The sequence below is a fragment of the Schistocerca piceifrons genome, chromosome X, assembly GCF_021461385.2.
Source record: "Schistocerca piceifrons isolate TAMUIC-IGC-003096 chromosome X, iqSchPice1.1, whole genome shotgun sequence".
Lineage (NCBI taxonomy): Eukaryota > Metazoa > Arthropoda > Insecta > Orthoptera > Acrididae > Schistocerca > Schistocerca piceifrons.
In genome coordinates this window covers 983,253,936-983,326,024 of record NC_060149.1, presented here as the reverse complement: position 1 = coordinate 983,326,024, position 72,089 = coordinate 983,253,936, and positions in this window count along the sequence as shown.

Below are 72,089 nucleotides of genomic sequence, written 5' to 3'. Positions count from 1 at the left end.
ATTGACGATGAAACACAGAAATTGCATCGGAATTAAATACAAAAGGCACAATGCCGACTGAAGGACAAGCAGACTGACTCTTCTTACTGACTATGTTTTGAACCATTCCTGTGACACTAGTTATAGATTCCGATGCTTCACTTCAGGATTTCTGTATCCCAGTGGTGTTCTTATTGACGATGAAACACAGAAATTGCATCTTAGTTAAATACAAAAGGCACAATGCCGACTTAAGTACAAGAAGACTGACTCTTCTTACTGTCTATGTTTTGAACTATTCCTGTGACACTAGTTATAAATTCCGATGCTTCACTTCAGCTTTACTGTATCCCTTGGACCTTCATATTGACGATGAAACACAGAAATTGCATCGAAACTAAATATAAAAGGCACAAAGCAGAAATAAGTACAAGAAGACTAACTCTTCTTACTGACTATGTTTTGAACCATTCCTGTGACACTAGCTATAGATTCCTAAGCTTCACTTCAGGTTTACTGTATCCCTTGGAACTTCTTATTGACGATGAAACTCAGAAATTGCATCGGAATTAAATAGAAAAGGCACAATGTCGACGTAAGTACTAGAAGACTGACTCTTCTTACTGTCTATGTTTGAACCATTCCTGTGACACTAGTCATAGATTCCGATGCTTCACTCCAGGCTTACTACATGCCTTGGACCGTCTTATTGACGATGAAACACAGAAATTGCATCGGAATTAAATAGAAAGGGGCACAATGCTGACTTAAGTACAAGAAGACTGACTCTTCTTACTGACTATGTTTTGAACCATTCCATTGACACTAGTTATAGATTACGATGCTTCACTCCATGTTTACTGTATCCCTTGGACCTTCGTATTGACGATGAAACACAGAAGTTGCATCGGAATTAAATAGAAAAGGCACAATGCCGACTTAAGTACAACAAGACTGACTCTTCTTACTGACTATGTTTTGAACCATTCCTGTGCCACTAGTAATAGATCCGATGCTTCACTTCAGGTTTACTGTATACCTTGGACCTTCTTATTGACGATGAAACACAGAAATTGCATCGGAATTAAATACAAAAAGCACAATGCCGACATAAGGACAAGAAGACTGACTCTTCTTACTGACTATGTTTCGAACTATTCCTGTGACACTAGCTATAGATTCCGATGCTTCACTTCAGGTTTACTGTATCCTTCTGACCTTCTTAATGACGATGAAGCACAGAAATTGCATCGTAATTAAATTCAAAAGGCACAATGCCGACTTAAGTAGAAGAAGACTGGCTCTTCTTACTGTCTATGTTTTGAACCATACCATTGACACTAGGAATAGATTCCGATGCTTCACTCCAGGTATACTGTATCCCTTGGACCTTCTTATTCATGATGAAACACACAAATTGCATCGGAATTAAATAGAAAAGGAACTATGCCGACTTAAGTACAAGAAAACTGACTCTTCTAACTGACTATATTTTGAACGATTCCTGTGACACTAGTTAGAGTTCCCGATGCTTCACTTCAGGTTTACTGTATCTCTTGGGCTTTCTTATTGACGATGAATCACAAAAATTGCATCGGAATTAAATACAAAAGGCAAAATGCCGACTGAAGTACAGGAAGACAGACTCTTCTTACTGTCTATGCTTTGAACCATTCCAGTGACACTAGTTACAGACCCCGATGTTTCACTCCAGGTTTACTGTATCGCTTGGACCTTCTTATTGTCGATGAAACACAGAAATTGCATCGGAATTAAATACAAAAGGCACAATGCCGACTTAAGTACAAGAAGACCAACTCCTCTTACTGACTATGCTTTGAACCATTCCTGTGACACCAGTTATGGATTCCGATGCTTCACTTCAGGTTTACTGTATCCCTCTGACCTTCTTATTGACGATGAAACACAGAAATTGCATCGGAATTAAATACAAAAGGCACAATGCCGAATTAAGTTCAAGAAGACTGACTCTTCTTACTGTCTATTTTTGAACCAGTCCTGTGACACTTGTTATAGACTCCGATGCTTCACTCCAGGTTTACTGTATCCCTCGGTCCTTCTTATTGACGATGAAACACAGAAATTGCATCGGAATTAAATACAAAAGGCACAAGGCCGAATTAAGTTCAAGAAGACTGACTCTTCTTACTGTCTATTTTTGAACCAGTCCTGTGACACTAGTTACAGACTCCGATGCTACACTCCAGGTTTACTGTATCCCTCGGTCCTTCTTATTGACGATGAAACACAGAAATTGCATCGGAGTTAAATAGAAAAGGCACAACGCCAACTTAAGTACAAGAAGACTGACTCTTCTTACTGACTATGTTTTGAACCATTCCTGTGACACTAGTTATAAATTCCGATGCTTCACTCCAGGTTTACTGTATCCCTTGGACCTTGTTATTGACGATGAAACACAGAAACTGCATCGGAATTAAATAGAAAACGTACAATGCCGACTTAAGTACAAGACTATGTTTTGAACCATTCCTGTGACACTCGTTATAGATTCCGGTGCTTCACCTCAGGTTTACTGTATCTCTTGGACCTTCTTATTGACGATGAAACACAGAAATTGCATCGGAATTAAATACAAAAGGCAAAATGCCGACTTAAGTACACGAAGACTGACTCTTCTTACTGTCTATGCTTTGAACCGTTCCTGTGACACTAGTTATAGATTCCGATGCTACACTCCAGGTTTACTGTATCCCTTGGACCTTCTTATTGACGATGATACACAGCAATTGCATCGAAATTAAATGCTATAGGCACAATGCCGACTTAAGGACAAGAAGACTGACTCTTCTCACTGACTTTGTTTTGAACCATTCCTGTGACACCAGTTATATATTCCGATGCTTCACTTCAGGTTTATTGTATCCCTCTGACCTTCTCATTTACGATGAAACACAGAAATTGCATCGGAATTAAATATAAAAGGCACAATGTCGACGTAAGTACATAAAGACTGACTCTTCTTACTGTCTATGTTTTGAACCATTCCTGTGACACTAGTTATAGATTCCGATGCTTCACTTCAGGTTTACTGTATCCCTTGGACCTTTTTATTGACGATGAAACACAGAAATTGCATCGGAATTAAATAGAAAAGGCACAATGCCGACTTCAGGACAAGAAGACTGTCTCTTCTTACTGACTATGTTTTGAACCATTCCTGTGACACTAGCTATAGATTCCGATGCTTCACTTCAGGTTTACTGTATCCCTCTGACCTTCTTATTGACGATGAAACACAGAAATTGCATTGGAAATAAATACAAAAGGCACAATGCCGAATTAAGTTCAAGGAGACTGACTCGTCTTACTGTCTATTTTTGAACTAGTCCTGTGACACTAGTTATAGACTCCGATGCTTCACTCCAGGTTTACTGTATAGCTTGGTCCTTCTTATTGACGATAAAACACAGAAATTGCATCGGAATTAAATACAAAAGGCAAAATGCCGACTGAAGTACACGAAGACTGACTCTTCTTACTGTCTATGATTTGAACCATTCCTGTGACACTAGTTACAGATTACGAAGCTTCACTCCAGGTTTACTGTATCCCTTGGACCTTCTTATTGACGGTGAAACACAGAAATTGCATCGGAATTAAATAGAAAAGGTACTATGCCGACTTAAGTTCAAGAAAACTGACTATTCTTACTGACTATGTTTTGAACGATTTCTGTGACACTAGTTATAGATACCAATGCTGCACTTCAGGTTTACTGTATCCCTTGGACCTTCGCATTGACGATAAAACACAGAAATTGCATCGGAATTAAATACAAAAGGCAAAATGCCGACTGAAGTACACGAAGACTGACTCTTCTTACTGTCTATGATTTGAACCATTCCTGTGACACTAGTTACAGATTACGAAGCTTCACTCCAGGTTTACTGTATCCCTTGGACCTTCTTATTGACATTGAAACACAGAAATTGCATCGGAATTAAATTCAAAAGGCACAACGCCGACTTAAGTACAAGAAGACTAACTCTTCCTACTGACTATGTTTTGCTTCATTCCTGTGACACTAGTTATGGAGTCCGATGCTTCACTTCAGGTCTCAGGTTTACTGTACCCCTCTGACCTTCTTATTGACGATGAAACACAGAAATTGCATCGGAATTAAATACAAAAGGCACAATGCCGACTTAAGTACATGAAGACTGCCTCTCCTTACTGACTATGTTTTGAACCATTCCTGTGACACTAGTTATAATTTCCGATGCTTCACTTCAGGTTTACAGTATCCCTTGGACCTTCTTATTGACGATGAAACACACAAATTGCATCGGAATTAAATACAAAAGGCACAAAGCAGAATTAAGTACAAGAAGACTGACTCTTATTACTGTCTATGTTTTGAACCACTTCTGTGACACTAGTTATAGATTCCGATGCTTCACTCCAGGTTTACTGTATCCCTTGGACCGTCTTATTGACGATGAAACACAGAAATTGCATCGGAATTAGTTACAAAAGTCACAATGCCGACTTAAGGACCTGAAGACTGACTCTTCTTACTGTCTATGTTTTGAACCATTCCTGTGACACTAGTTATAGATTCCGCTGCTTCACTCCAGGTTTACTTTATCCCTTGGACCTTCTTATTGACGATGAAACACAGAAATTGCATCGGTATTAAATAGAAAAGGCACAATGCCGACTTAAGTACAAGAAGACTGACTCTTCTTATTGACTATGTTTTGAACCATTCCATTGACACTTGTTATAGATTCCGAAGCTTCACTTCATGTTTACTGTATCCCTTGGACCTTCTTATTGACGATGAAACACAGATATTGCATCGGAATTAAATAGAAAAGGCACAATGCCGACTTAAGTACAAGAAGACTGACTCTGTTTACTGCCTATATTTTGAACCATTCCTGTGACACTAGTTATAGATTCCGATGCTTCACTTCAGGTTTACTGTATCCCTTGGACCTTCTTATTGACGATGAAACACAGAAAATACATCGGAATTAAATACAAAAGGCACAATGCCGACTTAAGTACATGAAGACCGACTCTTCCTACTGACTATGTTTGAGCCATTCCTGTGACACCCGTTATAGATTCCGATGCTTCACTTCAGGTCTCAGGTTCACTGTACCCCTCTGACCTTCTTATTGACGATGAAACACAGAAATTGCATCGGAATTAAATACAAAAGGCACAATGCCGACTTAAGTACAAGAAGACTGCCTCTCCTTACTGACTATGCTTTGAACCATTCCTGTGACACTAGTTATAAATTCCGATGCTTCACTTCAGGTTTACGGTATCCCTTGGACCTTCTTATTGACGATGAAACACAGAAAATGCATCGGAATTAAATACAAAAGGCACAAAGCAGAATTAAGTACAAGAAGACTGACTCTTATTACAGTCTATGTTTTGAACCACTTCTGTGACACTAGTTATAGATTCCGATGCTTCACTCCAGGTTTACTGTATCCCTTGGACCGTCTTATTGACGATGAAACACAGAAATTGCATCGGAATTAATTACAAAAGTCACAATGCCGACTTAAGGACAAGAAGACTGACTCTTCTTACTGTCTATGTTTTGAACCATTCCTGTGACACGAGTTATAGATTCCGATGCTTCACTCCAGGTTTACTTTTTCCCTTGGACCTTCTTATTGACGATGAAACACAGAAATTGCATCGGAATTAAATAGGAAAGGCACAATGCCGACTTAAGTACAAGAAGACTGACTCTTCTTACTGGCTATGTTTTGAACGATTCCATTGACACTTGTTATATTTTTCCGATGCTTCACTTCATGTTTACTGTATCCCTTGGACCTTCTTATTGACAATGAAACACAGAAAAGACATCGGAATTAAATACAAAAGGCACAATGCCTACTTAAGTCCATGAAGACCGACTCTTCCTACTGACTATGTTTGAGCCATTCCTGTGACACCCGTTATAGATTCCGATGCTTCACTTGAGGTTTACTGTATCCCTTGGACCTTCTTATTGACGATGAAACACAGAAATTGCATTGGAAATAAATACAAAAGGCACAATGCCGAATTAAGTTCAAGGAGACTGACTCGTCTTACTGTCTATTTTTGAACTAGTCCTGTGACACTAGTTATAGACTCCGATGCTTCACTCCAGGTTTACTGTATAGCTTGGTCCTTCTTATTGACGATGAAACACAGAAATTGCATCGGAATTAAATACAAAAGGCACAACGCCGACTTAAGTAAAAGAAGTCTGACTCTTCTTAGTGTCTATGATTTGAACCATTCCTGTGACACTAGTTATAGATTCCGATGCTTCACTCCAGGTTTACTGTATCCCTCTGACCTTCTTGTTGACGATGAAACACAGAAATTCCATCGGAGTTAAATACAAAAAGCACAATGCCGACTTAAGTACAAGAAGACTGACTCTTCTTACTGTCTACGTTTGAACCATTCCTGTGACACTAGTTATAAATTCCGATGCTTCACTTCAGGTTTACTGTATCCCTTGGCCTTCTTATTAATGATGAAACACAGAAATTGCATCGGAATTAAGTACAAAAGGCACAAAGCAGAATTAAGTACAAGAAGACTGACTCTTCTTACTGTCTATGTTTTGAACCATTCCTGTGACACTAGCTATAGATTCCGACGCTTCACTTCAGGTCTCAGGTTTACTGTACCCCTCTGACCTTCTTATTGACGATGAAACACAGAAATTGCATCGGAATTAAATAAAAAACGCACAATGCCGACTTAAGTACAAGAAGACTGCCTCTCCTTACTGACTATGTTTTGAACCATTCCTGTGACACTTGTTATAAATTCCGATGCTTCACTTCAGGTTTACTGTATCCCTTGGACCTTCTTATTGACGATGAAACACAGATATTGCATCGGAATTAAATACAAAAGGCACAAAGCAGAATTAAGTACAAGAGGCTGACTCTTATTACTGTCTATGTTTTGAACCACTTCTGTGACACTAGTTATAGATTCCGATGCTTCACTCCAGGTTTACTGTATCCCTTGGACCGTCTTATTGACGATGAAACACAGAAATTGCATCGGAATTAATTACAAAAGTCACAATGCCGACTTAAGGACAAGAAGACTGACTCTTCTTACTGTCTATGTTTTGAACCATTCCTGTGACACTAGTTATAGATTCCGATGCTTCACTCCAGGTTTACTTTTTCCCTAGGACCTTCTTATTGACGATGAAACACAGAAATTGCATCGGAATTAAATAGAAAAAGCACCACGCCGACATAAGTACAAGAAGACTGACTCTTCTTACTGACTATGTTTTGAACCATTCCATTTACACTTGTTATAGATTCTGGTGCTTCACTTCATGTTTACTGTATCCCTTGGACCTTCTTATTGACGATGAAACACAGATATTGCATCGGAATTAAATAGAAAAGGCACAATGCCGACTTAAGTACAAGAAGACTGACTCTTTTTTACTGACTATGTTTTGAACCATTCCTGTGACACCAGTTATAGATCCAATGCTTCACTTCAGGTGTACTGTATCCCTTGGACCTTCTTATTGACGATGAAACACAGAAATTGCATCGGAATTAAATACTAACGGCACAATGCCGACTTAAGTACAAGAAGACTGACTCTTCCTACTGTCTATGTTTTGAACCATTCCTGTGTCACTAGTTATAGATTCCGATGCTTCACTTCAGGTTTACTGTATCCCTTGGACCTTCTTATTGACGATGAAACACAGAAATTGCATCGGAAATAAATACAAAAGGCACAATGCCGAATTAAGTTCAAGGAGACTGACTCGTCTTACTGTCTATTTTTGAACTAGTCCTGTGACACTAGTTATAGACTCCGATGCTTCCCTCCAGGTTTACTGTATAGCTTGGTCCTTCTTATTGACGACGAAACACAGAAATAGCATCGGAATTAAATACAAAAGGCACAATGCCGACTTAAGTAAAAGAAGTTTGACTCTTCTTACTGTCTATGATTTGAACCATTCCTGTGACACTAGTTATAGATTCCGATGCTTCACTCCAGGTTTACTGTATCCCTCTGACCTTCTTATCGACGATGAAACACAGAAATTCCATCGGAGTTAAATTCAAAAAGCACAATGCCGACTTAAGTACAAGAAGACTGACTCTTCTTACTGTCTACGTTTGAACCATTCCTGTGACACTAGTTATAAATTCCGATGCTTCACTTCAGGTTTACTGTATCCCTTGGACCTTCTTCTTAATGATGAAACACAGAAATTGCATCGGAATTAAATACAAAAGGCACAAAGCAGAATTAAGTACAAGAAGACTGACTCTTCTTACTGTCTATGGTTTGAACCATTCCTGTGACACTAGCTATAGACTCCGATGCTTCACTTCAGGTCTCAGGTTTACTGTACCCCTCTGACCTTCTTATTGACGATGAAACACAGAAATTGCATCGGAATTAAATACAAAAGGCACAATGCCGACTTAAGTACAAGAAGACTGCCTCTCCTTACCGACTATGTTTTGAACCATTCCTGTGACACTAGTTATAAATTCCGATGCTTCACTTCAGGTTTACTGTATCCCTTGGACCTTCTTATTGACGATGAAACACAGATATTGCATCGGAATTAAATACAAAAGGCACAAAGCAGAATTAAGTACAAGAGGCTGACTCTTATTACTGTCTATGTTTTGAACCACTTCTGTGACACTAGTTATAGATTCCGATGCTTCACTCCAGGTTTACTGTATCCCTTGGACCGTCTTATTGACGATGAAACACAGAAATTGCATCGGAATTAATTACAAAAGTCACAATGCCGACTTAAGGACAAGAAGACTGACTCTTCTTACTGTCTATGTTTGAACCATTCCTGTGACACTAGTTATAGATTCCGATGCTTCACTCCAGGTTTACTTTATCCCTTGGACCTTCTTATTGACGATGAAACACAGAAATTGCATCGGAATTAAATAGAAAAGGCACAATGCCGACTTAAGTACAAGAAGACTGACTCTTCTTACTGACTATGTTTTGAACCATTCCATTGACACTTGTTATAGATTCCGATGCTTCACTTCATGTTTACTGTATCCCTTGGACCTTCTTATTGACGATGAAACACAGATATTGCATCGGAATTAAATAGAAAAGGCACAATGCCGACTTAAGTACAAGAAGACTGACTCTTTTTAGTGACTATGTTTTGAACCATTCCTGTGACACCAGTTATAGATCCAATGCTTCACTTCAGGTTTACTGTATCCCTTGGACCTTCTTATTGACGATGAAACACAGAAATTGCATCGGAATTAAATACTAACGGCACAATGCCGACTTAAGTACAAGAAGACTGACTCTTCCTACTGTCTATGTTTTGAACTATTCCTGTGACACTAGTTATAGATTCCGATGCTTCACTTCAGGTTTACTGTATCCCTTGGACCTTCTTATTGACGATGAAACACAGAAAATACATCGGAATTAAATACAAAAGGCACAATGCCGACTTAAGTACATGAAGACCGAGTCTTCCTACTGACTATGTTTGAGCCATTCCTGTGACACCCGTTATAGATTCCGATTCTTCACTTGAGGTTTACTGTATCCCTTGGACCTTCTTATTGACGATGAAACACAGAAATTGCATCGGAAATAAATACAAAAGGCACAATGCCGAATTAAGTTCAAGGAGACTGACTCTTCTTACTGTCTATTTTTGAACTAGTCCTGTGACACTAGTTATAGACTCCGATGCTTCACTCCAGGTTTACTGTATAGCTTGGTCCTTCTTATTGACGATGAAACACAGAAATTGCATCGGAATTAAATACAAAAGGCACAATGCCGACATAAGTAAAAGAAGTCTGACTCTTCTTACTGTCTACGTTTGAACCATTCCTGTGACACTAGTTATAAATTCCGATGCTTCACTTCAGGTTTACTGTATCCCTTCGAACTTCTTATTGACGATGAAACACAGAAAATGCATCGGAATTAAATACAAAAGGCACAAAGCAGAATTAAGTACAAGAAGACTGACTCTTATTACTGTCTATGTTTTGAACCACTTCTGTGACACTAGTTATAGATTCCGATGCTTCACTCCAGGTTTACTGTATCCCTTGGACCTTCTTATTGACGATGAAACACAGAAATTGCATCGGAATTAATTACAAAAGTCACAATGCCGCCTTAAGGACAAGAAGACTGACTCTTCTTACTGTCTATGTTTTGAACCATTCCTGAGACACTAGTTATAGATTCCGATGCTACACTCCAGGTTTACTTTTTCCCTTGGACCTTCTTATTGACGATGAAACACAGAAATTGCATCGGAATTAAATAGAAAAGGCACAATGCCGACTTAAGTACAAGAAGACTGACTCTTCTTACTGACTATGTTTTGAACCATTCCATTTACACTTGTTATAGATTCCGATGCTTCACTTCATGTTTACTGTATCCCTTGGACCTTCTTATTGACGACGAAACACAGATATTGCATCGGAATTAAATAGAAAAGGCACAATGCCGACTTAAGTACAAGAAGACTGACTCTTTTTTACTGACTATATTTTGAACCATTCCTGTGACACCAGTTATAGATCCAATGCTTCACTTCAGGTTTACTGTATCCCTTGGACCTTCTTATTGACGATGAAACACAGAAATTGCATCGGAAATAAATACAAAAGGCACAATGCCGAATTAAGTTCAAGGAGACTGACTTGTCTTACTGTCTATTTTTGAACTAGTCCTGTGACACTAGTTATAGACTCCGATGCTTCCCTCCAGGTTTACTGTATAGCTTGGTCCTTCTTATTGACGACGAAACACAGAAATTGCATCGGAATTAAATACAAAAGTCACAATGCCGACTTAAGTAAAAGAAGTCTGACTCTTCTTACTGTCTATGATTTGAACCATTCCTGTGACACTAGTTATAGATTCCGATTCTTCACTCCAGGTTTACTGTATCCCTCTGACCTTCTTATTGACGATGAAACACAGAAATTCCATCGGAGTTAAATTCAAAAAGCACAATGCCGACTTAAGTACAAGAAGACTGACTCTTCTTACTGTCTACGTTTGAACCATTCCTGTGACACTAGTTATAAATTCCGATGCTTCACTTCAGGTTTACTGTATCCCTTGGACCTTCTTATTAATGATGAAACACAGAAATTGCATCGGAATTAATTACAAAAGTCACAATGCCGACTTAAGGACAAGAAGACTGACTCTTCTTACTGTCTATGTTTTGAACCATTCCTGTGACACTAGTTATAGATTCCGATGCTTCACTCCAGGTTTACTTTTTCCCTTGGACCTTCTTATTGACGATGAAACACAGAAATTGCATCGGAATTAAATAGAAAAGGCACCACGCCGACATAAGTACAAGAAGACTGACTCTTCTTACTGACTATGTTTTGAACCATTCCATTTACACTTGTTATAGATTCTGATGCTTCACTTCATGTTTACTGTATCCCTTGGACCTTCTTATTGACGATGAAACACAGATATTGCATCGGAATTAAATAGAAAAGGCACAATGCCGACTTAAGTACAAGAAGACTGACTCTTTTTTACTGACTATGTTTTGAACCATTCCTGTGACACCAGTTATAGATCCAATGCTTCACTTCAGGTGTACTGCATCCCTTAGACCTTCTTATTGACGATGAAACACAGAAATTGCATCGGAATTAAATACTAACGGCACAATGCCGACTTAAGTACAAGAAGACTGACTCTTCCTACTGTCTATGTTTTGAACCATTCCTGTGTCACTAGTTATAGATTCCGATGCTTCACTTCAGGTTTACTGTATCCCTTGGACCTTCTTATTGACGATGAAACACAGAAATTGCATCGGAAATAAATACAAAAGGCACAATGCCGAATTAAGTTCAAGGAGACTGACTCGTTTTACTGTCTATTTTTGAACTAGTCCTGTGACACTAGTTATAGACTCCGATGCTTCCCTCCAGGTTTACTGTATAGCTTGGTCCTTCTTATTGACGACGAAACACAGAAATTGCATCGGAATTAAATACAAAAGGCACAATGCCGACTTAAGTAATAGAAGTTTGACTCTTCTTACTGTCTATGATTTGAACCATTCCTGTGACACTAGTTATAGATTCCGATGCTTCACTCCAGGTTTACTGTATCCCTCTGACCTTCTTATCGACGATGAAACACAGAAATTCCATCGGAGTTAAATTCAAAAAGCACAATGCCGACTTAAGTACAAGAAGACTGACTCTTCTTACTGTCTACGTTTGAACCATTCCTGTGACACTAGTTATAAATTCCGATGCTTCACTTCAGGTTTACTGTATCCCTTGGACCTTCTTCTTAATGATGAAACACAGAAATTGCATCGGAATTAAATACAAAAGGCACAAAGCAGAATTAAGTACAAGAAGACTGACTCTTCTTACTGTCTAAGGTTTGAACCATTCCTGTGACACTAGCTATAGATTCCGATGCTTCACTTCAGGTCTCAGGTTTACTGTACCCCTCTGACCTTCTTATTGACGATGAAACACAGAAATTGCATCGGAATTAAATACAAAAGGCACAATGCCGACTTAAGTACAAGAAGACTGCCTCTCCTTACTGACTATGTTTTGAACCATTCCTGTGACACTAGTTATAAATTCCGATGCTTCACTTCAGGTTTACTGTATCCCTTGGACCTTCTTATTGACGATGAAACACAGATATTGCATCGGAATTAAATACAAAAGGCACAAAGCAGAATTAAGTACAAGAGGCTGACTCTTATTACTGTCTATGTTTTGAACCACTTCTGTGACACTAGTTATAGATTCCGATGCTTCACTCCAGGTTTACTGTATCCCTTGGACCGTCTTATTGACGATGAAACACAGAAATTGCATCGGAATTAATTACAAAAGTCACAATGCCGACTTAAGGACAAGAAGACTGACTCTTCTTACTGTCTATGTTTGAACCATTCCTGTGACACTAGTTATAGATTCCGATGCTTCACTCCAGGTTTACTTTATCCCTTGGACCTTCTTATTGACGATGAAACACAGAAATTGCATCGGAATTAAATAGAAAAGGCACAATGCCGACTTAAGTACAAGAAGACTGACTCTTCTTACTGACTATGTTTTGAACCATTCCTGTGACACCAGTTATAGATCCAATGCTTCACTTCAGGTTTACTGTATCCCTTGGACCTTCTTATTGACGATGAAACACAGAAATTGCTTCGGAATTAAATACTAACGGCACAATGCCGACTTAAGTACAAGAAGACTGACTCTTCCTACTGTCTATGTTTTGAACTATTCCTGTGACACTAGTTATAGATTCCGATGCTTCACTTCAGGTTTACTGTATCCCTTGGACCTTCTTATTGACGATGAAACACAGAAAATAGATCGGAATTAAATACAAAAGGCACAATGCCGACTTAAGTACATGAAGACCGTGTCTTCCTACTGACTATGTTTGAGCCATTCCTGTGACACCCGTTATAGATTCCGATTCTTCACTTGAGGTTTACTGTATCCCTTGGACCTTCTTATTGACGATGAAACACAGAAATTGCATCGGAAATAAATACAAAAGGCACAATGCCGAATTAAGTTCAAGGAGACTGACTCTTCTTACTGTCTATTTTTGAACTAGTCCTGTGACACTAGTTATAGACTCCGATGCTTCACTCCAGGTTTACTGTATAGCTTGGTCCTTCATATTGACGATGAAACACAGAAATTGCATCGGAATTAAATACAAAAGGCACAATGCCGACATAAGTAAAAGAAGTCTGACTCTTCTTACTGTCTACGTTTGAACCATTCCTGTGACACTAGTTATAAATTCCGATGCTTCACTTCAGGTATACTGTATCCCTTCGACCTTCTTATTGACGATGAAACACAGAAAATGCATCGGAATTAAATACAAAAGGCACAAAGCAGAATTAAGTACAAGAAGACTGACTCTTATTACTGTCTATGTTTTGAACCACTTCTGTGACACTAGTTATAGATTCCGATGCTTCACTCCAGGTTTACTGTATCCCTTGGACCTTCTTATTGACGATGAAACACAGAAATTGCATCGGAATTAATTACAAAAGGCACAATGCCGACTTAAGTACAAGAAGACTGACTCTTCTTACTGACTATGTTTTGAACCATTCCATTTACACTTGTTATAGATTCCGATGCTTCACTTCATGTTTACTGTATCCCTTGGACCTTCTTATTGACGACGAAACACTGATATTGCATCGGAATTAAATAGAAAAGGCACAATGCCGACTTAAGTACAAGAAGACTGACTCTTTTTTACTGACTATATTTTGAACCATTCCTGTGACACCAGTTATAGATCCAATGCTTCACTTCAGGTTTACTGTATCCCTTGGACCTTCTTATTGACGATGAAACACAGAAATTGCATCGGAATTAAATACTAACGGCACAATGCCGACTTAGGTACAAGAAGACTGACTCTTCCTACTGTCTATGTTTTGAACCATTCCTGTGACACTAGTTATAGATTCCGATGCTTCACTTCAGGTTTACTGTATCCCTTGGACCTTCTTATTGACGATGAAACACAGAAAATACATCGGAATTAAATACAAAAGGCACAATGCCTACTAAAGTACATGAAGACCGACTCTTCCTACTGACAATGTTTGAGCCATTCCTGTGACACCCGTTATAGATTCCGATGCTTCACTTGAGGTTTACTGTATCCCTTGGACCTTCTTATTGACGATGAAACACAGAAATTGCATCGGAAATAAATACAAAAGGCACAATGCCGAATTAAGTTCAAGGAGACTGACTTGTCTTACTGTCTATTTTTGAACTAGTCCTGTGACACTAGTTATAGACTCCGATGCTTCCCTCCAGGTTTACTGTATAGCTTGGTCCATCTTATTGACGACGAAACACAGAAATTGCATCGGAATTAAATACAAAAGGCACAATGCCGACTTAAGTAAAAGAAGTCTGACTCTTCTTACTGTCTATGATTTGAACCATTCCTGTGACACTAGTTATAGATTCCGATGCTTCACTCCAGGTTTACTGTATCCCTCTGACCTTCTTATTGACGATGAAACACAGAAATTCTATCGGAGTTAAATTCAAAAAGCACAATGCCGACTTAAGTACAAGAAGACTGACTCTTCTTACTGTCTACGTTTGAACCATTCCTGTGACACTAGTTATAAATTCCGATGCTTCACTTCAGGTTTACTGTATCCCTTGGACCTTCTTATTAATGATGAAACACAGAAATTGCATCGGAATTAATTACAAAAGTCACAATGCCGACTTAAGGACAAGAAGACTGACTCTTCTTACTGTCTATGTTTGAACCATTCCTGTGACACTAGTTATAGATTCCGATGCTTCACTCCAGGTTTACTTTATCCCTTGGACCTTCTTATTGACGATGAAACACAGAAATTGCATCGGAATTAAATAGAAAAGGCACAATGCCGACTTAAGTACAAGAAGACTGACTCTTCTTACTGACTATGTTTTGAACCATTCCATTGACACTTGTTATAGATTCCGATGCTTCACTTCATGTTTACTGTATCCCTTGGACCTTCTTATTGACAATGAAACACAGATATTGCATCGGAATTAAATAGAAAAGGCACAATGCCGACTTAAGTACAAGAAGACTGACTCTTTTTACTGACTATGTTTTGAACCATTCCTGTGACACCAGTTATAGATCCAATGCTTCACTTCAGGTTTACTGTATCCCTTGGACCTTCTTATTGACGATGAAACACAGAAATTGCATCGGAATTAAATACTAACGGCACAATGCCGACTTAAGTACAAGAAGACTGACTCTTCCTACTGTCTATGTTTTGAACTATTCCTGTGACACTAGTTATAGATTCCGATGCTTTACTTCAGGTTTACTGTATCCCTTGGACCTTCTTATTGACGATGAAACACAGAAAATACATCGGAATTAAATACAAAAGGCACAATGCCGACTTAAGTACATGAAGACCGAGTCTTCCTACAGACTATGTTTGAGCCATTCTTGTGACACCCGTTATAGATTCCGATTCTTCACTTGACGTTTACTGTATCCCTTGGACCTTCTTATTGACGATGAAACACAGAAATTGCATCGGAAATAAATACAAAAGGCACAATGCTGAATTAAGTTCAAGGAGACTGACTCTTCTTACTGTCTGTTTTTGAACTAGTCCTGTGACACTAGTTATAGACTCCGATGCTTCACTCCAGGTTTACTGTATAGCTTGGTCCTTCTTATTGACGATGAAACACAGAAATTGCATCGGAATTAAATACAAAAGGCACAATGCCGACATAAGTAAAAGAAGTCTGACTCTTCTTACTGTCTACGTTTGAACCATTCCTGTGACACTAGTTATAAATTCCGATGCTTCACTTCAGGTTTACTGTATCCCTTCGACCTTCTTATTGACGGTGAAACACAGAAAATGCATCGGAATTAAATACAAAAGGCACAAAGCAGAATTAAGTACAAGAAGACTGACTCTTATTACTGTCTATGTTTTGAACCACTTCTGTGACACTAGTTATAGATTCCGATGCTTCACTCCAGGTTTACTGTATCCCTTGGACCTTCTTATTGACGATGAAACACAGAAATTGCATCGGAATTAATTACAAAAGTCACAATGCCGCCTTAAGGACAAGAAGACTGACTCTTCTTACTGTCTATGTTTTGAACCATTCCTGTGACACTAGTTATAGATTCCGATGCTTCACTCCAGGTTTACTTTTTCCCTTGGACCTTCTTATTGACGATGAAACACAGAAATTGCATCGGAATGAAATACAAAAGGCACAATGCCGACTTAAGTACAAGAAGACTGACTCTTCTTACTGACTATGTTTTGAACCATTCCATTTACACTTGTTATAGATTCCGATGCTTCACTTCATGTTTACTGTATCCCTTGGACCCTCTTTTTGACGATGAAACACAGATATTGCATCGGAATTAAATAGAAAAGGCACAATGCCGACTTAAAAACAAGAAGACTGACTCTTTTTTACTGACTATATTTTGAACCATTCCTGTGACACCAGTTATAGATCCAATGCTTCACTTCAGGTTTACTGAATCCCTTGGACCTTCTTATTGACGATGAAACACAGAAATTGCATCGGAATTAAATACTAACGGCACAATGCCGACTTAAGTACAAGAAGACTGACTCTTCCTACTGTCTATGTTTTGAACCATTCCTGTGACACTAGTTATAGATTCCGATGCTTCACTTCAGGTTTACTGTATCCCTTGGACCTTCTTATTGACGATGAAACACAGAAAATACATCGGAATTAAATACAAAAGGCACAATGCCTACTTAAGTACATGAAGACCGACTCTTCCTACTGACAATGTTTGAGCCATTCCTGTGACACCCGTTATAGATTCCGATGCTTCACTTGAGGTTTACTGTATCCCTTGGACCTTCTTATTGACGATGAAACACAGAAATTGCATCGGAAATAAATACAAAAGGCACAATGCCGAATTAAGTTCAAGGAGACTGACTCGTCTTACTGTCTATTTTTGAACTAGTCCTGTGACACTAGTTATAGACTCCGATGCTTCACTCCAGGTTTACTGTATAGCTTGGTCCTTCTTATTGACGACGAAACACAGAAATTGCATCGGAATTAAATACAAAGGGCACAATGCCGACTTAAGTAAAAGAAGTCTGAATCTTCTTACTGTCTATGATTTGAACCATTCCTGTGACAGTAGTTATAGATTCCGATGCTTCACTCCAGGTTTACTGTATCCCTCTGACCTTCTTATTGACGATGAAACACAGAAATTCCATCGGAGTTAAATTCAAAAGGCACAATGCCGACTTAAGTACAAGAAGACTGACTCTTCTTACTGTCTACGTTTGAACCATTCCTGTGACACTAGTTATAAATTCCGATGCTTCACTTCAGGTTTACTGTATCCCTTGGACCTTCTTATTAATGATGAAATACAGAAATTGCATCGGAATTAAATACAAAAGGCACAAAGCAGAATTAAGTACAAGAAGACTGACTCTTCTTAATGTCTATGTTTTGAACCATTCCTGTGACACTAGCTATAGATTCCGATGCTTCACTTCAGGTCTCAGGTTTACTGTACCCCTCTGACCTTCTTATTGACGATGAAACACAGAAATTGCATCGGAATTAAATACAAAAGGCACAATGCCGACTTAAGTACAAGAAGACTGCCTCTCCTTACTGACTATGTTTTGAACCATTCCTGTGACACTAGTTATAAATTCCGATGCTTCACTTCAGGTTTACTGTATCCCTTGGACCTTCTTATTGACGATGAAACACAGATATTGCATCGGATTTAAATAGAAAAGGCACAATGCCGACTTAACTACAAGAAGACTGACTCTTTTTACTGACTATGTTTTGAACCATTCCTGTGACACCAGTTTTAGATCCAATGCTTCACTTCAGGTTTACTGTATCCCTTGGACCTTCTTATTGACGATGAAACACAGAAATTGCATCGGAATTAAATACTAACGGCACAATGCCGACTTAAGTACAAGAAGACTGACTCTTCCTACTGTCTATGTTTTGAACTATTCCTGTGACACTAGTTATAGATTCCGATGCTTCACTTCAGGTTTACTGTATCCCTTGGACCTTCTTATTGACGATGAAACACAGAAAATACATCGGAATTAAATACAAAAGGCACAATGCCGACTTAAGTACATGAAGACCGAGTCTTCCTACTGACTATGTTTGAGCCATTCCTGTGACACCCGTTATAGATTCCGATTCTTCACTTGAGGTTTACTGTATCCCTTGGACCTTCGTATTGACGATGAAACACAGAAATTGCATCGGAAATAAATACAAAAGGCACAATGCCGAATTAAGTTCAAGGAGACTGACTCTTCTTACTGTCTATTTTTGAACTAGTCCTGTGACACTAGTTATAGACTCCGATGCTTCACTCCAGGTTTACTGTATAGCTTGGTCCTTCTTATTGACGATGAAACACAGAAATTGCATCGGAATTAAATACAAAAGGCACAATGCCGACATAAGTAAAAGATGTCTGACTCTTCTTACTGTCTACGTTTGAACCATTCCTGTGACACTAGTTATAAATTCCGATGCTTCACTTCAGGTTTACTGTATCCCTTCGACCTTCTTATTGACGATGAAACACAGAAAATGCATCGGAATTAAATACAAAAGGCACAAAGCAGAATTAAGTACAAGAAGACTGACTCTTATTACTGTCTATGTTTTGAACCACTTCTGTGACACTAGTTATAGATTCCGATGCTTCACTCCAGGTTTACTGTATCCCTTGGACCTTCTTATTGACGATGAAACACAGAAATTGCATCGGAATTAATTACAAAAGTCACAATGCCGCCTTAAGGACAAGAAGACTGACTCTTCTTACTGTCTATGTTTTGAACCATTCCTGTGACACTAGTTATAGATTCCGATGCTTCACTCCAGGTTTACTTTTTCCCTTGGACCTTCTTATTGACGATGAAACACAGAAATTGCATCGGAATTAAATAGAAAAGGCACAATGCCGACTTAAGTACAAGAAGACTGACTCTTCTTACTGACTATGTTTTGAACCATTCCATTTACACTTGTTATAGATTCCGATGCTTCACTTCATGTTTACTGTATCCCTTGGACCTTCTTATTGACGATGAAACACAGATATTGCATCGGAATTAAATAGAAAAGGCACAATGCCGACTTAAGTACAAGAAGACTGACTCTTTTTTACTGACTATATTTTGTACCATTCCTGTGACACCAGTTATAGATCCAATGCTTCACTTCAGGTTTTCTGAATCCCTTGGACCTTCTTATTGACGATGAAACACAGAAATTGCATCGGAATTAAATACTAACGGCACAATGCCGACTTAAGTACAAGAAGACTGACTCTTCCTACTGTCTATGTTTTGAACCATTCCTGTGACACTAGTTATAGATTCCGATGCTTCACTTCAGGTTTACTGTATCCCTTGGACCTTCTTATTGACGATGAAACACAGAAAATACATCGGAATTAAATACAAAAGGCACAATGCCGAATTAAGTTCAAGGAGTCTGACTCGTCTTACTGTCTATTTTTGAACTAGTCCTGTGACACTAGTTATAGACTCCGATGCTTCCCTCCAGGTTTACTGTATAGCTTGGTCCTTCTTATTGACGACGAAACACAGAAATTGCATCGGAATTAAATACAAAAGGCACAATGCCGACTTAAGTAAAAGAAGTCTGATTCTTCTTAATGTCTATGATTTGAACCATTCCTGTGACACTAGTTATAAATTCCGATGCTTCACTTCAGGTTTACTGTATCCCTTGGACCTTCTTATTGACGATGAAACACAGATATTGCATCGGAATTAAATAGAAAAGGCACAGTGCCGACTTAACTACAAGAAGACTGACTCTTTTTACTGACTATGTTTTGAACCATTCCTGTGACACCAGTTATAGATCCAATGCTTCACTTCAGGTTTACTGTATCCCTTGGACCTTCTTATTGACGATGAAACACAGAAATTGCATCGGAATTAAATACTAACGGCACAATGCCGACTTAAGTACAAGAAGACTGACTCTTCCTACTGTCTATGTTTTGAACTATTCCTGTGACACTAGTTATAGATTCCGATGCTTCACTTCAGGTTTACTGTATCCCTTGGACCTTCTTATTGACGATGAAACACAGAAAATACATCGGAATTAAATACAAAAGGCACAATGCCGACTTAAGTACATGAAGACCGAGTCTTCCTACTGACTATGTTTGAGCCATTCCTGTGACACCCGTTATAGATTCCGATTCTTCACTTGAGGTTTACTGTATCCCTTGGACCTTCTTATTGACGATGAAACACAGAAATTGCATCGGAAAAAAATACAAAAGGCACAATGCCGAATTAAGTTCAAGGAGACTGACTCTTCTTACTGTCTATTTTTGAACTAGTCCTGTGACACTAGTTATAGACTCCGATGCTTCACTCCAGGTTTACTGTATAGCTTGGTCCTTCTTATTGACGATGAAACACAGAAATTGCATCGGAATGAAATACAAAAGGCACAATGCCGACTTAAGTAAAAGAAGTCTGACTCTTCTTACTGTCTACGTTTGAACCATTCCTGTGACACTAGTTATAAATTCCGATGCTTCACTTCAGGTTTACTGTATCCCTTGGACCTTCTTATTAATGATGAAACACAGAAATTGCATCGGAATTAAATACAAAGGGCACAAAGCAGAATTAAGTACAAGTAGACTGACTCTTCTTACTGTCTATGTTTTGAACCATTCCTGTGACACTAGCTATAGATTCCGATGCTTCACTTCAGGTCTCAGGTTTACTGTACCCCTCTGACCTTCTTATTGACGATGAAACACAGAAATTGCATCGGAATTAAATACAAAAGGCACAATGCCGACTTAAGTACAAGGAGACTGCCTTTCCTTACTGACTATGTTTTGAACCATTCCTGTGACACTAGTTATAAATTCCGATGCTTCACTTCAGGTTTACTGTATCCCTTGGACCTTCTTATTGACGATGAAACACAGAAATTGCATCGGAATTAAATACAAAAGGCACAAAGCAGAATTAAGTACAAGAAGACTGACTCTTATTACTGTCTATGTTTTGAACCACTTCTGTGACACTAGTTATAGATTCCGATGCTTCACTCCAGGTTTACTGTATCCCTTGGACCGACTTATTGACGATGAAACACAGAAATTGCATCGGAATTAATTACAAAAGTCACAATGCCGACTTAAGGACAAGAAGACTGACTCTTCTTACTGTCTATGTTTTGAACCATTCCTGTGACACTAGTTATAGATTCCGATGCTTCACTCCAGGTTTATTGTATCCCTTGGACCTTCTTATTGACGATGAAACACAGAAATTGCATCGGAATTAAATAGAAAAGGCACAATGCCGACTTAAGTACAAGAAGACTGACTCTTCTTACTGACTATGTTTTGAACCATTCCATTGACACTTGTTATAGATTCCGAAGCTTCACTTCATGTTTACTGTATCCCTTGGACCTTCTTATTGACGATGAAACACAGATATTGCATCGGAATTAAATAGAAAAGGCACAATGCCGACTTAAGTACAAGAAGACTGACTCTTTTTACTGACTATGTTTTGAACCATTCCTGTGACACCAGTTATAGATCCAATGCTTCACTTCATGTTTACTGTATCCCTTGGAGCTTCTTATTGACGATGAAACACAGAAATTGCATCGGAATTAAATACTAACATCACAATGCCGACTTAAGTACGAGAAGACTGACTCTTCCTGCTGTCTATGTTTTGAACCATTCCTGTGACACTAGTTATAGATTCCGATGCTTCACTTCAGGTTTACTGTATCCGTTGGACCTTCTTATTGACGATGAAACACAGAAAATACATCGGAATTAAATACAAAAGGCACAATGCCGACTTAAGTACATGAAGACCGACTCTTCCTACTGACTATGTTTAAGCCATTCCTGTGACACCCGTTATAGATTCCGATGCTTCACTTGAGGTTTACTGTATCCCTTGGACCTTCTTATTGACGATGAAACACAGAAATTGCATCGGAAATAAATACAAAAGGTACAATGCCGTATTAAGTTCAATGAGACTGACTCTTCTTACTGTCTATTTTTGAACTAGTCCTGTGACACTAGTTTTAGACTCCGATGCTTCACTCCAGGTTTACTGTATAGCTTGGTCCTTCGTATTGACGATGAAACACAGAAATTGCATCGGAATTAAATACAAAAGGCACAATGCCGATTTAAGTAAAAGAAGTCTGACTCTTCTTACTGTCTATGATTTGAACCTTTCCTGTGACACTAGTTATAGGTTCCGATGCTTCACTCCAGGTTTACTGAATCCCTCTGACCTTCTTATTGACGATGAAACACAGAAATTCCATCGGAGTTAAATACAAAAAGCACAATGCCGACTTAAGTACAAGAAGACTGACTCTTCTTACTGTCTATGTTTGAACCATTCCTGTGACACTAGTTATAAATTCCGATGCTTCACTTCAGGTTTACTGTATCCCTTGAACCTTCTTATTAATGATGAAACACAGAAATTGCATCGGAATTAAATACAAAAGGCACAAAGCAGAATTAAGTACAAGAGGACTGACTCTTCTTACTGTCTATGTTTTGAACCATTCCTGTGACACTAGCAATAGATTCCGATGCTACACTCCAGGTTTACTGTATCCCTTGAACCGTCTTATTGACGATGAAACACAGAAATTGCATCGGAATTAAATACAAAAGGCACAATGTCGACGTAAGTACATAAAGACTGACTCTTCTTACTGTCTATGTTTTGAACCATTCCTGTGACACTAGTTATTGATTCCGATGCTTCACTTCAGGTTTACTGTATCCCTTGGATCTTCTTATTGACGATGAAACACAGAAATTGCATCGGAATTAAATAGAAAAGATACAATGCCGACTTAAGGACAAGAAGACTGACTCTTCTTACTGACTATGTTTTGAACCATTCCGGCGACACTAGCTATAGATTCCGATGCGTCACTTCAGGTTTACTGTATCCCTCTGACCTTCTTATTGACGATGAAACACAGAAATTGCATCGGAATGAAATACAAAGGGCACAATTTCGACGTAAGTACAAGAAGACTGACTCTTCTTACTGTCTATTTTTTGAACCATACCATTGACACTTGTTATAGATTCCGATGCTTCACTCCAGGTTTACTGTATCCCTTGGACCGTCTTATTGACGGTGAAACACAGAAATTGCATCGGAATTAAATACAAAATTCAATATGCCGGCTGAAGTACACGTAGACTGACTCTTCTTACTGTCTGTGATTTGAACCATTCCTGTGACACTAGTTACAGATTACGAAGCTTCACTCCAGGTTTACTGTATCCCTTGGACCTTCTTATTGACGATGAAACACAGAAATTGCATCGGAATTAAATACAAAAGGCACAACGCCGACTTAAGTACAAGAAGACTAACTCTTCCTCCTGACTATGTTTTGATCCATTCCTGTGACACTAGTTATGGATTCCGATGCTTCACTCCAGGTTTACTGTATAGCTTGGTCCTTCTTATTGACGATGAAACACAGAAATTGCATCGGAATTAAATACAAAAGGCACAATGCCGACTTAAGTAAAAGAAGTCTAACTCTTCTTACTGTCTATGATTTGAACCATTCCTGTGACACTACTTATAGATTCCGATGCTTCACTCCAGGTTTACTGTATCCCTCTGACCTTCTTATTAACGATGAAACACAGAAATTCCATCGGTGTTAAATACAAAAAGCACAATGCCGACTTAAGTACAAGAAGACTGACTCTTCTTACTGTCTATGTTTGAACCATTCCTGTGACACTAGTTATAAATTCCGATGCTTCGCTTCAGGTTTACTGTATCCCTTGGACCTTCTTATTAATGATGAAACACAGAAATTGCATCGGAATTAAATACAAAAGGCACAAAGCAGAATTAAGTACAAGAAGACTGACTCTTCTGACTGTCTATGTTTTGAACCATTCCTGTGACACTAGCTATAGATTCCGATGCTTCACTTCAGGTCTCAGGTTTACTGTACCCCTCTGACCTTCTTATTGACGATGAAACACAGAAATTGCATCGAAATTAAATACAAAAGGCACAATGCCGACTTAAGTACAAGAAGACTGCCTCTCCTTACTGACTATGCTTTGAACCATTCCAGTGACACTAGTTATAAATTCCGATGCTTCACTTCAGGTTACTGTATCCCTTGGACCTTCTTATTGACGATGAAACACAGAAATTGCATCGGAATTAAATACAAAAGGCACAAAGCAGAATTAAGTACAAGAAGACTGACTCTTATTACTGTCTATGTTTTGAACCACTTCTGTGACACTAGTTATAGATTCCGATGCTTCAATCCAGGTTTACTGTATCCCTTGGACCGTCTTATTGACGATGAAACACAGAAATTGCATCGGAATTAATTACAAAAGTCACAATGCCGACTTAAGTACAAGAAGACTGACTCTTCTTACTGACTATGTTTTCAACCATTCCATTGACACTTGTTATAGATTCCGATGCTTCACTTCATGTTTACTGTATCCCTTGGACCTTCTTATTGACGATGAAACACAGACATTGCATCGAAATTAAACAGAAAAAGCACAATGCCGACTTAAGTACAAGAAGACTGTCTCTTTTTACTGACTATGTTTTGAACCATTCCTGTGACACCAGTTATAGATCCAATGCTTCACTTCAGGTTTACTGTATCCCTTGGACCTTCTTATTGACGATGAAACACAGAAATTGCATCGGAATTAAATACTAACGGCACAATGCCGACTTAAGTACAAGAAGACTGACTCTTCCTACTGTCTATGTTTTGAACCATTCCTGTGACACTAGTTATAGATTCCGATGCTTCACTTCAGGTTTACTGTATCCCTTGGACCTTCTTATTGACGATGAAACACAGAAAATACATCGGAATTAAATACAAAAGGCACAATGCCGACTTAAGTACATGAAGACCGACTCTTCCTACTGACTATGTTTGAGCCATTCCTGTGACACCCGTTATAGATTCCGATGCTTCACTTGAGGTTTACTGTATCCCTTGGACCTTCTTATTGACGATGAAACACAGAAATTGCATCGGATATAAATACAAAAGGCACAATGCCGAATTAAGTTCAAGGAGACTGACTCTTCTTACTGTCTATTTTTGAACTAGTCCTGTGACACTAGTTATAGACTCCGAGGCTTCACTCCAGGTTTACTGTATAGCTTGGTCCTTCTTATTGACGATGAAACACAGTAATTGCATCGGAATTAAATACAAAAGGCACAATGCCGGCTTAAGTAAAAGAAGTCTGACTCTTCTTACTGTCTATGATTTGAACCATTCCTGTGACCCTAGTTATAGATTCCGATGCTTCACTCCAGGTTTACTGTATCCCTCTGACCTTCTTATTGACGATGAAACACAGAAATTCCATCGGAGTTAAATACAAAAAGCACAATGCCGACTTAAGTACAACAGGACTGACTCTTCTTACTGTCTATGTTTGAACCATTCCTGTGACACTAGTTATAAATTCCGATGCTTCACTTCAGGTTTACTGTATCCCTTGGACCTTCTTATTAATGATGAAACACAGAAATTGCATCGGAATTAAATACAAAAGGCACAAAGCAGAATTAAGTACAAGAAGACTGCCTCTCCTTACTGACTATGTTTTGAACCATTCCTGTGACACTAGTTATAAATTCCGATGCTTCACTTCAGGTTTACTGTATCCCTTGGACCTTCTTATTGACGATGAAACACAGAAATTGCATCGGAATTAAATACAAAAGGCACAAGGCAGAATTAAGTACAAGAAGACCGACTCTTATTACTGTCTATGTTTTGAACCACTTCTGTGACACTAGTTATAGATTCCGATGCTTCACTCCAGGTTTACTGTATCCCTTGGACCGTCTTATTGACGATGAAACACAGAAATTGCATCGGAATTAATTACAAAAGTCACAATGCCGACTTAAGGACAAGAAGACTGACTCTTCTTACTGTCTATGTTTTGAACCATTCCTGTGACACTAGTTATAGATTCCGATGCTTCACTCCAGGTTTACTTTATCCCTTGGACCTTCTTATTGACGATGAAACACAGAAATGGCATCGGAATTAAATAGAAAAGGCACAATGCCGACTTAAGTACAAGAAGACTAACTCTTCTTACTGACTATGTTTTGAACCATTCCATTGACACTTGTTATAGAGTCCGATGCTTCACTTCATGTTTACTGTATCCCTTGGACCTTCTTATTGACGATGAAACACAGATATTGCATCGGAATTAAATAGAAAAGGCTCAATGCCGACTTAAGTGCAAGAAGACCGACTCTTTTTACTGACTATGTTTTGAACCATTCCTGAGACACCAGTTATAGATCCAATGCTTCACTTCAGGTTTACTGTATCCCTTGGACCTTCTTATTGACGATGAAACACAGAAATTGCATCGGAATTAAATACTAACGGCACAATGCCGACTTAAGTACAAGAAGACTGACTCTTCCTACTGTCTATGTTTTGAACCATTCCTGTGTCACTAGTTATAGATTCCGATGCTTCACTTCAGGTTTACTGTATACCTTGGACCTTCTTATTGACGATGAAACACAGAAAATACATCGGAATTAAATACAAAAGGCACAATGCCGACTTAAGTACATGAAGACCGACTCTTCCTACTGACTATGTTTTGAGCCATTCCTGTGACACCCGTTATAGATTCCGATGCTTCACTTGAGGTTTACTGTATCCCTTGGACCTTCTTATTGACGATGAAACACAGAAATTGCATCGGAAATAAATACAAAAGGCACAATGCCGAATTAAGTACAAGAAGACTTACTCTTCTTACTGTCTATGTTTTGAACCATTCCTGTGACACTACTTTTAGATTCCGATGCTTCACTCCTGGTTTACTGTATCCCTTGGACCTTCTTATTGACGATGAAACACAGAAATTGCATCGGAAATAAATACAAAAGGCACAATGCCGAATTAAGTACAAGAAGACTTACTCTTCTTACTGTCTATGTTTTGAACCATTCCTGTGACACTAGTTATAGATTCCGATGCTTCACTCCAGGTTTACTGTATCCCTTGCACCTTCTTATTGACGATGAAACACACAAATTGCATCGGAATTAAATAGAAAATGCACTATGCCGACTGAAGTACAAGAAGACTGACTCTTCTTACTGACTATGTTTGAGCGATTCCTGTGACACCAGTTATAGATCCCGATGCTTCACTTCAGGTTTACTGTATTCCTTGGACCTTCTCATTGACGATGAAACACAAAAATTGCATCGGAATTAAATACAAAAGGCAAAATGCCAACTGAAGTACACGAAGACTGACTCTTCGTACTGTCTATGATTTGAACCATGCCTGTGACACTAGTTACAGATTACGAAGCTTCACTCCAGGTTTACTGTATCCCTTGGACCTTCTTATTGACGATGAAACACAGAAATTGCATCAGAATTAAATACAAAAAGCACAACGCCGACTTAAGTACAAGAAGACTAAGTCTTCCTACTGACTATGTTTTGATCCATTCCTGTGACACTAGTTATGGATTCCGATGCTTCACTTCAGGTTTACTGTATCCCTCTGACCTTCTTATTGACGATGAAACACAGAAATTGCATCGGAATGAAACACAAAAGGCACAATGCCGACTTAAGTACAAGAAGACTTACTCTTCTTACTGTCTATTTTTTGAACCATACCATTGACACTAGTTATAGATTCCGATGCTTCACTCCAGGTTTACTGTATCCCTTGGACCGTGTTATGACGATGAAACACAGAAATTGCATCGGAATTAAATAGAAAAGGCACTGCCGACTTAAGTACCAGAAAACTGACTATTCTTACTGACTATGCTTTGAACGATTCCTGTGACACTAGTTATAGATACCGATGCTGCACTTCAGGTTTACATTATCCCTTGGAGCTTCTCATTGATGATAAGACACAGAAATTGCATCGGTATTAAATACAAAAGGCAAAATGCCGACTGAAGTACACGAAGACTGACTCTTCGTACTGTCTATGATTTGAACCATGCCTGTGACACTAGTTACAGATTACGAAGCTTCACTCCAGGTTTACTGTATCCCTTGGACCTTCTTATTGACGATGAAACACAGAAATTGCATCAGAATTAAATACAAAAAGCACAACGCCGACTTAAGTACAAGAAGACTAAGTCTTCCTACTGACTATGTTTTGATCCATTCCTGTGACACTAGTTATGGATTCCGATGCTTCACTTCAGGTTTACTGTATCCCTCTGACCTTCTTATTGACGATGAAACACAGAAATTGCATCGGAATTAAACACAAAAGGCACAATGCCGAATTAAGTTCAAGGAGACTGACTCTTCTTACTGTCTGTTTTTGAACTAGTCCTGTGGCACTAGTTATGGACTCCGATGCTTCACTCCAGGTTTACTGTATAGCTTGGTCCTTCTTATTGACGATGAAACACAGAAATTGCATCGGAATTAAATACAAAAGGCACAATGCCGACTTAAGTAAAAGAAGTCTGACTCTTCGACTGTCTATGATTTGAACCATTCCTGTGACACTAGTTATAGATTCCGATGCTTCACTCCAGGTTTACTGTATCCCTCTGACCTTCTTATTGACGATGAAACAGAGAAATTCCATCGGAGTTAAATACAAAAAGCACAATACCGACTTAAGTACAAGAAGACTGACTCTTCTTACTGTCTACGTTTTGAACCATTCCTGTGACACTAGCTATAGATTGCGATGCTTCACTTCAGGTTTCAGGTTTACTGTACCCCTCTGACCTTCTTATTGACGATGAAACACAGAAATTGCATCGGAATTAAATACAAAAGGCACAATGCCGACTTAAGTACAAGAGGACTGCCTCTCCTTACTGACTATGTTTTGAACCATTCCTGTGACACTAGTTATAGATTCCGATGCTTCACTCCAGGTTAACTTTATCCCTTGGACCTTCTTATTGACGATGAAACACAGAAATTGCATCGGAATTAAATAGAAAAGGCACAATGCCGACTTAAGTAAAAGAAGACTGACTCTTCTTACTGACTATGTTTTGAACCATTCCATTGACACTTGTTATGGATTCCGATGCTTCACTTCATGTTTACTGTATCCCTTGGACCTTCTTATTGACGTAGAAACACAGATATTGCATCGGAATTAAATAGAAAAGGCACAATGCCGACTTAAGTACAAGAAGACTGACTCTTCTTACTGACTATGTATTGAACCATTCCTGTGACACCAGTTATAGATCCAATGCTTCACTTCAGGTTTACTGTATCCCTTGGACCTTCTTATTGACGATGAAACACAGAAATTGCATCGGAATTAAATACTAACGGCACAATGCCGACTTAAGTACAAGAAGACTGACTCTTCCTACTGTCTATGTTTTGAACCATTCCTGTGACACTAGTTATAGATTCCGATGCTTCACTTCAGGATTACTGTATCCCTTGGACCTTCTTATTGACGATGAAACACAGATAATACATCGGAATTAAATACAAAAGGCCCAATGCCGACTTAAGTACATAAAGACCGACTCTTCCTACTGACTATGTTTTGAACCATTCCTGTGGCACCCGTTATAGATTCCGATGCTTCACTTGAAGTTTACTGTATCCCTAGGACCTTCTTATTGACGATGAAACACAGAAATTGCATCGGAATTAAATACAAAAGGCACAATGCCGAATTAAGTACAAGAAGACTTACTCTTCTTACTGTCTATGTTTTGAGCCATTCCAGTGACACTAGTTTTAGATTCCGATGCTTCACTCCTGGTTTACTGAATCCCTTGGACCTTCTTATTGACGATGAAACACAGAAATTGCTTCGGAATGAAATACAAAAGGCACAATGCCGACATAAGGACAAAAAGGCTGACTCTTCTTACTGACTATGCTTTGAACCATTCCTGTGTCACTAGCTACAGATTCCGATGGTTCACTTCGGGTTTACTGTATACCTCTGACCTTCTTAATGACGATGAAACACAGAAATTGCATCGTAATTAAATGCAAAAGGCACAATGCCGACTTAAGTACAAGAAGACTGACTCTTCTTACTGTCTATGTTTTGAACCATACCATTGACACTAGTTATAGATTCCGATGCTTCACTCCAGGTTTACTGTATCCCTTGGACCTTCTCATTGACGATGAAACACAGAAATTCCATCGGAATTAAATACAAAAGGCAAAATGCCGACTTAAGTACAAGAAGACTAACTCTTCTTACTGACTATGTTTTGAACCATTCCTGTGACACTAGTTATGGATTCCAATGCCTCACTTCAGGTTTACTGTATCCCTCTGACCTTCTTATTGACGATGAAACACGGAAATTGCATCGGAATTAAATACAAAAGGCACAATGCCGAATTAAATACAAGAGGACTGACTCTTATTACTGTCTATTTTTGAACCAGTCCTGTGACACTAGTTATAGACTCCGATGCTTCACTCCAGGTTTACTGTATCCCTTGGACCTTCTTATTGATGATGAAACACAGAAATTGCATCGGAATTAAATACAAAAGGCACAATGCCGACTTAAGGACAAGAAGTTTGACTGTTCTTACTGAGTATGATTTTAACCATTCCTGTGACACTAGCTATAGATTCCGATGCTTCACTTCAGGTTTACTGTACCCCTCTGACACTCTTATTGACGATGAAACACAGAAATTGCATCGGAATTAAATACAAAAGGCAAATTGCCGACATAGGTACAAGAAGACTGACTCTTCTTTCTGTCTATGTTTTGAACCATTCCATTGACAGTAGTTATAGATTCCGATTCTTCACTCCAGGTTTACTGTATCCCTTGGACCTTGTTATTGACGATGAAACGCAGAAATTGCATCGGAAATAAATACAAAAGGCACAATGCCGACTTAAGTACAAGAAGACTGACTCTTCTTACTGACTTTGTTTTGAACCATTCCTGTGACACTAGTTATAGATTCCGATGCTTCACTCCAGGTTTACTGTATTCCTTGGACTTTCTTATTGACGATGAAACACAAAAAATGCATCGGAATTAAAAACAAAAGGCACAATGCCGAATTAAGTTCAAGGAGACTGACTCTTCTTATTGTCTGTTTTTGAACTAGTCCTGTGGCACTAGTTATAGACTCCGATGCTTCACTCCAGGTATACTATATAGCTTGGTCCTTCTTATTGACGATGAAACACAGAAATTGCATCGGAATTAAATACAAAAGGCACAATGCCGACTTAAGTAAAAGAAGTCTGACTCTTCTTACTGTCTATGATTTGAACCAGTCCTGTGACACTAGTTACAGATTCCGATGCTTCACTCCAGGTTTACTGTATCCCTCTGACCTTCTTATTGACGATGAAACAGAGAATTTCCATCGGAGTTAAATACAAAAAGCACAATACCGACTTAAGTACAAGAAGACTGACTCTTCTTACTGTCTATGTTTTGAACCATTCCTGTGACACTAGCTATAGATTGCGATGCTTCACTTCAGGTTTCAGGTTTACTGTACCCCTCTGACCTTCTTATTGACGATGAAACACAGAATTTGCATCGGAATTAAATACAAAAGGCACAATGCCGACTTAAGTACAAGAGGACTGCCTCTCCTTACTGACTATGTTTTGAACCATTCCTGTGACACTAGTTATAAATTACGATGCTTCACTTCAGGTTTACTGTATCCCTTGGACCTTCTTATTGACGATGAAACCCAGAAATTGCATCGGAATTAATTACAAAAGTCACAATGCCGACTTAAGGACAAGAAGACTGACTCTTCTTACTGTCTATGTTTTGAACCACTCCTGTGAAACTAGTTATAGATTCCGATGCTTCACTCCAGGTTAACTTTATCCCTTGGACCTTCTTATTGACGATGAAACACAGAAATTGCATCGGAATTAAATAGAAAAGGCACAATGCCGACTTAAGTAAAAGAAGACTGACTCTTCTTACTGACTATGTTTTGAACCATTCCATTGACACTTGTTATAGATTCCGATGCTTCACTTCATGTTTACTGTATCCCTTGGACCTTCTTATTGACGATGAAACACAGATATTGCATCGGAATTAAATAGAAAAGGCACAATGCCGACTTAAGTACAAGAAGACTGACTCTTCTTACTGACTATGTATTGAAACATTCCTGTGACACCAGTTATAGATCCAATGCCTCACTTCAGGTTTACTGTATCCCTTGGACCTTCTTATTGACGATGAAACACAGAAATTGCATCGGAATTAAATACTAACGGCACACTGCCGACTTAAGTACAAGAAGACTGACTCTTCCTACTGTCTATGTTTTGAACCATTCCTGTGACACTAGTTATAGATTCCGATGCTTCACTTGAGGATTACTGTATCCCTTGGACCTTCTTATTGACGATGAAACACAGAAAATACATCGGAATTAAATACAAAAGGCACAATGCCGACTTAAGTGCATGAAGACCGACTCTTCCTACTGACTATGCTTTGAACCATTCCTGTGACACCCGTTATAGATTCCGATGCTTCACTTGAAGTTTACTGTATCCCTTGGACCTTCTTATTGACGATGAAACACAGAAATTGCATCGGAATTAAATACAAAAGGCACAATGCCGAATTAAGTACAAGAAGACTTACTCTTCTTACTGTCTATGTTTTGAACCATTCCAGTGACACTAGTTTTAGATTCCGATGCTTCACTCCTGGTTTACTGAATCCCTTGGACCTTCTTATTGACGATGAAACACAGAAATTGCATCGGAATGAAATACAAAAGGCCCAATGCCGACATAAGGACAAAAAGACTGACTCTTCTTACTGACTATGTTTTGAACCATTCCTGTGACACTAGCTACAGATTCCGATGGTTCACTTCGGGTTTACTGTATACCTCTGACCTTCTTAATGACGATAAAACACAGAAATTGCATCGTAATTAAATACAAAAGGCACAATGCCGACTTAAGTACAAGAAGACTAACTCTTCTTACTGACTATGTTTTGAACCATTCCTGTGACACTAGTTATGGATTCCAATGCCTCACTTCAGGTTTACTGTATCCCTCAGACCTTCTTATTGTCGATGAAACACGGAAATTGCATAGGAATTAAATACAAACGGCACAATGCCGAATTAAGGACAAGAGGACTGACTCTTATTACTGTCTATTTTTGAACCAGTCCTGTGACACTAGTTATAGACTCCGATGCTTTACTCCAGGTTTACTGTATCCCTTGGACCTTCTTATTGATGATGAAACACAGAAATTGCATCGGAATTAAATACAAAAGGCACAATGCCGACTTAAGGACAAGAAGTTTGACTCGTCTTACTGAGTATGTTCCTAACCATTCCTGTGACACTAGCTATAGATTCCGATGCTTCACTTCAGGTTTACTGTATCCCTTGGACCATCTTATTGACGATGAAACACAGAAATTGCATCGGAATTAAATACAAAAGGCAAAATGCCGACATAGGTACAAGAAGACTGACTCTTCTTTCTGTCTATGTTTTGAACCATTCCATTGACACTAGTTATAGATTCCGATTCTTCACTCCAGGTTTACTGTATCCCTTGGACCTTGTTATTGACGATGAAACGCAGAAATGGCATCGGAATTAAATACAAAAGGCACAATGCCGACTTAAGTACAAGAAGACTGACTCTTCTTACTGACTTTGTTTTGAACCATTCCTGTGACACTAGTTATAGATTCCGATGCTTCACTCCAGGTTTACTGTATTCCTTGGACTTTCTTATTGACGATGAAACACAAAAATTGCATCGGAATTAAAAACAAAAGGCAAAATGCCAACAGAAGTACACGAAGACTGACTCTTCTTACTGTCTATGATTTGAACCATTCCTGTGACACTAGTTACAGATTCCGATGCTTCACTCCAGGTTTACTGTATCCCTTGGACCTTCTCATTGACGATGAAACACAGAAATTCCATCGGAATTAAATACAAAGGGCACAATGCCGACTTAAGTACAAGAAGACTAACTCTTCTTACTGACTATGTTTTGAACCATTCCTGTGACACTAGTTATGGATTCCAATGCCTCACTTCAGGTTTACTGTATCCCTCTGACCTTCTTATTGACGATGAAACACAGAAATTGCATCGGAATTAAATACAAAAGGCACAATGCCGAATTAAGGACAAGAGGACTGACTCTTATTACTGTCTATTTTTGAACCAGTCCTGTGACACTAGTTATAGACTCCGATGCTTCACTCCAGGTTTACTGTATCCCTTGGACCTTCTTATTGATGATGAAACACAGAAATTGCATCGGAATTAAATACAAAAGGCACAATGCCGACTTAAGGACAAGAAGTTTGACTCTTCTTACTGAATATGTTTTTAACCATTCCTGTGACACTAGCTATAGATTCCGATGCTTCACTTCAGGTTTACTGTACCCCTCTGACACTCTTATTGACGATGAAACACAGAAATTGCATCGGAATTAACTACAAAAGGCAAATGCCGACATATGTACTAGAAGACTGACTCTTCTTTCTGTCTATGTTTTGAACCATTCCATTGACACTAGTTATAGATTCCGATTCTACACTCCAGGTTTACTGTATCCCTTGGACCTTGTTATTGACGATGAAACGCAGAAATTGCATCGGAATTAAATACAAAAGGCACAATGCCGACTTAAGTACAAGAAGACTGACTCTTCTTACTGACTTTATTTTGAACCATTCCTGTGACACTAGTTATAGATTCCGATGCTTCACTCCAGGTTTACTGTATCCCTTGGACCTTCTTATTGATGATGAAACACAGAAATTGCATCGGAATTAAATACAAAAGGCACAATGCCGACTTAAGGACAAGAAGTTTGACTCTTCTTACTGACTATGTTTTTAACCATTCCTGTGACACTAGCTATAGATTCCGATGCTTCACTTCAGGTTTACTGTACCCCTCTGACACTCTTATTGACGATGAAACACAGAAATTGCATCGAAATTAAATAGAAAAGGTACAATGCCGACTTATGTACAAGAAGACCGACTCTTCTTACTGACTATGTTTGAACCATTCCTGTGACACTAGTTATAGATTCCGATGCTTCACCTCAGGTTTACTGTATCCCTTGGACCTTCTTATTTACGATGAAACACAGAAATTGCATCGCAATTAAATACAAAAGGCACAATGCCAACTTAAGTACAAGAAGACTGACTCTTTTTACTGTCTATGTTTTGAACCATACCATTGACACTAGTTATAGATTCCGATGCTTCACTCCAGGTTTACTGTATCCCTTGGACCTTCATATTGACGATGAAACACACAAATTGCATCGGAATTAAATAGAAAAGGCACTATGCCGAATTAAGTACAGGAAGACTGACTCTTCTAACTGACTATGATTAGAACGATTCCTGTGACACCAGTTATAGATCCCGATGCTTCACTTCAGGTTTACTGTATCCCTTGGACCTTCTTATTGACGATGAAACACAGAAATTGCATCGTAATTAAATACAAAAGGCACAATGCCGACTTAAGTACAAGAAGACTAACTCTTCTTACTGACTATGTTGTGAACCATTCCTGTGACGCTAGTTATGGCTTCCGATGCTCCTCTTCAGGTTTACTGTATCCCTCTGACCTTCTTATTGACGATGAAACACAGAAATTGCATCGGAATTAAATACAAAAGGCAAAATGCCAAATTAAGTTCAAGAAGACTGACTCTTATTACTGTCTATTTTTGAACCAGTCCAGTGACACTAGTTATAGACACCGATGCTTCACTCCAGGTTTACTGTATCCCTTGGTCCTTCTTATTGACGATGAAACACAGAAATAGCATCGGAATTAAATAGAAAAGGCACAATGCCGACTTAAGTACAAGAAGACTGACTCTTCTTACTGACTATGTTTTGAACCATTCCTGTGAAACTAGTTATAAATTCCGATGCTTCACTTCATGTTTACTGTATCCCTTGGACCTTCTTATTGACGATGAAACACAGAAATTGCATCAGAATTAAATACAAAAGGCACAACGCCGACTTAAGTACAAGAAGACTAACTCTTCCTACTGACTGTGCTTTGATCCATTCCTGTGACACTAGTTATGGATTCCGATGCATCACTTCAGGTTTACTGTATCCCTCTGACCTTCTTATTGACGATGAAACACAGAAATTGCATCGGAATTAAATACAAAAGGCACAATGCCGAATTAAGTTCAAGGAGACTGACTCTTCTTACTGTCTGTTTTTGAACTAGTCCTGTGGCACTAGATATAGACTCCGATGCTTCACTCCAGGTTTACTGTATAGCTTGGTCCTTCTTATTGACGATGAAACACAGAAATTGCATCGGAATTAAATACAAAAGGCACAATGCCGACTTAAGTAAAAGAAGTCTGACTCTTCTTACAGTCTATGATTTGAACCATTCCTGTGACACTAGTTATAGATTCCGATGCTTCACTCCAGGTTTACTGTATCCCTCTGACCTTCTTATTGACGATGAAACAGAGAAACTCCATCGGAGTTAAATTCAAAAAGCACAATGCCGACTTAGGTACAAGAAGACTGACTCTTCTTACTGTCTATGTTATGAACCATTCCTGTGAGACTAGTTATAAATTCCGAGGCTTCACTTCAGGTTTACTGTATCCCTTGGACCTTCTTATTGACGATGAAACACAGAAATTGCATCGGAATTAAATACAAAAGGCACAATGCCGAATTAAGTTCAAGGAGACTGACTCTTCTTACTGTCTATGATTTGAACTATTCCTGTGACACTAGTTATGGATTCCGATGCTTCACTCCAGGTTTACTGTATCCCTTGGACCTTCTTATTGATGATGAAACACAGAAATTGCATCGGAATTAAATACAAAAGGCACAATGCCGACTTAAGGACAAGAAGTTTGACTCTTCTTACTGACTATGTTTTTAACCATTCCTGTGACACTAGCTATAGATTCCGATGCTTCACTTCAGGTTTACTGTACCCCTCTGACACTCTTATTGACGATGAAACACAGAAATTGCATCGGAATTAAATACAAAAGGCAAAATGCCGACATAAGTACAAGAAGACTGACTCTTCTTTCTGTCTATGTTTTGAACCATTCCATTGACACTAGTTATAGATTCCGATTCTTCACTCCAGGTTTACTGTATCCCTTGGACCTTGTTATTGACGATGAAACACAGAAATTGCATCGGAATTAAATAGAAAAGGTACAATGCCGACTTATGTACAAGAAGACTGACTCTTCTTACTGACTATGTTTGAACCATTCCTGTGACACTAGTTATAGATTCCGATGCTTCACCTCAGGTTTACTGTATCCCTTGGACCTTCTCATTTACGATGAAACACAGAAATTGCATCGGAATTAAATACAAAAGGCACAATGCCGACTTAAGTAAAAGAAGTCTGACTCTTCTTACAGTCTATGATTTGAACCATTCCTGTGACACTAGTTATAGATTCCGATGCTTCACTCCAGGTTTACTGTATCCCTCTGACCTTCTTATTGACGATGAAACAGAGAAACTCCATCGGAGTTAAATTCAAAAAGCACAATGCCGACTTAGGTACAAGAAGACTGACTCTTCTTACTGTCTATGTTATGAACCATTCCTGTGAGACTAGTTATAAATTCCGAGGCTTCACTTCAGGTTTACTGTATCCCTTGGACCTTCTTATTGACGATGAAACACAGAAATTGCATCGGAATTAAATACAAAAGGCACAATGCCGAATTAAGTTCAAGGAGACTGACTCTTCTTACTGTCTATGATTTGAACTATTCCTGTGACACTAGTTATGGATTCCGATGCTTCACTCCAGGTTTACTGTATCCCTTGGACCTTCTTATTGATGATGAAACACAGAAATTGCATCGGAATTAAATACAAAAGGCACAATGCCGACTTAAGGACAAGAAGTTTGACTCTTCTTACTGACTATGTTTTTAACCATTCCTGTGACACTAGCTATAGATTCCGATGCTTCACTTCAGGTTTACTGTACCCCTCTGACACTCTTATTGACGATGAAACACAGAAATTGCATCGGAATTAAATACAAAAGGCAAAATGCCGACATAAGTACAAGAAGACTGACTCTTCTTTCTGTCTATGTTTTGAACCATTCCATTGACACTAGTTATAGATTCCGATTCTTCACTCCAGGTTTACTGTATCCCTTGGACCTTCTTATTGACGATGAAACACAGAAATTGCATCGCAATTAAATACAAAAGGCACAATGCCAAATTAAGTTCAAGAAGACTGACTCTTATTACTGTCTATCTTTGAACCAGTCCTGTGACACTAGTTATAGACACCGATGCTTCACTCCAGTTTACTGTCTCCCTTGGTCCTTCTTATTGACGATGAAACACAGAAATTGCATCGGAATTAAATACAAAAGGCACAATGCCGACTTAGGTACAAGAAGACTGACTCTTCTTACTGTCTATGTTTTGAACCATTCCATTGACACTAGTTATAGATTCCGATCCTTCACTCCAGGTTTATTGTATCCCTTGGACCTTGTTATTGACGATGAAACCCAGAAATTGCATCGGAATTAAATAGAAAAGATACAATGCCGACCTAAGTACAAGAAGACTGACTCTTCTTACTGACTATGTTTGATCCATTCCTGTGACACTAGTTATAGATTCCGATGCTTCACCTCAGGTTTACTGTATGACTTGGACATTCTTATTGACGATGAAACACAGAAATTGCATCGGAATTAAATACAAAAGGCAAAATGCCGAATTAAGTTCAAGGAGACTGACTCTTCTTACTGACTGTGCTTTGATCCATTCCTGTGACACTAGTTATGGATTCCGATGCATCACTTCAGGTTTACTGTATCCCTCTGACCTTCTTATTGACGATGAAACACAGAAATTGCATCGGAATTAAATACAAAAGGCACAATGCCGAATTAAGTTCAAGGAGACTGACTCTTCTTACTGTCTGTTTTTGAACTAGTCCTGTGGCACTAGTTATAGACTCCGATGCTTCACTCCAGGTTTACTGTATAGCTTGGTCCTTCTTATTGACGATGAAACACAGAAATTGCATCGGAATTAAATACAAAAGGCACAATGCCGACTTAAGTAAAAGAAGTCTGACTCTTCTTACAGTCTATTATTTGAACCATTCCTGTGACACTAGTTATAGGTTCCGATGCTTCACTCCAGGTTTACTGTATCCCTCTGACCTTCTTATTGACGATGAAACAGAGAAACTCCATCGGAGATAAATACAAAAAGCACAATGCCGACTTAGGTACAAGAAGACTGACTCTTCTTACTGTCTATGTTTTGAACCATTCCTGTGAGACTAGTTATAAATTCCGAGGCTTCACTTCAGGTTTACTGTATCCCTTGGACCTTCTTATTGACGATGAAACACAGAAATTGCATCGGAATTAAATACAAAAAGCACAATGCCGAATTAAGTTCAAGGAGACTGACTCTTCTTACTGTCTATGTTTTGAACCATACCATTGACACTAGTTATGGATTCCGATGCTTCTCTTCAGGTTTACTGTATCCCTCTGACCTTCTTATTGACGATGAAACACAGAAATTGCATCGCAATTAAATACAAAAGGCACAATGCCAAATTAAGTTCAAGAAGACTGACTCTTATTACTGTCTATCTTTGAACCAGTCCTGTGACACTAGTTATAGACACCGATGCTTCACTCCAGTTTACTGTCTCCCTTGGTCCTTCTTATTGACGATGAAACACATAAATTGCATCGGAATTAAATACAAAAGGCACAATGCCGACTTAGGTACAAGAAGACTGACTCTTCTTACTGTCTATGTTTTGAACCATTCCATTGACACTAGTTATAGATTCCGATCTTTCACTCCAGGTTTATTGTATCCCTTGGACCTTGTTATTGACGATGAAACCCAGAAATTGCATCGGAATTAAGTAGAAAAGATACAATGCCGACCTAAGTACAAGAAGACTGACTCTTCTTACTGACTATGTTTGAACCATTCCTGTGACACTAGTTATAGATTCCGATGCTTCACCTCAGGTTTACTGTATGACTTGGACATTCTTATTGACGATGAAACACAGAAATTGCATCGGAATTAAATACAAAAGGCAAAATGCCGACTTAAGTACACGAAGACTGACTCTTCTTACTGTCTATGATTTGAACCATTCCTGTGACACTAGTAATAGATTCCGATGCTACACTCCAGGTTTACTGTATCCCTTGGACCTTCTTATTGACCATGAAACACAGAAATTGCATCGGAATTAAATACAAAAGGCACAATTCCGACTTAAGGACAAGAAGACTGACTCTTCTTACTGACTTTGTTTTGAACCATTCCTGTGACACTAGTTATAGATTCCGATGCTACACTTCAGGATTACTGTATCCCTCCGTCCTTCTTATTGACGATGAAACACAGAAATTGCATCGGAATTGAATAGAAAAGGCACAATGCCGACTTAAGTACAAGATAACTGACTCTTCTTACTGACTATGTTTGAACGATTCCTGTGACACCAGTTATAGATCCCGATGCTTCACTTCAGGTTTACTGCATCCCTTGGACCTTCTTCTTGACGATGAAACGCAAAAATTGCTTCGGAATTAAATACAAAAGGGAAAATTCCGACTGAAGTACACGAAGACTGACTCTTCTTACTGTCTATTATTTGAACCATTTCAGTGACACTAGCTACAAATTCCGATGCTTCAATCCAGGTTTACTGTATCCCTTGGACCTTCTTATTGACGATGAAACACAGAAATTGCATCGGAATTAAATACAAAAGGCACAATGCCGACTTAAGTACAAGAAGACTAACTCTTCTTACTGAATATGCTTTGAACCATTCCTGTGACCCTAGTTATGGATTCCGATAGTTCACTTCAGGTTTACTGTTTCCCTCTGACCTTCTTATTGACGATGAAACACAGAAATTGCATCGGAATTAAATAGAATAGGCACAATGCCGACTTATGTACAAGAAAGCTGACTCTTCTTACTGACTATGTTTTGAACCATTCCTGTGACACTAGTTATAAATTCCGATGCTTCACTTCAGGTTTACTGTATCCCTTGGACCTTCTTATTGACGATGCAACACAGAAATTGCATCGGAATTAAATACAAAAGGCACAGTGCAGAATTAAGTACAAGGAGACTGACTCTTCTTACTGTCTATGTTTTGAACCATTCCTGCGACACTAGTTATAGATTCCGATGCTTCTCTCCAGGTTTACTGTATCCCTTGGACCTTCTTATTGATGATGAAACACAGAAATTGCATTGGAATTAAATACAAAAGGCACAATGACGACTTAAGGACAAGAAGTCTGACTCTTCTTACAGACTATGTTTTGAACCATTCCTGTGACACTATCTATAGATTCCGATGCTTCACTTCAGGTTTACTGTACCCCTCTGACCTTCTTATTGACGATGAAACACAGAAATTGCATCTGAATTAAATACAAAAGGCACAATGCCGACTTAAGTACAAGAAGTCTAATTCTCATTACTGTCTATGTTTTTAACCATTCCATTGAAACTAGTTATAGATTCCGATGCTTCACTCCAGGTTTACTGTATCCCTTGGACCTTGTCATTAACGATGAAACACAGAAATTGCATCGAAATTAAATAGAAAATGTACAATGCCGACTTAAGTAACAGGAGACCGACTCTTTTTACTGACTATGTTTGAACCATTCCTGTGACACTAGTTATAAATTCCGATGCTTCACCTCAGGTTTACTGTATCCCTTGGACCTTCTTATTGACGATGAAACACAGAAATTAAATCGGAATTAAACACAAAAGGCAAAATGCCGGCTTAAGTACACGAAGACTGACTCTTCTTACTGTCTATGATTTGAACCATTCCTGTGACACTAGTTACAGATTCCGATGCTTCACTCCAGGTTCACTGTATCCCTTGGACCTTCTTATTGACGATGAAACACAGAAATTGCATCGGAATTAAATACAAAAGGCACAATGCCGACTTAAGTACAAGAAGACTAACTCATCTTACTGACTATGTTTTGAACCATTCCTGTGACGCTATTTATAGATTTCGATGCTTCACTTCAGGCTTACTGTATCCCTCTGACCTTCTTATTGACGATGAAACACAGAAATTGCATCGGAATTAAATACAAAAATCACAATGCCGAATTAAGTTCAAGAAGACTGACTCTTATTACTGTCCATTTTTGAACCAGTCCTGTGACACTAGTTATAGACTCCGATGCTTCACTCCAGGTTTACTGTATCCCTTGGTCCTTCTTATTGACGATGAAACACAGAAATTGCATCGGAATTAAATAGAAAAGGCACAATGCCGACTTAAGTACAAGAAGACTGACTCTTCTTACTGACTATGTTTTGAACCATTCCTGTGACACTAGTTATAAATTCCGATGCTTCACTTCAGGTTTACTGTATCCCTTGGACCTTCTTATTGACGATGAAACACAGATATTGCATCGGAATTAAATACAAAAATCACAATGCCGAATTAAGTTCAAGAAGACTGACTCTTATTACTGTCCATTTTTGAACCAGTCCTGTGACACTAGTTATAGACTCCGATGCTTCACTCCAGGTTTACTGTATCCCTTGGTCCTTCTTATTGACGATGAAACACAGAAATTGCATCGGAATTAAATAGAAAAGGCACAACGCCGACATAGGGACAAGAAGACTGACTCTTTTTACAGACTATGTTTTGAACTATTCCTGTGACACTAGCTATAGATTCCGTTGCTTCACTTCAGTTTTACTGTACCCTCTGACCTTCTTAATGACGATGAAACACAGAAATTGCATCGTAATTAAATTCAAAAGGCACAATGCCGACTTAAGTAGAAGAAGACTGACTCTTCTTACTGTCTATGTTTTGAACCATACCATTGACACTAGGTGTAGATTCCGATGCTTCACTCCAGGGTAACTGTATCCCTTGGACTTTCTTATTGACGATGAAACACACAAATTGAATCGGAATTAAATAGAAATGGCACTATGCCGACTTAAGTACAAGAAGACTGACTCTTCTAACTGACTATGTTTTGAACGATTCCTGTGACACTAGTTATAGATCCCGATGCTTCACTTCAGGTTTACTGTATTCCTTGGACCTTCTTATTGACGATGAATCACAAAAATTGCATCGAAATTAAGTACAAAAGGCAAAATGCCGACTGATGTACACGAAGACTGACTCTTCTTACTGTCTATGATTTGAACCATTCCTGTGACACTAGTTACAGACGCCGATGCTTCACTCCAGGTTTACTGTATCGCTTGTACCTTCTTATTGACGATGAACCACAGAAATTGCTTCGGAATTAAATACAAAAGGCACAATGCCGACATAGGGACAAGAAGACTAACTCTTCTTACTGACTATGTTTTGAACCATTCCTGTGACGCTAGTTATGGATTCCGATGCTTCTCTTCAGGTTTACTGTATCCCTCTGACCTTCTTATAGACGATGAAACACAGAAATTGCATCGGAATTAAATACAAAAGGCACAATGCCAAATTAAGTTCAAGAAGACTGACTCTTATTACTGTCTATCTTTGAACCAGTCCTGTGACACTAATTATAGACACCGATGCTTCACTCCAGTTTTACTGTATACCTTGCTCCTTCTTATTGACGACGAAACACAGAAATAGCATCGGAATTAAATAGAAAAGGCACAATGCCGACTTAAGTAAAAGAAGACTGACTCTTCTTACTGACTAAGTTTTGAACCATTCCTGTGACACTAGTTATATATTCCGATGCTACACTTCATGTTTACTGTATCCCTTGGACCTTCTTATTGACGATGAAACACAGAAATTGCATCGGAATTAAATAGAAAAGGCACAATGCCGACATAGGGACAAGAAGACTAACTCCTCTTACTGACTATGCTTTGAACCATTCCTGTGACACTAGTTATGGATTCCGATGCTTCGCTTCAGGTTTACTGTATCCCTCTGACCTTCTTATTGACGATGAAACACAGAAATTGCATCGGAATTAAATAGAAAAGGCACAATGCCGACATAGGGACAAGAAGACTAACTCTTCTTACTGACTATGTTTTGAACCATTCCTGTGACGCTAGTTATGGATTCCGATGCTTCTCTTCAGGTTTACTGTATCCCTCTGACCTTCTTATAGACGATGAAACACAGAAATTGCATCGGAATTAAATACAAAAGGCACAATGCCAAATTAAGTTCAAGAAGACTGACTCTTATTACTGTCTATCTTTGAACCAGTCCTGTGACACTAATTATAGACACCGATGCTTCACTCCAGTTTTACTGTATACCTTGCTCCTTCTTATTGACGACGAAACACAGAAATAGCATCGGAATTAAATAGAAAAGGCACAATGCCGACTTAAGTAAAAGAAGACTGACTCTTCTTACTGACTAAGTTTTGAACCATTCCTGTGACACTAGTTATATATTCCGATGCTACACTTCATGTTTACTGTATCCCTTGGACCTTCTTATTGACGATTAAACACAGAAATTGCATCGGAATTAAATACAAAAGAATCAGTGCAAAATTAAGTACAAGGAGACTGACTTCTCTTACTGTCTATGTTTGATCCATTCCTGTGACACTAGTTATAGATTCCGATGCTTCACTCCAGGTTTACTGTATCCCTTGGACCTTCTTATTGATGATGAAACACAAGAATTGCATCGGAATTAAATACAAAAAGCACAATGCCGACTTAAGGACGAGAAGTCCGACTCTTCTTACTGACTATGCTTTGAACCATTCCTGTGACACTAGCTATAGATTCCGATGCTTCACTTCAGGTTTACTGTACCCCTCTGATCTTCTTATTGACGATGGAACACAGAAATTGCATCGGATTTAAATACAAAAGGCACAATGCTGACTTAGGTACAAGAAGACTGACTCTTCTTACTGTCTATGTTTTGAACCATTCCATTGACACTAGTTATAGATTCCGATCCTTCACTCCAGGTTTATTGTATCCATTGGACCTTGTTATTGACGATGAAACACAGAAATTGCATCGGAATTAAATAGAAAAGATACAATGCCGACCTAAGTACAAGATGACTTACTCTTCTTACTGACTATGTTTGAACCATTCCTATTACACTAGTTATAGATTCCGATGCTTCACCTCAGATTTACTGTATCACTTGGACCTTCTTATTGACGATGAAACACAGAAATTGCATCGGAATTAAATACAAAAGGCAAAATGCCGACTTAAGTACACGAAGACTGACTCTTCTTACTGTCTATGATTTGAACCATTCCTGTGACACTACTTATAGATTCCGATGCTACACTCAAGGTTTACTGTATACCTTGGACCTTCTTATTGACGATGAAACACAGAAATTGCATCGGAATTAAATACAAAAGGCAGAATTCCGACTTAAGGACTAGAAGACTGACTCTTCTTACTGACTTTGTTTTGAACCATTCCTGTGACACTAGTTATAGATTCCAATGCCTCACTTCAGGTTTACTGTATCCCTCTGACCTTCTTATTGACGATGAAACACAGAAATTGCATCGGAATTAAATAGAAATGGCACAATGCCGACTTAAGTACAAGATGACTGACTCTTCTTACTGACTATGTTTTGAACGATTCCTGTGACACCAGTTATAGATCCCGATGCTTCACTTCAGGTTTACTGTATCCCTTGAACCTTCTTCTTGACGATGAAACACAAAAATTGTATCGGAATTAAATACAAAAGGCAAAATGCCGACTGAAGTACACGAAGACTGACTCTTCTTACTGTCTATTATTTGAACCATTCCTGTGACACTAGCTACAAATTCCGATGCTTCAATCTAGGTTTACTGTATCCCTTGGACCTTCTTATTGACGATGAACCACAGAAATTTCATCGGAATTAAATACAAAAGGCACAATGCCGACTTAAGTACAAGAAGACTAACTCTTCTTACTGAATATGCTTTGAACCATTCCTGTGACACTAGTTATGGATTCCGATGGTTCACTTCAGGTTTACTGCATCCCTCTGACCTTCTTATTGACGATGAGACACAGAAATTGCATCGGAATTAAATAGAATAGGCACAACGCTGACTTATGTACAAGAAAGCTGACTCTTCTTACTGACTATGTTTTGAACCATTCCTGTGACACTAGTTATAAATTCCGATGCGTCACTTCAGGTTTACTGTATCCCTTGGACCTTCTTATTGACGATGAAACACAGAAATTGCATCGGAATTAAATACAAAAGGCACAGTGCAGAATTAAGTACAAGGAGACTGCATCTTCTTACTGTCTATGTTTTGAACCATTCCTGCGACACTAGTTATAGATTCCGATGCTTCTCTCCAGGTTTACTGTATCCCTTGGACCTTCTTATTGATGATGAAACACAGAAATTGCATCGGAATTAAATACAAAAGGCACAATGCCGACTTAAGGACAAGAAGTCTGACTCTTCTTACAGACTATGTTTTGAACCTTTCCTGTGACACTATCTATAGATTCCGATGCTTCACTTCAGGTTTACTGTACCCCTCTGACCTTCTTGTTGACGATGAAACACAGAAATTAAATCGGAATTAAACACAAAAGGCAAAATGCCGGCTTAAGTACACAAAGACTGACTCTTCTTACTGTCTATGATTTGAACCATTCCTGTGACACTAGTTACAGATTCCGATGCTTCACTCCAGGTTTACTGTATCCCTTGGACCTTCTTATTGACGATGAAACACAGAAATTGCATCGGAATTAAATACAAAAGGCACAATGCCGACTTAAGTACAAGAAGACTAAGTCATCATACTGACTATGTTTTGAACCATTCCTGTGACGCTAGTTATGGATTCCGATGCTTCACTTCAGGCTTACTGTATCCCTCTGACCTTCTTATTGACGATGAAACACAGAAATTGCATCGGAATTAAATACAAAAATCACAATGCCGAATTAAGTTCAAGAAGACTGACTCTTATTACTCTCCATTTTTGAACCAGTCCTGTGACACTAGTTATAGACTCCGATGCTTCACTCCAGGTTTACTGTATCCCTTGGTCCTTCTTATTGACGATGAAACACAGAAATTGCATCGGAATTAAATAGAAAAGGCACAATGCCGACTTAAGTACAAGAAGACTGACTGTTCATACAGACCATGTTTTGAACCATTCCTGTGCCACTAGTAATAGATCCGATGCTTCACTTAAGGTTTACTGTATACCTTGGACCTTCTTATTGACGATGAAACACAGAAATGGCATCGGAATTAAATAGAAAAGGCACAATGCCGACATAGGGACAAGAAGACGGACTCTTCTTACAGACTATGTTTTGAACTATTCCTGTGACACTAGCTATAGATTCCGTTGCTTCACTTCAGTTTTACTGTATCCCTCTGACCTTCTTAATGACGATGAAACACAGAAATTGCATCGTAATTAAATTCAAAAGGCACAATGCCGACTTAAGTAGAAGAAGACTGACTCTTCTTACTGTCTATGTTTTGAACCATACCATTGACACTAGGTATAGATTCCGATGCTTCACTTCAGGTTTACTGTATCCCTTGGACCTTCTTATTGACGATGAAACACACAAATTGCATCGGAATTAAATAGAAACGGCACTACGCCGACTTAAGTACAAGAAGACTGACTTATCTAATTGACTATGTTTTGAACGATTCCTGTGACACTAGTTATAGATCCCGATGCTTCACTTCAGGTTTACTGTATTCCTTGGACCTTCTTATTAACAATGAATCACAAAAATTGCATCGAAATTAAGTACAAAAGGCAAAATGCCGACTGATGTACACGAAGACTGACTCTTCTTACTGACTATGCTTTGAACCATTCCTGTGACACTAGTTATGGATTCCGATGCTTCACTTCAGGTTTACTGTATCCCTCTGACCTTCTTATTGACGATGAAACACAGAAATTGCATCGGAATTAAATACAAAAGGCACAATGCCGAATTAAGTTCAAGAAGACTGACTCTTCTTACTGTCTATTTTTGAACCAGTCTTGTGACACTAGTTATAGACTCCGATGCTTCACTCCAGGTTTACTGTTCCCTCGGTCCTTCTTATTGACGATGAAACACAGAAATTGCATCGGAATTAAATAGAAAAGGTACAATGCCGACTTAAGTACAAGAAGACTGACTCTTCTTACTGACTATGTTTTGAACCATTCCTGAGACACTAGTTATAAATTCCGATGCTTCACTTCAGGTTTACTGTATCCCTTCTACCTTCTTATTGACGATGAAACACAGAAAATGCATCGGAATTAAATACAAATGGCACAATGCAGAATTAAGTACAAGGAGACTGACTCTTCTTACTGTTTATGTTTTGAACCATTCCCGTGACACTAGTTATAGATTCCGATGCCTCACCTCAGGTTTACTGTATCCCTTGGACCTTCTTATTGACGATGAAACACAAAAATTGCATCGGAATTAAATACAAAATGCAAAATGCCGACTGAAGTACACGAAGACTGACTCTTCTTACTGTCTACGATTTGAACCATTCCTGTGACACTAGTTACAGATTCCGATGCTTCACTCCACGTTTACTGTATCCCTTGGACCTTCTTATTGACGATGAAACACAGAAATTGCATCGGAATTAAATACAAACGGCACAATGCCGACTTAAGTACAAGAAGACTAACTCTTCTTACTGACTATGTTTTGAACCATTCCTGTGACGCTAGTTAAGGATTCCGATGCTTGTCTTCAGGTTTACTGTATCCCTCTGACCTTCTTATTGACGATGAAACACAGAAATTGCATCGGAATTAAATACAAAAGGCACAATGCCAAATTAAGTTCAAGAAGACTGACTCTTATTACTGTCTATCTTTGAACCAGTCCTCTGACACTAATTATAGACACCGATGCTTCACTCCAGTTTTACTGTATCCCTTGCTCCTTCTTATTGACGATGAAACACAGAAATAGCATCGGAATTAAATAGAAAAGGCACAATGCCGACTTAAGTACAAGAAGACTGACTCTTCTTACTGACTATGTTTTGAACCATTCCTGTGACACTAGTTATATATTCCGATGCTTCACATCATGTTTACTGTATCCCTTGGACCTTCTTATTGACGATGAAACACAGAAATTGCATCGGAATTAAATACAAAAGGCACAGTGCAAAATTAAGTACAAGGAGACTGACTTCTCTTACTGTCTATGTTTGATCCATTCCTGTGACACTAGTTATAGATTCCGATGCTTCACTCTAGGTTTACTGTATCCCTTGGAACTTCTTATTGATGATGAAACACAGAAATTGCATCGGAATTAAATATAAAAGGCACAATGCCGACTTAAGGACAAGAAGTTTGACTCTTCTTACTGAGTATGTTCTTAACCATTCCTGTGACACTAGCTATAGATTCCGATGCTTCACTTCAGGTTTACTGCACCCCTCTGACACTCTTATTGACGATGAAACACAGAAATTGCATCGGAATTAAATACAAAAGGCAAAATGCCGACATAGGTACAAGAAGACTGACTCTTCATTCTGTCTATGTTTTGAACCATTCCATTGACACTAGTTATAGATTCCGATTCTTCACTCCAGGTTTACTGTATCCCTTGGACCTTGTTATTGACGATGAAACGCAGAAATGGCATCGGAATTAAATACAAAAGGCACAATGCCGACTTAAGTACAAGAAGACTGACTCTTCTTACTGACTTTGTTTTGAACCATTCCTGTGACACTAGTTATAGATTCCGATGCTTCACTCCAGGTTTACTGTATTCCTTGGACTTTCTTATTGACGATGAAACACAAAAATTGCATCGGAATTAAAAACAAAAGGCAAAATGCCAACAGAAGTACACGAAGACTGACTCTTCTTACTGTCAATGATTTGAACCATTCCTGTGACACTAGTTACAGATTCCGATGCTTCACTCCAGGTTTACTGTATCCCTTGGACCTTCTCATTGACGATGAAACACAGAAATTCCACCGGAATTAAATACAAAGGGCACAATGCCGACTTAAGTACAAGAAGACTAACTCTTCTTACTGACTATGTTTTGAACCATTCCTGTGACACTAGTTATGGATTCCAATGCCTCACTTCAGGTTTACTGTATCCCTCTGACCTTCTTATTGACGATGAAACACAGAAATTGCATCGGAATTAAATACAAAAGGCACAATGCCGAATTAACGACAAGAGGACTGACTCTTATTACTGTCTATTTTTGAACCAGTCCTGTGACACTAGTTATAGACTCCGATGCTTCACTCCAGGTTTACTGTATCCCTTGGACCTTCTTATTGATGATGAAACACAGAAATTGCATCGCAATTAAATACAAAAGGCACAATGCCGACTTAAGGACAAGAAGTTTGACTCTTCTTACTGAATATGTTTTTAACCATTCCTGTGACACTAGCTATAGATTCCGATGCTTCACCTCAGGTTTACTGTACCCCTCTGACACTCTTATTGACGATGAAACACAGAAATTGCATCGGAATTAACTACAAAAGGCAAATGCCGACATAAGTACTAGAAGACTGACTCTTCTTTCTGTCTATGTTTTGAACCATTCCATTGACACTAGTTATAGATTCCGATTCTTCACTCCAGGTTTACTGTATCCCTTGGACCTTGTTATTGACGATGAAACGCAGAAATTGCATCGGAATTAAATACAAAAGGCACAATGCCGACTTAAGTACAAGAAGACTGACTCTTCTTACTGACTTTATTTTGAACAATTCCTGTGACACTAGTTATAGATTCCGATGCTTCACTCCAGGTTTACTGTATCCCTTGGACCTTCTTATTGATGATGAAACACAGAAATTGCATCGGAATTAAATACAAAAGGCACAATGCCGACTTAAGGACAAGAAGTTTGACTCTTCTTACTGACTATGTTTTTAACCATTCCTGTGACACTAGCTATAGATTCCGATGCTTCACTTCAGGTTTACTGTACCCCTCTGACACTCTTATTGACGATGAAACACAGAAATTGCATCGAAATTAAATAGAAAAGGTACAATGCCGACTTATGTACAAGAAGACCGACTCTTCTTACTGACTATGTTTGAACCATTCCTGTGACACTAGTTATAGATTCCGATGCTTCACCTCAGGTTTACTGTATCCCTTGGACCTTCTTATTTACGATGAAACACAGAAATTGCATCGCAATTAAATACAAAAGGCACAATGCCAACTTAAGTACAAGAAGACTGACTCTTTTTACTGTCTATGTTTTGAACCATACCATTGACTCTAGTTATAGATTCCGATGCTTCACTCCAGGTTTACTGTATCCCTTGGACCTTCATATTGACGATGAAACACACAAATTGCATCGGAATTAAATAGAAAAGGCACTATGCCGAATTAAGTACAGGAAGACTGACTCTTCTAACTGACTATGATTAGAACGATTCCTGTGACACCAGTTATAGATCCCGATGCTTCACTTCAGGTTTACTGTATCCCTTGGACCTTCTTATTGACGATGAAACACAGAAATTGCATCGTAATTAAATACAAAAGGCACAATGCCGACTTAAGTACAAGAAGACTAACTCTTCTTACTGACTATGTTGTGAACCATTCCTGTGACGCTAGTTATGGCTTCCGATGCTCCTCTTCAGGTTTACTGTATCCCTCTGACCTTCTTATTGACGATGAAACACAGAAATTGCATCGGAATTAAATACAAAAGGCAAAATGCCAAATTAAGTTCAAGAAGACTGACTCTTATTACTGTCTATTTTTGAACCAGTCCTGTGACACTAGTTATAGACACCGATGCTTCACTCCAGGTTTACTGTATCCCTTGGTCCTTCTTATTGACGATGAAACACAGAAATAGCATCGGAATTAAATAGAAAAGGCACAATGCCGACTTAAGTACAAGAAGACTGACTCTTCTTACTGACTATGTTTTGAACCATTCCTGTGACACTAGTTATAAATTCCGATGCTTCACTTCATGTTTACTGTATCCCTTGGACCTTCTTATTGACGATGAAACACAGAAATTGCATCAGAATTAAATACAAAAGGCACAACGCCGACTTAAGTACAAGAAGACTAACTCTTCCTACTGACTGTGCTTTGATCCATTCCTGTGACACTAGTTATGGATTCCGATGCATCACTTCAGGTTTACTGTATCCCTCTGACCTTCTTATTGACGATGAAACACAGAAATTGCATCGGAATTAAATACAAAAGGCACAATGCCGAATTAAGTTCAAGGAGACTGACTCTTCTTACTGTCTGTTTTTGAACTAGTCCTGTGGCACTAGATATAGACTCCGATGCTTCACTCCAGGTTTACTGTATAGCTTGGTCCTTCTTATTGACGATGAAACACAGAAATTGCATCGGAATTAAATACAAAAGGCACAATGCCGACTTAAGTAAAAGAAGTCTGACTCTTCTTACAGTCTATGATTTGAACCATTCCTGTGACACTAGTTATAGATTCCGATGCTTCACTCCAGGTTTACTGTATCCCTCTGACCTTCTTATTGACGATGAAACAGAGAAACTCCATCGGAGTTAAATTCAAAAAGCACAATGCCGACTTAGGTACAAGAAGACTGACTCTTCTTACTGTCTATGTTATGAACCATTCCTGTGAGACTAGTTATAAATTCCGAGGCTTCACTTCAGGTTTACTGTATCCCTTGGACCTTCTTATTGACGATGAAACACAGAAATTGCATCGGAATTAAATACAAAAGGCACAATGCCGAATTAAGTTCAAGGAGACTGACTCTTCTTACTGTCTATGATTTGAACTATTCCTGTGACACTAGTTATGGATTCCGATGCTTCACTCCAGGTTTACTGTATCCCTTGGACCTTCTTATTGATGATGAAACACAGAAATTGCATCGGAATTAAATACAAAAGGCACAATGCCGACTTAAGGACAAGAAGTTTGACTCTTCTTACTGACTATGTTTTTAACCATTCCTGTGACACTAGCTATAGATTCCGATGCTTCACTTCAGGTTTACTGTACCCCTCTGACACTCTTATTGACGATGAAACACAGAAATTGCATCGGAATTAAATACAAAAGGCAAAATGCCGACATAAGTACAAGAAGACTGACTCTTCTTTCTGTCTATGTTTTGAACCATTCCATTGACACTAGTTATAGATTCCGATTCTTCACTCCAGGTTTACTGTATCCCTTGGACCTTGTTATTGACGATGAAACACAGAAATTGCATCGGAATTAAATAGAAAAGGTACAATGCCGACTTATGTACAAGAAGACTGACTCTTCTTACTGACTATGTTTGAACCATTCCTGTGACACTAGTTATAGATTCCGATGCTTCACCTCAGGTTTACTGTATCCCTTGGACCTTCTCATTTACGATGAAACACAGAAATTGCATCGTAATTAAATACAAAAGGCACAATGCCGACTTAAGTACAAGAAGACTGACTCTTCTTACTGTCTATGTTTTGAACCATACCATTGACACTAGTTATGGATTCCGATGCTTCTCTTCAGGTTTACTGTATCCCTCTGACCTTCTTATTGACGATGAAACACAGAAATTGCATCGCAATTAAATACAAAAGGCACAATGCCAAATTAAGTTCAAGAAGACTGACTCTTATTACCGTCTATCTTTGAACCAGTCCTGTGACACTAGTTATAGACACCGATGCTTCACTCCAGTTTACTGTCTCCCTTGGTCCTTCTTATTGACGATGAAACACAGAAATTGCATCGGAATTAAATACAAAAGGCACAATGCCGACTTAGGTACAAGAAGACTGACTCTTCTTACTGTCTATGTTTTGAACCATTCCATTGACACTAGTTATAGATTCCGATCCTTCACTCCAGGTTTATTGTATCCCTTGGACCTTGTTATTGACGATGAAACCCAGAAATTGCATCGGAATTAAATAGAAAAGATACAATGCCGACCTAAGTACAAGAAGACTGACTCTTCTTACTGACTATGTTTGAACCATTCCTGTGACACTAGTTATAGATTCCGATGCTTCACCTCAGGTTTACTGTATGACTTGGACATTCTTATTGACGATGAAACACAGAAATTGCATCGGAATTAAATACAAAAGGCAAAATGCCGAATTAAGTTCAAGGAGACTGACTCTTCTTACTGACTGTGCTTTGATCCATTCCTGTGACACTAGTTATGGATTCCGATGCATCACTTCAGGTTTACTGTATCCCTCTGACCTTCTTATTGACGATGAAACACAGAAATTGCATCGGAATTAAATACAAAAGGCACAATGCCGAATTAAGTTCAAGGAGACTGACTCTTCTTACTGTCTGTTTTTGAACTAGTCCTGTGGCACTAGTTATAGATTCCGATGCTTCACCTCAGGTTTACTGTATGACTTGGACATTCTTATTGACGATGAAACACAGAAATTGCATCGGAATTAAATACAAAAGGCAAAATGCCGAATTAAGTTCAAGAAGACTGACTCTTCTTACTGTCTATGTTTTGAACCATTCCTGTGAGACTAGTTATAAATTCCGAGGCTTCACTTCAGGTTTACTGTATCCCTTGGACCTTCTTATTGACGATGAAACACAGAAATTGCATCGGAATTAAATACAAAAGGCACAATGCCGAATTAAGTTCAAGGAGACTGACTCTTCTTACTGTCTATGTTTTGAACCATACCATTGACACTAGTTATGGATTCCGATGCTTCTCTGCAGGTTTACTGTATCCCTCTGACCTTCTTATTGACGATGAAACACAGAAATTGCATCGCAATTAAATACAAAAGGCACAATGCCAAATTAAGTTCAAGAAGACTGACTCTTATTACTGTCTATCTTTGAACCAGTCCTGTGACACTAGTTATAGACACCGATGCTTCACTCCAGTTTACTGTCTCCCTTGGTCCTTCTTATTGACGATGAAACACATAAATTGCATCGGAATTAAATACAAAAGGCACAATGCCGACTTAGGTACAAGAAGACTGACTCTTCTTACTGTCTATGTTTTGAACCATTCCATTGACACTAGTTATAGATTCCGATCTTTCACTCCAGGTTTATTGTATCCCTTGGACCTTGTTATTGACGATGAAACCCAGAAATTGCATCGGAATTAAATAGAAAAGATACAATGCCGACCTAAGTACAAGAAGACTGACTCTTCTTACTGACTATGTTTGAACCATTCCTGTGACACTAGTTATAGATTCCGATGCTTCACCTCAGGTTTACTGTATGACTTGGACATTCTTATTGACGATGAAACACAGAAATTGCATCGGAATTAAATACAAAAGGCAAAATGCCGACTTAAGTACACGAAGACTGACTCTTCTTACTGTCTATGATTTGAACCATTCCTGTGACACTAGTAATAGATTCCGATGCTACACTCCAGGTTTACTGTATCCCTTGGACCTTCTTATTGACCATGAAACACAGAAATTGCATCGGAATTAAATACAAAAGGCACAATTCCGACTTAAGGACAAGAAGACTGACTCTTCTTACTGACTTTGTTTTGAACCATTCCTGTGACACTAGTTATAGATTCCGACGCTACACTTCAGGATTACTGTATCCCTCCGTCCTTCTTATTGACGATGAAACACAGAAATTGCATCGGAATTGAATAGAAAAGGCACAATGCCGACTTAAGTACAAGATAACTGACTCTTCTTACTGACTATGTTTGAACGATTCCTGTGACACCAGTAATAGATCCCGATGCTTCACTTCAGGTTTACTGCATCCCTTGGACCTTCTTCTTGACGATGAAACGCAAAAATTGCTTCGGAATTAAATACAAAAGGGAAAATTCCGACTGAAGTACACGAAGACTGACTCTTCTTACTGTCTATTATTTGAACCATTTCAGTGACACTAGCTACAAATTCCGATGCTTCAATCCAGGTTTACTGTATCCCTTGGACCTTCTTATTGACGATGAAACACAGAAATTGCATCGGAATTAAATACAAAAGGCACAATGCCGACTTAAGTACAAGAAGACTAACTCTTCTTACTGAATATGCTTTGAACCATTCCTGTGACCCTAGTTATGGATTCCGATAGTTCACTTCAGGTTTACTGTTTCCCTCTGACCTTCTTATTGACGATGAAACACAGAAATTGCATCGGAATTAAATAGAATAGGCACAATGCCGACTTATGTACAAGAAAGCTGACTCTTCTTACTGACTATGTTTTGAACCATTCCTGTGACACTAGTTATAAATTCCGATGCTTCACTTCAGGTTTACTGTATCCCTTGGACCTTCTTATTGACGATGCAACACAGAAATTGCATCGGAATTAAATACAAAAGGCACAGTGCAGAATTAAGTACAAGGAGACTGACTCTTCTTACTGTCTATGTTTTGAACCATTCCTGCGACACTAGTTATAGATTCCGATGCTTCTCTCCAGGTTTACTGTATCCCTTGGACCTTCTTATTGATGATGAAACACAGAAATTGCATTGGAATTAAATACAAAAGGCACAATGACGTCTTAAGGACAAGAAGTCTGACTCTTCTTACAGACTATGTTTTGAACCATTCCTGTGACACTATCTATAGATTCCGATGCTTCACTTCAGGTTTACTGTACCCCTCTGACCTTCTTATTGACGATGAAACACAGAAATTGCATCTGAATTAAATACAAAAGGCACAATGCCGACTTAAGTACAAGAAGTCTAATTCTCATTACTGTCTATGTTTTTAACCATTCCATTGAAACTAGTTATAGATTCCGATGCTTCACTCCAGGTTTACTGTATCCCTTGGACCTTGTCATTAACGATGAAACACAGAAATTGCATCGAAATTAAATAGAAAATGTACAATGCCGACTTAAGTAACAGGAGACCGACTCTTTTTACTGACTATGTTTGAACCATTCCTGTGACACTACTTATAAATTCCGATGCTTCACCTCAGGTTTACAGTATCCCTTGGACCTTCTTATTGACGATGAAACACAGAAATTAAATCGGAATTAAACACAAAAGGCAAAATGCCGGCTTAAGTACACGAAGACTGACTCTTCTTACTGTCTATGATTTGAACCATTCCTGTGACACTAGTTACAGATTCCGATGCTTCACTCCAGGTTCACTGTATCCCTTGGACCTTCTTATTGACGATGAAACACAGAAATTGCATCGGAATTAAATACAAAAGGCACAATGCCGACTTAAGTACAAGAAGACTAACTCATCTTACTGACTATGTTTTGAACCATTCCTGTGACGCTATTTATAGATTTCGATGCTTCACATCAGGCTTACTGTATCCCTCTGACCTTCTTATTGACGATGAAACACAGAAATTGCATCGGAATTAAATACAAAAATCACAATGCCGAATTAAGTTCAAGAAGACTGACTCTTATTACTGTCCATTTTTGAACCAGTCCTGTGACACTAGTTATAGACTCCGATGCTTCACTCCAGGTTTACTGTATCCCTTGGTCCTTCTTATTGACGATGAAACACAGAAATTGCATCGGAATTAAATAGAAAAGGCACAATGCCGACTTAAGTACAAGAAGACTGACTCTTCTTACTGACTATGTTTTGAACCAATCCTGTGACACTAGTTATAAATTCCGATGCTTCACTTCAGGTTTACTGTATCCCTTGGACCTTCTTATTGACGATGAAACACAGATATTGCATCGGAATTAAATACAAAAATCACAATGCCGAATTAAGTTCAAGAAGACTGACTCTTATTACTGTCCATTTTTGAACCAGTCCTGTGACACTAGTTATAGACTCCGATGCTTCACTCCAGGTTTACAGTATCCCTTGGTCCTTCTTATTGACGATGAAACACAGAAATTGCATCGGAATTAAATAGAAAAGGCACAACGCCGACATAGGGACAAGAAGACTGACTCTTTTTACAGACTATGTTTTGAACTATTCCTGTGACACTAGCTATAGATTCCGTTGCTTCACTTCAGTTTTACTGTACCCTCTGACCTTCTTAATGACGATGAAACACAGAAATTGCATCGTAATTAAATTCAAAAGGCACAATGCCGACTTAAGTAGAAGAAGACTGACTCTTCTTACTGTCTATGTTTTGAACCATACCATTGACACTAGGTGTAGATTCCGATGCTTCACTCCAGGGTAACTGTATCCCTTGGACTTTCTTATTGACGATGAAACACACAAATTGAATCGGAATTAAATAGAAATGGCACTATGCCGACTTAAGTACAAGAAGACTGACTCTTCTAACTGACTATGTTTTGAACGATTCCTGTGACACTAGTTATAGATCCCGATGCTTCACTTCAGGTTTACTGTATTCCTTGGACCTTCTTATTGACGATGAATCACAAAAATTGCATCGAAATTAAGTACAAAAGGCAAAATGCCGACTGATGTACACGAAGACTGACTCTTCCTACTGTCTATGATTTGAACCATTCCTGTGACACTAGTTACAGACGCCGATGCTTCACTCCAGGTTTACTGTATCGCTTGTACCTTCTTATTGACGATGAACCACAGAAATTGCTTCGGAATTAAATACAAAAGGCACAATGCCGACTTAAGTATAAGAAGACTAACTCCTCTTACTGACTATGCTTTGAACCATTCCTGTGACACTAGTTATGGATTCCGATGCTTCGCTTCAGGTTTACTGTATCCCTCTGACCTTCTTATTGACGATGAAACACAGAAATTGCATCGGAATTAAATAGAAAAGGCACAATGCCGACATAGGGACAAGAAGACTAACTCTTCTTACTGACTATGTTTTGAACCATTCCTGTGACGCTAGTTATGGATTCCGATGCTTCTCTTCAGGCTTACTGTATCCCTCTGACCTTCTTATAGACGATGAAACACAGAAATTGCATCGGAATTAAATACAAAAGGCACAATGCCAAATTAAGTTCAAGAAGACTGACTCTTATTACTGTCTATCTTTGAACCAGTCCTGTGACACTAATTATAGACACCGATGCTTCACTCCAGTTTTACTGTATACCTTGCTCCTTCTTATTGACGATGAAACACAGAAATAGCATCGGAATTAAATAGAAAAGGCACAATGCCGACTTAAGTAAAAGAAGACTGACTCTTCTTACTGACTAAGTTTTGAACCATTCCTGTGACACTAGTTATATATTCCGATGCTACACTTCATGTTTACTGTATCCCTTGGACCTTCTTATTGACGATGAAACACAGAAATTGCATCGCAATTAAATACAAAAGGCACAGTGCAAAATTAAGTACAAGGAGACTGACTTCTCTTACTGTCTATGTTTGATCCATTCCTGTGACACTAGTTATAGATTCCGATGCTTCACTCCAGGTTTACTGTATCCCTTGGACCTTCTTATTGATGATGAAACACAAGAATTGCATCGGAATTAAATACAAAAAGCACAATGCCGACTTAAGGACGAGAAGTCCGACTCTTCTTACTGACTATGTTTTGAACCATTCCTGTGACACTAGCTATAGATTCCGATGCTTCACTTCAGGTTTACTGTACCCCTCTGATCTTCTTATTGACGATGGAACACAGAAATTGCATCGGATTTAAATACAAAAGGCACAATGCTGACTTAGGTACAAGAAGACTGACTCTTCTTACTGTCTATGTTTTGAACCATTCCATTGACACTAGTTATAGATTCCGATCCTTCACTCCAGGTTTATTGTATCCATTGGACCTTGTTATTGACGATGAAACACAGAAATTGCATCGGAATTAAATAGAAAAGATACAATGCCGACCTAAGTACAAGATGACTTACTCTTCTTACTGACTATGTTTGAACCATTCCTGTGACACTAGTTATAGATTCCGATGCTTCACCTCAGGTTTACTGTATCACTTGGACCTTCTTATTGACGATGAAACACAGAAATTGCATCGGAATTAAATACAAAAGGCAAAATGCCGACTTAAGTACACGAAGACTGACTCTTCTTACTGTCTATGATTTGAACCATTCCTGTGACACTACTTATAGATTCCGATGCTACACTCAAGGTTTACTGTATACCTTGGACCTTCTTATTGACGATGAAACACAGAAATTGCATCGGAATTAAATACAAAAGGCACAATTCCGACTTAAGGACTAGAAGACTGACTCTTCTTACTGACTTTGTTTTGAACCATTCCTGTGACACAAGTTATAGATTTCGATGCTACACTTCAGGATTACTGTATCCCTCCGTCCGTCTTATTGACGATGAAACACAGAAATTGCATCGGAATTAAATAGAAATGGCACAATGCCGACTTAAGTACAAGATGACTGACTCTTCTTACTGACTATGTTTTGAACGATTCCTGTGACACCAGTTATAGATCCCGATGCTTCACTTCAGGTTTACTGTATCCCTTGAACCTTCTTCTTGACGATGAAACACAAAAATTGCATCGGAATTAAATACAAAAGGCAAAATGCCGACTGAAGTACACGAAGACTGACTCTTCTTACTGTCTATTATTTGAACCATTCCTGTGACACTAGCTACAAATTCCGATGCTTCAATCTAGGTTTACTGTATCCCTTGGACCTTCTTATTGACGATGAACCACAGAAATTTCATCGGAATTAAATACAAAAGGCACAATGCCGACTTAAGTACAAGAAGACTAACTCTTCTTACTGAATATGCTTTGAACCATTCCTGTGACACTAGTTATGGATTCCGATGGTTCACTTCAGGTTTACTGTATCCCTCTGACCTTCTTATTGACGATGAGACACAGAAATTGCATCGGAATTAAATAGAATAGGCACAACGCTGACTTATGTACAAGAAAGCTGACTCTTCTTACTGACTATGTTTTGAACCATTCCTGTGACACTAGTTATAAATTCCGATGCGTCACTTCAGGTTTACTGTATCCCTTGGACCTTCTTATTGACGATGAAACACAGAAATTGCATCGGAATTAAATACAAAAGGCACAGTGCAGAATTAAGTACAAGGAGACTGCATCTTCTTACTGTCTATGTTTGAACCATTCCTGCGACACTAGTTATAGATTCCGATGCTTCTCTCCAGGTTTACTGTATCCCTTGGACCTTCTTATTGATGATGAAACACAGAAATTGCATCGGAATTAAATACAAAAGGCACAATGCCGACTTAAGGACAAGAAGTCTGACTCTTCTTACAGACTATGTTTTGAACCTTTCCTGTGACACTATCTATAGATTCCGATGCTTCACTTCAGGTTTACTGTACCCCTCTGACCTTCTTGTTGACGATGAAACACAGAAATTAAATCGGAATTAAACACAAAAGGCAAAATGCCGGCTTAAGTACACGAAGACTGACTCTTCTTACTGTCTATGATTTGAACCATTCCTGTGACACTAGTTACAGATTCCGATGCTTCACTCCAGGTTTACTGTATCCCTTGGACCTTCTTATTGACGATGAAACACAGAAATTGCATCGGAATTAAATACAAAAGGCACAATGCCGACTTAAGTACAAGAAGACTAAGTCATCATACTGACTATGTTTTGAACCATTCCTGTGACGCTAGTTATGGATTCCGATGCTTCACTTCAGGCTTACTGTATCCCTCTGACCTTCTTATTGACGATGAAACACAGAAATTGCATCGGAATTAAATACAAAAATCACAATGCCGAATTAAGTTCAAGAAGACTGACTCTTATTACTGTCCATTTTTGAACCAGTCCTGTGACACTAGTTATAGACTCCGATGCTTCACTCCAGGTTTACTGTATCCCTTGGTCCTTCTTATTGACGATGAAACACAGAAATTGCATCGGAATTAAATAGAAAAGGCACAATGCCGACTTAAGTACAAGAAGACTGACTCTTCATACAGACCATGTTTTGAACCATTCCTGTGCCACTAGTAATAGATCCGATGCTTCACTTCAGGTTTACTGTATACCTTGGACCTTCTTATTGACGATGAAACACAGAAATGGCATCGGAATTAAATAGAAAAGGCACAATGCCGACATAGGGACAAGAAGACGGACTCTTCTTACAGACTATGTTTTGAACTATTCCTGTGACACTAGCTATAGATTCCGTTGCTTCACTTCAGTTTTACTGTATCCCTCTGACCTTCTTAATGACGATGAAACACAGAAATTGCATCGTAATTAAATTCAAAAGGCACAATGCCGACTTAAGTAGAAGAAGACTGACTCTTCTTACTGTCTATGTTTTGAACCATACCATTGACACTAGGTATAGATTCCGATGCTTCACTTCAGGTTTACTGTATCCCTTGGACCTTCTTATTGACGATGAAACACACAAATTGCATCGGAATTAAATAGAAACGGCACTACGCCGACTTAAGTACAAGAAGACTGACTTATCTAATTGACTATGTTTTGAACGATTCCTGTGACACTAGTTATAGATCCCGATGCTTCACTTCAGGTTTACTGTATTCCTTGGACCTTCTTATTAACAATGAATCACAAAAATTGCATCGAAATTAAGTACAAAAGGCAAAATGCCGACTGATGTACACGAAGACTGACTCTTCTTACTGACTATGCTTTGAACCATTCCTGTGACACTAGTTATGGATTCCGATGCTTCACTTCAGGTTTACTGTATCCCTCTGACCTTCTTATTGACGATGAAACACAGAAATTGCATCGGAATTAAATACAAAAGGCACAATGCCGAATTAAGTTCAAGAAGACTGACTCTTCTTACTGTCTATTTTTGAACCAGTCTTGTGACACTAGTTATAGACTCCGATGCTTCACTCCAGGTTTACTGTTCCCTCGGTCCTTCTTATTGACGATGAAACACAGAAATTGCATCGGAATTAAATAGAAAAGGTACAATGCCGACTTAAGTACAAGAAGACTGACTCTTCTTACTGACTATGTTTTGAACCATTCCTGTGACACTAGTTATATATTCCGATGCTTCACATCATGTTTACTGTATCCCTTGGACCTTCTTATTGACGATGAAACACTGAAATTGCATCGGAATTAAATACAAAAGGCACAGTGCAAAATTAAGTACAAGGAGACTGACTTCTCTTACTGTCTATGTTTGATCCATTCCTGTGACACTAGTTATAGATTCCGATGCTTCACTCTAGGTTTACTGTATCCCTTGGACCTTCTTATTGATGATGAAACACAAGAATTCCATCGGACATAAATACAAAAAGCACAATGCCGACTTAAGGACAAGAAGTCCGACTCTTCTTACTGACTATGTTTTGAACCATTCCTGTGACACTAGCTATAGATTCCGATGCTTCACTTCAGGTTTACTGTACCCCTCTGACCTTCTTATTGACGATGGAACACAGAAATTGCATCGGATTTAAATACAAAAGGCACAATGCTGACTTAGGTACAAGAAGACTGACTCTTCTTACTGTCTATGTTTTGAACTATTCCATTGACACTAGTTATAGATTCCGATCCTTCACTCCAGGTTTATTGTATCCATTGGACCTTGTTATTGACGATGAAACACAGAAATTGCATCGGAATTAAATAGAAAAGATACAATGCCGACCTAAGTGCAAGAAGACTGACTCTTCTTACTGACTATGTTTGAACCATTCCTGTGACACTAGTTATAGATTCCGATGCTTCACCTCAGGTTTACTGTATCACTTGGACCTTCTTATTGACGATGAAACACAGAATTGCATCGGAATTAAATACAAAAGGCAAAATGCCGACTTAAGTACACGAAGACTGACTCTTCTTACTGTCTATGATTTGAACCATTCCTGTGACACTAGTCATAGATTCCGATGCTACACTCCAGGTTTAAAGTATCCCTTGGACCTTCTAATTGACGATGAAACACAGAAATTGCATCGGAATTAAATACAAAAGGCACAATTCCGACTTAAGGTCTAGAAGACTGACTCTTCTTACTGACTTTGTTTTGAACCATTCCTGTGACACTAGTTATAGATTCCGATGCTACACTTCAGGATTACTGTATCCCTCCGTCCTTCTTATTGACGATGAAACACAGAAATTGCATCGGAATTAAATAGAAATGGCACAATGCCGACTTAAGTACAAGATGACTGACTCTTCTTACTGACTATGTTTTGAACGATTCCTGTGACACCAGTTATAGATCCCGATGCTTCACTTCAGGTTTACTGTATCCCTTGGACCTTCTTCTTGACGATGAAACACAAAAATTGCATCGGAATTAAATACAAAAGGCAAAATGCCGACTGAAGTACACGAAGACTGACTCTTCTTACTGTCTATGATTTGAACCATTCCTGTGACACTAGTTACAGATTACGAAGCTTCACTCCAGGTTTACTGTATCCCTTGGACCATCTTATTGACGATGAAACACAGAAATTGCATCTGAATTAAATACAAAAGGCACAACGCCGACTTAAGTACAAGAAGACTAACTCTTCCTACTGACTATGTTTTGATCCATTCCTGTGACACTAGTTATAGATTCCGATGCTTCACTCCAGGTTTACGGTATCCCTTGGAGCTTCGTATTGACGATGAAACACAGAAATAGCATCGGAATTAATTACAAAATTCACAATGCCGACTGAAGGACAAGAAGACAGACTCTTCTTACTGTCTATGTTTTGAACCATTCCTGTGACACTAGTTATAGATTCCGATGCTTCTCTCCAGGTTTACTGTATCCCTTGGACCTTCTTATTGATGATGAAACACAGAAATTGCATCGGAATTAAATACAATAGGCACAATGCCGACTTAAGGACAAGAAGTCTGACTCTTCTTACAGACTATGTTTTGAACCATTCCTGTGACACTATCTATAGATTCCGATGCTTCACTTCAGGTTTACTGTACCCCTCTGACCTTCTTATTGACGATGAAACACAGAAATTGCATCTGAAGTAAATACAAAAGGCACAATGCCGATTTAAGTACAAGAAGTCTAATTCTTATTACTGTCTATGTTTTTAACCATTCCATTGACTCTAGTTATAGATTCCGATGCTTCACTCCAGGTTTACTGTATCCCTTGGACCTTGTCATTAACGATGTAACACAGAAATTGCATCGAAATTAAATAGAAAATGTACAATGCCGACTTAAGTACAAGGAGACTGACTCTTTTTACTGACTATGTTTGAACTATTCCTGTGACACTAGTTATAAATCCCGATGCTTCACCTCAGGTTTACTGTATCCCTTGGACCTTCTTATTGACGATGAATCACAGAAATTAAATCGGAATTAAACACAAAAGGCAAAATGCCGGCTTAAGTACACGAAGACTGACTCTTCTTACTGTCTATGATTTGAACCATTCCTGTGACACTAGTTACAGATTCCGATGCTTCACTCCAGGTTTACTGTATCCCTTGTACCTTCTTATTGACGATGAAACACAGAAATTGCATCGGAATTAAATACAAAAGGCACAATGCCGACTTAAGTACAAGAAGACTAACTCATCATACTGACTATGTTTTGAACCATTCCTGTGACGCTAGTTATGGATTCCGATGCTTCACTTCAGGCTTACTGTATTCCTCCGACCTTCTTATTGACGATGAAACACAGAAATTGCATCGGAATTAAATACAAAAATCACAATGCCGAATTAAGTTCAAGAAGACTGACTCTTTTTACTGTCCATTTTTGAACCAGTCCTGTGACACTAAATATAGACTCCGATGCCTCACTCCAGGTTTACTGTATCCCTTGGTCCTTCTTATTGACGATGAAACACAGAAATTGCATCGGAATTAAATAGAAAAGGCACAATGCCGACTTAAGTACAAGAAGAGTGACTCTTCATACTGACCATGTTTTGAACCATTCCTGTGCCACTAGTAATAGATCCGATGCTTCACTTCAGGTTTACTGTATACCTTGGACCTTCTTATTGACGATGAAACACAGAAATTGCATCGGAATGAAATAGAAAAGGCACAATGCCGACATAGGGACAAGAAGACGGACTCTTCTTACAGACTATGTTTTGAACTATTCCTGTGACACTTGCTATAGATTCCGTTGCTTCACTTCACTTTTACTGTATCCCTCTGACCTTCTTAATGACGATGAAACACAGAAATTGCATCGTAATTAAATTCAAAAGGCACAATGCCGACTTAAGTAGAAGAAGACTGACTCTTCTTACTGTCTATGTTTTGAACCATACCATTGACACTAGGTATAGATTCCGATGCTTCACTTCAGGTTTACTGTATCCCTTGGACCTTCTTATTGACGATGAAACACACAAATTGCATCGGAATTAAATAGAAACGGCACTATTCCGACTTAAGTACAAGAAGACTGACTTTTCTAATTGACTATGTTTTGAACGATTCCTGTGACACTAGTTATAGATCCCGATGCTTCACTTCAGGTTTACTGTATTCCTTGGACCTTCTTATTGACAATGAATCACAAAAATTGCATCGAATTTAAGTACAAAAGGCAAAATGCCGACTGATGTACACGAAGACTGACTCTTCTTACTGTCTATGATTTGAACCATTCCTGTGACACTAGTTACAGACCCCGATGCTTCACTCCAGGTTTACTGTATCGCTTGGACCTTCTTATTGACGATGAACCACAGAAATTGCATCGGAATTAAATACAAAAGGCACAATGCTGAATTAAGTTCAAGAAGACTGACTCTTCTTACTGTCTATTTTTGAACCAGTCCTGTGACACTAGTTATAGACTCCGATGCTTCAGTCCAGGTTTACTGTTCCCTCGGTCCTTCTTATTGACGATGAAACACAGAAATTGCATCGGAATTAAATAGAAAAGGCACAATGGCGACTTAAGTACAAGAAGACTGACTCTTCTTACTGACTATGTTTTGAACCATTCCTGTGACACTAGTTATAAATTCCGATGCTTCACTTCAGGTTTACTGTATCCCTTCTACCTTCTTATTGACGATGAAACACAGAAAATGCATCGGAATTAAATACAAATGGCACAATGCAGAATTAAGTACAAGGAGGCTGACTCTTCTTACTGTTTATGTTTTGAACCATTCCCGTGACACTAGTTATAGATTCCGATGCTTCACTCCAGGTTTGCTGTATTCCTTGGACCTTGTTATTGACGATGAAACACAGAAACTGCATCGGAATTAAATAGAAAAGGTACACAGCCGACATAAGTACAAGAAGACTGCCTCTTCTTACTGACTATGTTTTGAACCATTCGTGTGACACTAGTTATAGATTCCGGAGCTTCACCTCAGGTTTACTGTATCCCTTGGACCTTCTTAATGACGATGAAACACAGAAATTGCATCGGAATTAAATACAAAAGGCACAATGCCGACTTAAGGACAAGAAGACTGACTCTTCTAACTGACTTTGTTTGAACCATTCCTGTGACACTAGCTATAGATTCCGATGCTTCACTTCAGGTTTATTGTATCCCTCTGACATTCTCATTGACGATGAAACACAGAAATTGCATCGGAATTAAATAGAAAAGGCACAATGTCGACGTAAGTACATAAAGACTGACTCTTCTTACTGTCTATGCTTTGAACCATTCCTGTGACACTAGTTATAGATTCCGATGCTTCACTCCAGGTTTACTGTATCGCTTGGACCTTCTTATTGACGATGAAACACAGAAATTGCATCGGAATTAAATAGAAAAGGCAGAATGCCGACTTAAGGACAAGAAGACTGACTCATCTTACTGACTATGTTTTGAACCATTCCTGTGACACTAGCTATAGATTCCGATGCTTGACTTCAGATTTACTGTATCCCTCTGACCTTCTTATTGACGATGAATCACAGAAATTGCATCGGAATTAAATACAAAGGGCACAATACCGACGTAAGTACAAGAAGACTGACTCTTCTTACTGTCTATATTTGAACGATACCATTGACACTAGTTATAGATTCCGATGCTTCACTCCAGGTTTACTGTATCCATTGGACCTTGTTATTGACGATGAAACACAGAAACTGCATCGGAATTAAATAGAAAAGGTACACAGCCGACTTAAGTACAAGAAGTCTGCCTCTTCTTACTGACTATGTTTTGAACCATTCGTGTGACACTAGTTATAGATTCCGGTGCTTCACCTCAGGTTTACTGTATCCCTTGGACCTTCTTATTGACGATGAACCACAGAAATTGCATCGGAATTAAATACAAAAGGCACAATGCCGACTTAAGGACAAGAAGACTGACTCTTCTAACTGACTTTGTTTTGAACCATTCCTGTGACACTAGTTATAAATTCCGATGCTTCACTTCAGGTTTATTGCATCCCTCTGACATTCTCATTGACGATGAAACACAGAAATTGCATCGGAATTAAATAGAAAAGGCACAATGTCGACGTAAGAACATAAAGACTGACTCTTCTTACTGTCTATGTTTTGAACCATTCCTGTGACACTAGTTATAGATTCCGATGCTTCACTCCAGGTTTACTGTATCGCTTGGACCTTCTTATTGACGATGGATCACAGAAATTGCATCGGAATTAAATAGAAAAGGCACAATGCCGACTTAAGGACAAGAAGACTGACTCTTCTTACTGACTATGTTTTGAACCATTCCTGTGACACTAGCTGTAGATTCCGATGCTTGACTTCAGGTTTACTGTATCCCTCTGACCTTCTTATTGACGATGAAACACAGAAATTGCATCGGAATTAAATACAAAGGGCACAATACCGACGTAAGTACAAGAAGACTGACTCTTCTTACTGTCTATATTTGAACGATACCATTGACACTAGTTATAGATTCCGATGCTTCACTCCAGGTTTACTGTATCCCTTGGACCGTCTTATTGACGATGAAACACAGAAATTGCATCGGAATTAAATAGAAAAGGCACTGTGCCGACTTAAGTACAAGAAAACTGACTATTCTTACTGACTAAGTTTTGAACGGTTCCTGTGACACTAGTTATAGATACCGATGCTGCACTTCAGGTTTACTGTATCCCTTGGACCTTCTCATTGACGATAAAACACAGAACTTGCATCGGAATTAAATACCAAAGGCAAAATGCCGACTGAAGTACACGAAGACTGACTCTTCTTACTGTCTATGATTTGAACCATTCCTGTGACACTAGTTACAGATTACGAAGCTTCACTCCAGGTTTACTGTATCCCTTGGACCTTCTTATTGACGATGAAACACAGAAATTGCATCTGAATTAAATACAAAAGGCACAACGCCGACTTAAGTACAAGAAGACTAACTCTTCCTACTGACTATGCTTTGATCCATTCCTGTGACACTAGTTATAGATTCCGATGCTTCACTCCAGGTTTACGGTATCCCTTGGAGCTTCTTATTGACGATGAAACACAGAAATAGCATCGGAATTAATTACAAAATTCACAATGCCGACTTAAGGACAAGAAGACAGACTCTTCTTATTGTCTATGTTTTGAACCATTCCTGTGACACTAGTTATAGATTCCGATGCTTCACTTCAGGTTTACTGTATCCCTTGGACCTTCTTATTGACGATGAAACACAGAAAATACATCGGAATTAAATACAAAAGGCACAATGCCGACTTAAGTACATAAAGACCGACTCTTCCTACTGACTATGTTTTGAACCATTCCTGTGACACCTGTTATAGATTCCGATGCTTCACTTGAGGTTTACTGTATCCCTTGGACCTTCTTATTGACGATGTAACACAAAAACTGCATCGGAATTAAATACAAAAGGCAAAATGCAACCTGAAGTACACGAAGACTGACTCTTCTTACTGTCTATGATTTGAACCATTCCTGTGACACTAGTTACAGTTTCCGATGCTTCACTCCGGGTTTACTGTATCCCTTGGACCTTCTTATTGACGATGAAACACAGAAATTGCATCGGAATTAAATACAAAAGGCACAATGCCGTCTTAAGTACAAGAAGACTAACTCTTCTTACTGACCATGTTTTGAACCATTCCTGTGACACTAGTTATAGATTCCGATGCCTCACTTCAGGTTTACTGTACCCCTCCGACCTTCTTATTGACGATGAAACACAGAAATTGCATCGGAATTAAATACAAAAGGCACAATGCCGACTTAAGTACAAGAAGACTGCCCCTCCTTACTGACTATGTTTTGAACCATTCCTGTGACACTAGTTATAAATTCCGATGTTTCACTTCAGGTTTACTGTACCCCTTGGACCTTCTTATTGACGATGAAACACAGAAATTGCATCGGAATTAAATACAAAAGGCACAAAGCAGAATTAAGTACAAGAAGACTGACACTTATCACTGTCTATGGTTTGATCCACTTCTGTGACACTAGTTATAGATTCCGATGCTTCACTCCAGGTTTACTGTTTCCCTTGGACCTTCTTATTGACGATGAAACAAAGAAAATACATCGGAATTAAATACAAAAAGCAAAATGCCGACTGAAGTACACGAAGACTGACTCTTCTTACTGTCTATGATTTGAACCATTCCTGTGACACTAGTTACAGATTCCGATGCTTCACTCCGGGTTTACTGTATCCCTTGGACCTTCTTATTGACGATGAAACACAGAAATTGCATCGGAATTAAATACAAAATGCACAATGCCGACTTAAGTACAAGAAGACTAACTCTTCTTACTGACTATATTTTGAACCATTCCTGTGACACTAGTTATGGATTCCGATGCCTCACTTCAGGTTTACTGTATCCCTCTGACCTTCTTATTGACGATGAAACACAGAAATTGCATCGGAATTAAATACAAAATGCACAATGCCGAATTAAGTACAAGAAGACTGACTCTTATTACAGTCTATTTTTGAACCAGTCCTGTGACACTAGTTATGGATCCCGATGCTTCACTCCAGGTTTACTGTATCCCTTGGTCCTTCTTATTGACGATGAAACACAGAAATAGCATCGGAATTAAATAGAAAAGGCACAATGCCGACTTAAGTACAAGAAGACAGACTCTCCTTACTGACTTTGTTTTGAACCATTCCTGTGACACTAGTTATAAATTCCGATGCTTCACTTCATGTTTACTGTATACCTTGGACCTTCTTATTGACGATGAAACACAGAAATTGCACCGGAATTAAATACAAAAGGCACAGTGCAGAATTAAGTACAAGGAGACTGACTCTTCTTACTGTCTATGTTTTGAACCAT